General features: G+C 40.0%; 5 protein-coding genes and 1 pseudogene across 5 annotated transcripts in view; 2 read left to right on the top strand and 4 right to left on the bottom strand.

Annotated features, from left to right (window-relative positions):
• Positions 1-186, bottom strand: part of LOC147318512 (chemerin-like receptor 1) — a 1,047-nt gene extending 861 nt beyond the window's left edge. Inside the window, exon 1 of the mRNA XM_086309856.1 lies at positions 1-186. This exon is cut by the window's left edge and continues 861 nt beyond it. Within this exon, the coding sequence (XP_086165982.1) occupies positions 1-186 (186 nt within the window).
• Positions 187-20,977: 20,791 nt separating this feature from the next.
• On the bottom strand, positions 20,978-22,569 carry LOC147318511 (chemerin-like receptor 1; annotated as a pseudogene).
• Positions 22,570-23,189: 620 nt separating this feature from the next.
• On the bottom strand, positions 23,190-27,050 carry LOC147318510 (chemerin-like receptor 1). The gene is made up of 2 exons (XM_086309855.1): positions 27,002-27,050; positions 23,190-24,917 (listed from the first exon to the last, which is right to left on the bottom strand). Exon 2 carries the CDS (start codon positions 24,895-24,897, stop codon positions 23,812-23,814), a length of 1,086 nt encoding a protein of 361 aa, XP_086165981.1. The 5' UTR covers positions 24,898-24,917; positions 27,002-27,050; the 3' UTR covers positions 23,190-23,811.
• Positions 27,051-28,818: 1,768 nt separating this feature from the next.
• fpr1 (formyl peptide receptor 1) lies at positions 28,819-35,178 on the bottom strand. Its single transcript, XM_086310479.1, has 2 exons — positions 35,116-35,178; positions 28,819-34,358 (listed from the first exon to the last, which is right to left on the bottom strand). The coding sequence occupies exon 2, from the start codon at positions 34,345-34,347 to the stop codon at positions 33,211-33,213; it is 1,137 nt and encodes a 378-aa protein (XP_086166605.1). The 5' UTR covers positions 34,348-34,358; positions 35,116-35,178; the 3' UTR covers positions 28,819-33,210.
• A 7,439-nt stretch (positions 35,179-42,617) lies between these two features.
• Positions 42,618-43,914, top strand: LOC147318508 (trypsin-3-like). Its single transcript, XM_086310478.1, has 5 exons — positions 42,618-42,758; positions 42,884-43,037; positions 43,138-43,400; positions 43,497-43,633; positions 43,712-43,914. The coding sequence occupies exons 1-5, from the start codon at positions 42,719-42,721 to the stop codon at positions 43,859-43,861; spliced, it is 744 nt and encodes a 247-aa protein (XP_086166604.1). The 5' UTR covers positions 42,618-42,718; the 3' UTR covers positions 43,862-43,914.
• A 2,927-nt stretch (positions 43,915-46,841) lies between these two features.
• Positions 46,842-50,878, top strand: has1 (hyaluronan synthase 1). Its single transcript, XM_086310476.1, has 5 exons — positions 46,842-46,912; positions 47,604-48,308; positions 48,406-48,631; positions 48,747-48,879; positions 49,012-50,878. The coding sequence occupies exons 2-5, from the start codon at positions 47,613-47,615 to the stop codon at positions 49,685-49,687; spliced, it is 1,731 nt and encodes a 576-aa protein (XP_086166602.1). The 5' UTR covers positions 46,842-46,912; positions 47,604-47,612; the 3' UTR covers positions 49,688-50,878.
• Positions 50,879-65,516: the final 14,638 nt, after the last annotated feature.

Raw genomic sequence — 65,516 nt, 5'->3', positions numbered from 1 at the left:
TACTGTTTTCTTCATCTTTAGCCCAGTCACCCAGATAACCAGTCCATTCCCGAGCACACCAAGGAGAAATATCAGGAAGTGAAAAATGATAGACACAGTGATGAGAGACTTTCGAATCTCAGGAGTAGTTGTACTGATGTGAATGCAAGAGTTGCTGGTTGAGTTACTGTTGGTCACCTCCATCATTTTCTTGAGACCTGCGGTATTAACATAAAGAAAGAACAGTATTAATGTATGTTAAAGTCAGTTTTAGTTTTTATACTCAATCTAATTACTCTTACATCACAACTTTATGTCAAATGCAAATTACAAAGAAAAGGAATCCTGTTGATATGAGCACTTAAAACATATTTTGCTAAAACAACACAAATAATGTTGAGTGTTTAGATTGAGGTACTAAAGTGGATGTAGATTACAATACTGATTAGCCCAAAAGAACCTCAAGAAGAGCAGCGATGATTTCAATTCATGAGTTGATGTAAACAATTAAAATCAGTTAAGTTATCTAATGTACTCTCTCATCTTTTGTCTCTCTCTGCAGCACAGTATCACTTCCTAATACAACACCTAGTGGTGCTATTCTGTAGTTTATCTGTGTAAACCATTCGATGAAAACCTTTTAGATAATGCCTTATTTTATGCTGTCAACTTCATGTGCTTTATTCATTCATGTATTGAAAATGACAGCTTCAGCCTGGCATTTAATCTATTATTAGACCCAATTGGTTTCTCTCAAAATGTAAAAGAACTCACCCACCGCTTTAACATCACTCTGGATCCTTTTCTGACATATGACATAGAAACTTAACATTTAACTGTAACTGTAACTTCTTTAAACCCTCCTTTTGTCAGATCGTTTCCTAGTAACATTTAAATTTACGATAATGGATTACAGTTCATAAGGGAATACATTTCATCAAATAGATGTCTTTCTAAGGGTCAGGTGCAGAGTGTGCTCGACAGTGGCCAGAGGTGTACACCCTGGTGGACTGAACCCCAGCTACCAAGACTAACAATTGGGACATGGAGTGTCAACTCTCTGGTGGGGAAGGAGCCTTAATCCCACTGAGTTGGTGTGCGAAGTTGAGAGGTACCGGCTCTATAGTCAGGCCCACTTCAATGCACGGCTTGGGCTCTGGAACCAGTCTCCTAGAGAGGGGCTGGACTCTGTCTCAGTCTGGAGTTGCCCTTAACGAGAGGCGACAGACTGGGGTGGTTATCCTAGTATCTGCTCGGCTTGCTGCCATACATTGGGGTTTTTCCAAGTGGAAGAGAGGGTTTGTACACTGCACCTTCAGGTCTGGGAATGGATCCTGATTGTTGTCTGCGCTTATAGCCCAAATGACCCGGCCTTCTTGGAGTCCCATGACGGGGTGCGATTGGGAGGAACGGCTTGCAAGAATTTAACTTGTGTGGTGTTCTGTTACTGGACTTCTGTGCAAACCACAGGTTACCCATAACAAACACCATGTTCGAACATAAAGGTGTCCATAAGTGAACATGGCACCAGGACACTCTAGGCCACAGGTCGATGATTGACTTTGTAATCGTGTCATCAGATTTGCAGCCGTATGTTCTGGACACTCAGGTGTGGAGGTGCTGAGCTGTCAACTGATAACCACCTGGTGGTGAGTTAAATCAAGTGGCTGGGGAGGATGCTGGAAAGACCTAGCATCCCTGAAAATAGAGTGAGAATGCATTGGGAATGATGACAGAGACCCCGGTCTGCGAGCTTTCAACTCCCACTTCTGGCAGAGCTGTAAGAGCATTACGGAGGAGACTGGGGACATTGAGTCTGAATGGACAATTTTCAGATACACCTCTTCAAACACAAACAAAAGTAAATCATAACACATATGATGATGAACTTATGACAAGCTGAACTGAATCAGGGGAGGGACAGATGCTCCACAAACATCACTTGTGGACTTGTTTGGTGCTGCAGGCAGGCAGGCACTATCCAGGTACAGAGAGAGAAAGTGTGAAGCTGTTGGTGATGCGTAGCATTGTTGCTGAATTTTTGAACTCACATACACTTAGGTTATGTTTATTTGTTAAAGTGAGGGAAATTCCCCGCATCCTTTAAAATACATTGTTCAAATTGTAGAGCATTTCAAGGGGATTATATAGACTGGGTATCTTTAATATAGACAGCGTACTTGCAATACATTTTTGGCTTAAAATAATACAACTCAAAATATTTCATGCATAACATAGATAATAACATGCATCTATAAAATGTTTCTCAGAGCTATTATTTTTAATCAGTCACATTTGATGTTGATTGTTAATTGAATCTTTCTAAATTTAGATAGAGAATTTTCATGTTCATTACTTTTATATATTCCTCATAATTAAACAATAAGACCAAATACTCAGATGTCTTGTATTTATTATGAAGGTATAGTTTGAAATATAATACTTTTGATTTTGATTTTCCAAACACATTACGTTTTTGTACAAAGTATCAGTATCGGGTCAGTTTCGCCGATAGCAGACTGAATTTTACTTCAGATTAATTTAGATCGTAAAGGAAATCAGTGGTATTGCACATCACTACCACAGACGCTGGAGTTTTTGCGCATCGTTAAATGCAGTTTGTCCGACACTGTCCGACAAATCAACTATGACAGCTTATGGGTGCAGACGTCCCGAGCTTGAGCTCCAAACGGAGCATTTACGTAGGGCCCAGTCTCTGACATTTTATATTCATTTTGAACCCCCCCCCCCCCCCCCCCAAAAAAAAAAAAAAAAAAAAAACAGTGTTGGGAGTGGAAACCCGAAAGAATTGAAAAAGTCAATGAAATTCACTCTGTGTGCGCACACTGCCGAGAGAAAAAATGGAGAGGCGCTTTCATTTTGTTATAATCGCTGCATAGAAATATGACTAAAAGCACGACTCTAAACCATCTGGTCACTCTAAAAAAGAAAATTGGCGGTCTGTGAAGCAACCACAACTTTGTATGCGTCGTGTACACGACGCATACAAAGTTGTGGTTTGCAGCATGTTTAACTTATTTACAAAGACTACATTAGGTACATATTATGAAGTTGATGGTCAACCTGACATTGTACGATACATGGGAGATACACCAATTCAGGGCTGGTCTTACCTAAATTCAGGGTGGATGGGGGACACAAAGCTAATCCATTTATTCCATATTTTGTAGAATTTGTCTTTTCGAATTTTAAAAAAGAATGTCAATTTTTCCATTTTAAATATTTCGAAAACCACATTAAACCAATCCTCAAGTGTTGGCGGAGTTGGATTTAACCACTTTCTGGTTATTGATTTTTTGCTGGCTGCTAATAGCGCTTGTAAGAGTTTTGTGTCCCCTCCCCGGACCGAGCCAGCAACCGAGCCCAAGTACAAATTTACAAAATTGATGTCAAATTTTATCTTAAAAACCTCACACAAAGTTTTATGGATTCCCAGCCAGTAATTTTTTAAGTTAGGGCAGTCCCAAAAGATATGATAATGATGTGCCTCTTCTGATCCACATCTTGTTGTGGATCCACAAAGTTGTGGTATCGGGATTCTTCCTGTCCCTCTGATGCTCCAAATTCAATTATAGTCTGTCCTGTTTCAGAGAAATACCTGTAATATTAAGTTTCATAAATATGTAGGGTCTTATCTAAAATCCATGGTGAGGAAGGTCTACGGATAAGAGCCAAAGATACGACTGTGCGCTCACAGCTTTGAGCCATCCATAAAAACATAAGTGAACACTCATAACAGCAACTATCACAAACGCAAGAGACACAGAATAAGTTTTGCTTTTTCAGAATTAATTCTAACACAATTTGCAGTAAATTGTTTCTGTTAATCATGCAAATCGCGTTTGTGTGATATGCCCTTCTTTCAGTTCGATAGCTTTTTTTTAACTTAAGTGATTGAAATGTATTTACCTCAGCAGCCCAAGATACCCGATGTCTTCATCTTCCGTCTGTTAATTAACTAATCAGTGCTCCGTCTTGATGATCAGAAGCCCGCACTGCTAAGCTTTATAAAGCCATTCACTTCTTACGTTACCACTGACCACTGTAACTTTTGCTGGGAATCTAACTTCCTCCGGGGCAGTGTATGTTGAAGTTAAAAGATGAATAGCTATGAAATCACCGCCCACTAGCTAATCAGTTCTCCAGAAAATAGCGCATCTATGGAAAATTCCTCTGACGTCCGTGCGCTGATGGGGTCTAAAGTTTTTCTGTTTCCCTCGTGAATACTGCTATAGTTTCTTACATGGTTCACTGCTACAGACATTCGCAACTGTTTTGGTGCACGTCTCATCTAAATCTCTCAACTCATCAAGACAAATTGTAATTTTTCAGTCAGTGCCAGAGGTGCACAAAGAATAAGCGTTCTTTACCTAAGTAGAAGTACAGATTTTACATATACTGCATACATTTCTACCAGCTTTTGTGTGCAAAGTAACTGAATCTGTTTACTATATGATAAAAAAAAATTCACATTGTAATCCACACAAACCTGTTTATTTTGCTCAGAATTGCCACAACTGCTGAGTAGTTTCATGCAAACTTTGAAGAGCACGCAGTATACACCTCAATTTGTATTGCAAGGCGTTTCACAATATGAAAAAAAAACATAACACCATATACAGATCTAATATGATTTTAAAATGAGGACTTATGTAAACTTTAAGTTTCCACTTTATCACATGTCACTGAGGAGTTCTTATCTTTCAAAATAACCCCTGTTCTCCTGTCTTTCTTACATCTTTCTCCATCTTTGGGTGAAGTTATCTTGCACTTTTCTCTCCCTGGGAAATGCAGCAGCTGGATCTTTGACTTGCACTATATGACAAATGGCATAACAGTTGTTTGCTTGCTGATATTGTTAAGCAGATACAATGTTGCATTTGAAAGTACAGGACACTTAAAAACATTGCTCATAATGTGAGTTGGGTACAGTCTGACCAGCTTCAGTGGCACAATGATATGATCTTTGCACAAATGCTGTCATCTTTATTAAGTTTTTTCTTAAGCTGTGTGAAGTAATTTCAGCTGGTGGGCAGGTTGTTTACTGCCTTCTCTGCATAAATGTTTATGTCTTCCATTAAACCTTTGTCACTGTTCTTGGCTTACTGGTGTGTGACAGTGTGTCTGCTGTTATCAGGGGAGTGTAAAATAAAGTAACTGTTAGTGGTATGTAATTCCACAATTTTTGGTGTCAATCTGATCTCTCAAGTAAGTAAAAGTGATAGTGGTGTGTTATGATTTATGTGATATATAAGTAATTTGCCAAGCTTGAACATATTTTAATAACCTCTAAATCACTGAGGTTTTTACTTTCCAAAATAAGTAGTGAACCCAATAAAATATATAATATATGATTTCCGAATATCATGATTATTTTTTTGGGCTCTATCAGTGGTATTCACTTATAGTGTTTTGCTCACAGGAGTTGCCCACAGCATTTGTTTGCAGTGAATTGCTTCAGACAGCTCACTGAACTGTCTGCTTGTAAAGTTGCCTGGCTATAGCAGCTGTGTGTGGGTCTTTGCCCAGGATTGTCCTGGGGGCTCAGGCTGCCACAAGAAGTGTGGTCTGTCATTCCCTCTATGGCGGCTTTTTGTTTTTTTGGTGGCAGCCTTATCTCAAACAGGCTTTATTATTTCTGCCCTAATCAGAGACATAAAGGTAATTTGGTTTGATGGTTGTGCATCTTTTTCCTGTTTTCATGCCTCATGCTAAAGAACAATTTAAATCCAGTTTCTGTATGGTGTTCATGCTATCTTCATAAATGAGACCCTTCCTCTGGTTTTTGTGCTCTGCTTTCTTGTTTTCCTTGTGATGTAATTAGACAACCACCTGTTTGAACTGTGGGCAGCACTGTCCTGGTTTCACCTTTCATACTACATAAATAAGCAGTTTCAGTTTGAGTGCATTTGAAATTGAATTGATAAAGACAGTTTCAGCGATATAATCATATACAGCTGCAAAAAAGTATCACTTAACCTACATTGTGGCCATAAAATATAGAAGTTACAATCCCCATCATTTTGAAAAGAAAGTCCATGTGGTCTGTTTGCCCACACCCCCACAAATGTGGCATAAATAGAAAGCCCAGGATGACCCATTGACAGTACAGCATTACTCATATAGATTGCATAAATGCTTCTTGATAGTTTCAGACGTATGTCCCTGAGATAAGACAAAAATTTATTGCTGGGTCTTAGGAGGATAAAGATATTTTTAGTGGCCAACACGGATGGGATTGTTTACAATGCATGTACAAAAACACCAAGTCATGAAGATACTTGCAAAACAGGTATTTTTAATTTTACATAACCCTTTAATAAATACAGCTGAGTAGTCTACGAATATAAGCAAATATATTACAGATAAAAACAAACAGAAATCACTATTTGGCAGCTGAACACTTTTTGGAACAAACCCTGGTACACTGGTACATCTATAATTGTAATTCATTTGACTCATGTAACATCCAGGGGAAACCCCAGGTTAACTTAGCAAATTAATAACTAGCTTAATGTGACCGCTTATCCTGACTGCCAATATTAGAGAAAAGGAAATATATCCCTGGTATGCTAAACTCATATCACAGTTGAGGGTTACAGTAACAGAGCCTAAAGAACTTAACATGTGAATGAATCAGAATCAGAATATTTCATTAATCCCTGAGTGAACTATGTGAGATTTTATACGTGTATAATGTCCGCTTATAGTTTGCGAGCTATTCCAACCAGCTGATGTGCAGAATTTTAAATTCTTAATAGTTTGAAGTAAATGTTTCATGTGCTGATTCATTTTCTAACATTTATCTGGTCCTCAAGATAATAATTCATAAATTGTTTAAACATTTTTCTATGGTGACGTCACCATGACTGGTAATTTGGATTTGATACAAATAAATATAGTATATAAGTAGTCCATTTACATAGCTTTATACTTTAAACACTTAACTATTTTTGTTCAAACTGTACTTATTTACCTTCAAGAGCAGAGTTTCCTTTTGTGGTGTTCCCCTACTGGTCTTTCTCAGTGACACATGAACAAAGATTTTAGTGGGTAGCAAAGTTTGTGTTTTTACTTTTGATTTATATTTCACCAATGTAGTGTTACTGGTCCATTTGTAGAATTTTTTTTCCTGACGAACAATCGTAACATTAGAAATGATTTGTTAGCTTTGTGCATCTCTGTAATGCTTCTTCTGAGATGCTGTGAAGGCTGGTAGGACTGAGGCATAGTTCACAGCAGAGCTGGTCAGAGAAAGAGAAGTGGTACAACCCACACTTTCAGTCTTATTTGCTTAACTTTGGTCTGAGGGACCCAGGGTCCTTGAGCAGTGTGGTGTCATATGCCGTGGGAGTGTCTGGTCGGGTGTGGTCCAGGTTCCTGTTGCCCATTCCCTGGGGTTGAGTTGGCCAGCTAATAACCTGCTTCCAATTTCCGGGCCTCCATCTGGAGGGCTTTTAAGCCAGCGCTGCCTGCCACTCCTCACCAGTTCGTCTTGCTACCACTAGTGGTAAACTTGATCTCCACTGTGTTTGGCATCCGTCTGCCTGGATCTTGGATTAATGTGTTCTCTGTCTCCAGTGTTCTCCAGATACATCACCCGTCGTGCTCATTAGCAGAGCTGGTTCTTTTTTCACCCCGTTCTCCAGTCTGCCTAGAACCCTAGGACTACATACTCACCATCTCCTCAGCCTGCCCTCCTGCCCGTGCTTTAATGGTGGATCTCTCTCCTCTGAACACCCTGGAACCTGGACCAGCTGATCCCTGGGACGCTCCCACGGCAACCCCTCCTCTGCCTAATAGCTGGTGTTTCCAAGTAAGAACAAGACTCTCCACTAGAACCACTCACCTCAGCCCTTTAATTGTTTCCCAGATCAGTAAAACCTCTCTCCTGTGTTTGCAGAAGTTCCCGCCCATGTTCTCCTTGTGTTCCATGTCCGTTTCTCCGACCTCCGGTCTCCCTCAGTTCCTGCGTATAGTTTCTGCTAGACCCAGCCTTGTTTAAGTACTTTTCCCCTTCAATAAAATCAATCAATCAATCAATCAAGGCTTTATTCGCCACGTGTAGGTTGCCCTGCAGTGAAATAGGACACCCCCCCCCCCCCCCCCCCAACCTTACACACACAACACAGATATCACATGGGGATACAGGTCGGAGATCGGTAGCGTTACAGAAGAAAAACCCCACTGAAATATACACTACAATGGGAAAGTACAGGAGGAAAAAAAGAGACCTCTACTCACGCTGGGCTCCTGGGAGGACAGCATGAGAACAGAAAACAAAAAAACTACTCTGCACAAAAAAGCACATAAATGTCCACAGCACAACATTATGGAACACGTGACAAGCCACAGGGTCGGGTGGAAGGTGAGGAGTAATCCAAAGCAAACACAGCAGCCATCCTGCCCAGCGCTACCATTCCAGCGCGGGCTCAGACCCGTCGTGTTCCCAGGAGGGAACAAGCATCGAAGGCGTTTGGAAAGGGAGGGGGGATGAGTGTGTGCATATCAGTGTATATGTATGTGTGTGCGTGTACATAGTTCGAGCAATTGAGTCTGCTCTTGAGCCCACAGCATTCTTGTTTGTGACATGTGGACTCAATTATTATTATGTGTTTTCGCTGCATTGTGCTGCTGTGTGTGTCCACATTTGTATGTATAGGCAGGCATGTGTGTGTGCAGTGGTATTCTGACAGGCACCTTCAGGCCTGGTGGGTGTGGCCCTGCTAGGGGGGCTGGCCACACCTGAAGACCATGCCAAGCTCGTTGGGTGAGCTATTTAAGAGCATGAGGAAGCTCCTAAGGGCAGGGGATTGTTGAGTTAGACTCTATGTTAGTGGTTCTAGTGTTAAGTGTATGCCTGCTGGAGTTTGGTGTCCTGACAGCTGCGTCTGTTGTTTTTCGTCAGGAGGAGAGCGTACCACAGGACTGCAGTATGCACAGGGTGTGCGGAGACACGGGAGCAGAGAGCAAGGAGTACAGACACTTGGGAGAAGGCACAACACAGGAGTTGAGGGAGCGCACTAGAGATTTATTTACTTCACTATAAATAAAAGCACTATTCCAGGATTTCGGTCCCTTCTCCAAATGGCAAACCATGGCAGGTATTTGCTAGAAAGCCAGTCAGAAAGTTAAGCAATGGATTAGGCTGGACAGCCTATCCAGCTGATGAGGCTTAAAGGACATATGCAGCTGATTGTTATCGGCATAGAAATGATAAGAAATGTCACTAAAAGATTGAATAATACTGGCTAAAGGAAGCACATAGAAAGAAAAATAATTATGGACCCAAAACTGAACCCTACAGAACCCCACAGGTTAGGGAGGCAGTGTTAGAGGTGAACTTGTCAGTCCTATACCAGCCAAAACCTCAAGCCTGTTAAGTAGAATTTTGTGGTCAATGGTATCAAAGGCTACACTGAGATCAAGCAAAATGATCACAGAACAATTCCCTGCAGCAGCCATTAAAAGATCATTATAGACCCTTAAGACAACGGTCTCAGTCGAGTGCTGCTTTTGAAAGCCAGGTTGAAAAGAGTAAAAAGCCTTTAATCTGCATAGTAAGATTCTGAACATGATTTTCTACATTTTTTTTCTAGTAATTTGCTTATAAATAGCAATTTTTGAAATAGGCTGATAATTAGAGCTGGGATAGAGAGTCTGTTTTTTCAATAGAGGAGTCACCTCAGCATGTTTAGAAATAGGATGGAAGCAAGCAACTGGGCAATTTTAATACACTGCTCCTGTTGTCAGTTTTGGTGTTTTGGTAATTTCTAATCTTTAGGTTTTGCTTCTTTGCCTCCCTTGTGTTCCTTGCGTTACATCTAGTTATCCTGGTCTCAATGTTTGTGTATTCCATGTTTTACCTCCAAAAGTTCATTCTGTTCATCTGGACATAGCGTTTCGTGGGAGAAACGTTTCGTCACTCATCCAAGTGACTTCTTCAGTCTCACCTGAGATTCAGCCTCAGATGCTGACAAAACAGGATTATTACTAAAAGTCTGCAAATGAGCTCTTCAGTTAAAGGCTTCCGGGCAACAAAAATCCTCCAGAAGGCACAGCATCATTTGCGTCTCAACTGTTCCGATACTCCTGACACGTATGGGATCACCACAGGTTTTCAGTGTTGGGTAAGTTACTTTAAAATAGTAACTTAGTTACATTACTAGTTACTTCTTTCAAAAGTAACTCAGTTACTTCAAGTTACTCGTTACTTTCAAAGTAACTAGTTACTAGGGAAAGTAACTTTGGTTTTACTCAGAATTCTCTTGTTAATGTGTTTCTTCCATAACTTTGCCAGTCTTCTAGCTTGCTTACTTGCCACAAGTGCACTGTGCCACCTACCAATAGAAAGGAAACGATAATGTGCATATTTCCACGAGAGAAATCCCACGCCTGGATCGTCATTGACTGCTGCCATGATTCTAGCCTACGTCACAGAGTCATGTGCGCCTTTTACATCCAACACAAAAACTGCAGTCGTGGTGCTTTCGATTGTACTCAGAACTCAGAAATTCTGCCTTCTGAATAGGAAGATGTGGGTAACACCAGACTGCAGATGAGCTGCTTACAGGGCTGGACTGGGACAGAAAATTGGCCCGGGCAATTTGACTAGAGACTGGCCCACCATTAACAGGGAAAGGAGGGCACAAAGAAATACTTTTCTTTCTTATTCCCATTTAAAATGTCTAGCTTTTAAAAAATAATTATCTGAATCTTACAACAAACGATTGATAGATTGATGCATATATACCATCAACACAGTGAACAGCACTGTCACAACAGTGTTTATTTTCATTCAAAGGCTTTATGATTTTTCCTATAATGGTGGGCCGGTCTCTAATCAAAATGCCCAGGCCAATTTTCTGTCCCAGTCCAGCCCTGTATGCAGCTCATCTGCAGTCTGGTGTTACCCACCCATCTTCCTATTCAGAAGGCAGAATTTCAGAGTTCTGAGTACAATCGAAAGCACCACGACTGCAGTTTTTGTGTTGGATGTAAAAGGCGCACATGACGCTGTGACGTAGGCTAGAATCATGGCAGCAGTCAATGACGGTCCAGGTGTGGGATTTCTCTCGTGGAAATATGCACATTATCGTTTCCTTTCTATTGGTAGGTGGCACAGTGCACTTGTGGCAAGTAAGCAAGCTAGAAGACTGGCAAAGTTATGGAAGAAACACATTAACAAGAGAATTCTGAGTAAAACCAAAGTTACTTTCCCTAGTAACTAGTTACTTTGAAAGTAACGAGTAACTTGAAGTAACTGAGTTACTTTTGAGAGAAGTAACTAGTAATGTAACTAAGTTACTATTTTAAAGTAACTTACCCAACACTGCTCACAACACAGTTCTGAATTGTATTCAGACAGGACTGAGGAGAAAGAAAATGAAAAAACATATAAAAAATGACAAAAGGGTTGGGAAGGGAGTGCGATGGAAAGCACCGGGCATTAGCCCAAGGGTCCTGCCCTTCTGTAGGCACACCACCTGCAGGAGGCGCCGTAGGGTTTGTCTACTGCATACATATGTTATGTCATTTTAAGACAGATTTGACCAAGACAGCAGCAAATATATATATATATAGTAAATATAGCATCACAGCTCTATAACCTCTTAAGACAATTAAGGGGGGGAAAGAAGCGTGTTGCATCAAAATGTCTTCAATATACACACATAATTCCAAGGTCAAAATGGGAGATGCCCCCTAAGGTGGTCCAGAATGACCGAACTTAGATCCTGTGGGACTTCCAGATACAGACGGACAAAAATGTTGATAGCTAACCAACCATTTATAGGCTGTGTCCAAATTCAGGGGAAGGATGCTCCGAAGGATCCTACGATCATTCGACGGCCGGGTAGGACGGAAGTGAGCCGCTGTGAAATTGGACAGCCTTCTAGCCTTCGTTCAAGTCTGTCCTTACTTCTGTTTTTTCTGCTCACTAATGCCACAGCGCGAAAACTTTAAAATTGTTGTCTGCTACAGAGTTACAAGTATTATATTAGTAGTAACAGAGGTGGGACCAAGTCATTGTTTTGCAAGTCTCAAGTAAGTCTCAAGTCTTTATCCTCAAGTCTCAAGTCAAGTCTCAAGTAATGTCAGGCAAGTCAGAGTCGAGTCTCAAGTCACTGGTGTAAAAGTCCGAGTCAAGTCACAAGTCTGAAACTTTGAATTTCAAGTCCTTTCGAGTCTTTAAAAAAAAAAAAAAAACGAAAAAATAATGTTGCAGTTATGCTAAATGTAAATATTAGACCATGTAATTTTAAAATCTGTGTTTTTCTCAACACATGACAAAATAGTGAACTTAGAAAATATACACAAATTGTGAAATTGCACCTCTTTAAAATGCAGCTCAATTAAACCTAGCTCCAAGAATAATTTTCACCGACAGTTCTGAGATAAGCTGCATGTTATTCTTGGATGCGGTTGTAGGACCGGCTTTAAAATCGCATGACAAAAATATCATACACATAAAAAAAAAAACTGTATCACCAACGTAGCCTGGACAACATTTGCTAGTTAGATGAAGTCAGCTATCTCATCTTAGCATATTTATATGCATATTTATAATCATACGGTTCTTGGAGTGAGTGCATACACTCATGAAGTTTAGTAACTTCCGGTCACTGCAACAAGCCCAGGTACAGTTTACCGACGGATGGGTGCAGGACCTTGAAACGCACCGTGTCGAACGAAAGACCATCGTACGTATCATAAGTTTACCAGTCTCACAAATCATCGTCATAAATATACATTCGTTAACCGTTTATTAATAGGACCTTTGAGCTCAACGGTAATTAATTAGTAGTGGAAATAATTTCTGGTACGCGTTACAGAAATGTAGCAGTGACAATAATACTGTATGCTGTAATCGTACTGGGCAATTAGTGATACAAAAAACCTGTTTTATCCTGTGAATAAAAGCATATGTTTTTGTCAATGTACCATAATAACAGAAGCGAAACGCAATATTGTGTCAGGACAATTCACTATTTATGCACAATAAACAAAGGAGCATAGCGCTACAATTTCTGTTCAGCGACAGACTTGCTTGTAACCTATATCACCAATTATGTTATGAAAATGACGCATTAACTACAACAGCAGACTGACCTTTGTGTAAATGCTTGGAGCAGACTAACCTGTGAGCTGGAGTGTTCTGGGACGTTATATTTGATCTTTGAATGGCTGCAATCCAGGCCATCCGTCGCGTCTTTGTTACTTCGGAAACATGGCTCGAACAATTTCTCTTCAACGACGTAATCCGATAACAACCGATCTCTTTACCCGTCGGCTTCCCGTGGCTGTCATGCGACCGGCTATTGCAGTTAATAATACAACGGCTTCTTGACATTTTTGTGTTTCTTTTTATCGCTGTATAACTGATTTTAATTGAAAGCCTGCGTGCGCTAGTACCGCTTGCCACGAGTTCCCAGAATCCTTTGCGGTTCTACCCGTGAATGACGTCACATTTTCAATCTCTATATAATATGCATGTTAAATTTTATATTTGGGGTAAAATATCAAGTCTTTTCAAGTAAACCGGTTCAAGTCCAATTCAAGTCCCAAGTCATTGGTGTAAAAGTCCAAGTCAAGTCACAAGTCTTAGAACATTTTTTCAAGTCAAGTCTAAAGTCATAAAATTAATGACTCGAGTCTGACTCGAGTCCAAGTCATGTGACTCGAGTCCACACCTCTGAGTAGTAATATAGCATCCACCATCTCCTGCTTGCATATTTCTGAAAACATCGTACTGGTGTAGATTGAGCCAGCCCTGCAAACACTGTGGATGGACGATGCAGTGGACAGTGGGAGGAAGCATCCTAAAGCTCTCTTTGCAGACAACCCTGTGTGATTCTCCACTCTATCTTATTCAGTCCCCAAAAATCTATGCAAGGCTGAAGTGTCTTATCCTTCTTTTCAACAAAAAAGAACTCCGCACCCAAGGGCAACGTGGAGGGTCCAGTTATACCAGTTGCCAATGAATCAGTGATGTAATGTTCCATGGATTCTTGCTCAGGCTTAGAAATGTTGTAAAGCCGACTAGTGGGCAAGGGAACACCAGGGATCAGATCAATCCTACAGCCGTACAGCTGGAGTGCGGGAGAAAGGAGGCCTTCTCTTTGCTGTATACCTGGGCCAATATAATGCTAACATTGAGCTAACCATTAAATACCTAGGGCAAATAACCATGGTTTCAGGATATGTTGATGTGTTTACGTGTGATGTACATGATAGTGAATGGCTTAGTGTTTAGTACTGTAAAGGCAAGTCATTTATAGCAGAAATGTAATATTTTGTTTTTCATTTCTGTATTACAGTTTTACAGTGCTTACAGTAACCATCTAAAATGTACCTGCTGACTCCTGGATGTTTATTGTGGACCTGTTATGCTATCTGCCAGTCTAGAAACCAGCTTTACACCCTAGTCAGGGCAGAATAACCCTTAATTCCCTAATTACATCCTTAGGTAAAAAAAATGTACATGAAGAGAGATAAATGGAAAATTCAGTTTAAAAAAATAAAATGAGCAATAGTTTGTAGGCAGAGCATAACTCACATCTCCTGGCTTTACTTTTTCTGCATAAAACAACTGTAAAAGTCTATTCATCTCATTAATAGCCTTACAACTCTTTGCACCCACTTCTGAACATTGGGTTGGAAGGTATAGGAGGACCACGTCTCTTCCTGTATGGAAAATGTTTTGTCTGTTTTTTTGAATTCTCATGGGAAACTGAACAGCTGGTAGTTGTTAAACAGAGCATCAACATTTTCTCTAAGTCTTTAATCGTTGTGTCTTTGGTGGAAATGCATTGGAAACCTGTCACTTTTCTGTATTCTGGATCAGACTCTATTCCTTTGTTCAAAAGGAATTCCTCCTGCTTTTCATTTCACCTCGAGGTAAATGTGTTTCTCATAGAAACAAATGGGGACGAAGTAGCAGGTGGATATTATGCAGACTGCAGGACCTTAATGATTTTGAATAATCAAGATGAAGTATTCCTGCTGCTTTTTACCTAATCTGACAGCAATAATGTGTGTGCGCTTATTTTGCCCACAGGCTAAGAACATTTCATCTTATAAACACTATAAATCTTGTTTCATTTGTTTACTTACTCTTGATAATATTTGGCTTTGGAAATCTGCCAAAAGTACTTATGCTTCAGAAATGACAAATGATTTCACCCTTGCCTGTGTAATTGTAATTGTAAGAGAGGGCAAATGTCAGAGGACACTGACTTTTGCAACTTAGTCATGTGCTGCTGTGTTTTGTATTATTAACACGTGTTCTGTTATTGGCTATTTGATAATAATCTTCTTGTGTTAGATGTATTACATATGGGATCAAGTCATACACATTTGACACTTCATTTATAAATGCAGAATAACAAAAAAGATGGTGGTGTAGAGGCTAAGCCTACGCTTGAAGCCACTGAGATGGTCGTTAACGGGGGTGACGCGATGTCACTGGTATGCATGAATTAAGTTCACAGTCCAATAACTCCAGCAGTATGTATCTTGTCCTTTTTGGTCTTTATTCCGTATCGACTTAGCATAACAGCGCAACGGTCACAAACTGTTTGCCTTCTCAATGACACACCTGACGCCAATTACCTTAAATACCTTTACATAACCAAAACAGAAAAAGGTGACCTCTAGTGACCACATAAGGTATTAACCAAAGAATGGCTCCTACAGGTGGTTTTGTGCATTCATGTAGTGATCATGAAATTTACATTATATGTGCATAGGCAGTAAAGTCATAAAATACTCTGGCCATACTAATTTAATGATGGTAAGCAAAAAAATAAAAAAAAATCACAATTGTCATTGTCAATAGGGAGTCAGTAGGGATATATGCACAAACACACATCTATATCTATCGATCTATCGATCTATCGATCGATCTATCGTCCCGATTGAAAAATAGCAAGAAATTATGTTTTGAATGGTTGGATCTTAACAAGGTTCCAAGTAGAACTTCAACATGCAACAAGAAGAAATGGGAGTGAGACAAAAACATTTTTTGAGCATGCACTTTATTGAAAACAACACTTGAACTGAAACGGGCTTTTCAAATCTTAGGACCACACCCTCAAAAAAAACCCCTGTAAACCCCCAAAGCAGAAATCAAAGTTCCAAACATGAACTTAGTAATGAGTAGCTCCACCGTTATTATTGATCCCTTAAAAACTTTGTTGTGGCATGCTTGATGCAAGCATTTCCATGAAGTAAGTGTGAACATTTCTCCAAGTGGTGAAGATGGCCGCACAAAGGGCATCTACTGTCTGGAACTGTTGTCCATTTTTTTTAAACTCCCCTTGTCATCCATCCCCAAAGGTTCTCTTTTTTTTTTTTTTTTTTGCCTGTCCCGTTTGGCTCTTTTGCCATCAGAATTATTGTCTAAAGGCAAAGAAAGATGCCCAACGGATTTACTTTACCAAATTGACCATCCCAGCCTTGCCGTAATGGTCCATTTGATTCACCTTTTATTGTTCATTTTATTTTCACTTACTGAATATGGGACAGACTTGACTGGGGGAAAGAAGGGGAGAAAGAAAGAGGGAAAGAGAAACAGCTGAGAAGAGGGACGGGGGAGAAGGGCAAAAGACAAAAACCAACAGAATGAGCAGAGAAATTTAAAAAAAAATAAATAATGCATATATCAATCACCTGGGTCACCTGCTGAGAAAGAAAAAAGAAAACAAGCAGAAGAGAACAAGAGTAATAGAATAAACAACATCACAATGATATATGGGAATATGACAGTAAATACTAAATATTAAACATTATTGTGCAGCACATAAGATCAACAGAACACAGTGTGCTTTGAGGTAGGAGCCAAAAAGGGTGTAGTTTGTGGGTGTGATCACCCGTGTGTACACCTGTGAGCATGGATGCGTTTGTTTTTTGTTTTTTAAAAGGTTCCTTCATGTAATGATCTGCTAGAGGGTGTGGGGGGGCTACAGCCCCGTCCTCCAGGGCATGAAGCAGGTATGGAGGAGATCAAAACTCCAGACATCCAGAGGCCCCCAGAACACAAGAGACCAAGGAAGACCAACAGAGGGGCAGCCGCGCCACTGTCCCAGAAAGAGCTGAGGAGAGTCCCAGATGAGGGCTCACTCAGCAGCCGCGGAGCAGAAACCAGGGGGAGTTGCAGTGACGCGCCCGTGAGCTCCGCCGGCAGCCAGCCGTGCCTGAGTGACCGAGCCCCAGGCCGAGAGGCCGGGGGTACCCCACCTCCGAAGTGGCCCGAGCAAGCCCCAGGCTCCAGGCCCCGATAAGCGGCCGCCAAGGAGTGAGCCGGTGTGTACCTGGACGCCCATCCCCGGACACAAAGAACCACCAACGCACCGATGTCTGAGGGAGTCCGCCACTGGCAGGGGAAGTGGTGGTAGGGGGAGATAGGCCTCCAAACCTTGGAGGCCCTAAGATGTCCCCAGAGAGGTGGCGCCTGACACCCAACCTGACATATAGACACAGAAATACAGGCACACACATATACAAACATCCATTCCCACCCTCATGCTCTCATATCCCCAAAGGTTCTCAGTTGGATTTAGATCAGGGGAACACACAGTATAGTCCACATATGACTGTGTGGCCACTACCAGCTCCACCACCATCATCAAGTTTGCTGACGACACCGTCGTGGTGGGCCTGATCTCTGATAACAACGAGACGGCCTACCTGAAGGAGATTAGGAATCTGGCGAACTGGTGCCAGAGGAACAACCTCCTTCTAAACGTCAGTAAGACAAAGGAGCTGATAGTGGACTTCAGCACTAAGCAGGAGAGGAACTACCAGACCCCCGTCATCAACGAGTGCCCAGTGGAGAGAGTGGACAGCTTCAAATACCTCGGAGTTCACATCACGCAGGACCTGTCATGGTCCTGTCACATCAACACCGTGGTGAAAAAGGCCCGACAGCGTCTCTACCACCTCAGACGCTTGAGAGACTTCCAACTGCCCTCCAAGGTGCTCAGGAACTTTTACTCGTGCACCATAGAGAGCATCCTGGCGGGAAACATCTTAACCTGGTTCGGGAACAGCACCATGCAGGACAGACGAGCTCTACAGAGGGTTGTGCGGTCAGCTGAGCGCACCATCCGCTCCGAGCTCCCTGACCTGCACTCAATCTACAGCAGGCGGTGCTGGACCAAGGCCAGGAAGATCGTGAAGGACCTCAGGCATCCCAACAACAGACTGTTCTCTCTGTTGAGGTCAGGAAAGCGATTCCGCTCCCTGAAGACCAACACAGAGAGACTGAGGAGGAGCTTCTTCCCGCAGGCGATACGGTCTCTCAATCACACCACCACACAGTACTGACCCACACATATGGTTCTTACACACACACTGGACTTTCTGGACTTTGGTTTTGCACAACACTGGTCACTATATTCTTCATTTCCGGTTAATACTTGTACAGCTGCTGTTATTGTGTATATATTTATTTATATTTAGATTTCTTCATACATTCTTATATAGTTCTATATTGTGTATTTTGTTGTACAGTTATTTTATTTTCAACTTTAATTTATATATTTATCTTTATCTTATTCTTCCCAGTTAAATTTACCCTTCATTCTAATTTGTGTTGTACAGTTATTTCATTTTTAACCTTAATTTATATTTTATTCCTTCTTAGTTAAATTTACCCTTTTTAATTTTTCATATTTATTTCCTATCTTATTCATAGCCTTTTCCTTTTTTGTTTTCTTTAGGTCACGAGCAGTTGTCCAAGCATTTCACTACATATCGTACTGTGTATGACTGTGTACGTGACAAATAAAATTTGAATTTGAATTTGAAAAGAGTAATCTTATTCTCCTGGAAGAAGTCCCTTCTCCTGCAGGCATTGTGTAATATAGCGATGATCTGTTGAAAAACCCAGTCATTACCACACAGACGAGGGCCCTGAGTCATGAGGCGTTCTCTCTGCAACATCTGGACATAGCCAGCGGCTATGACCTCCTGCACCCCCCCTCGTCAAGCTCCATTGTTCCACTGAAAGAAAAAGCACCCCAGACCATTATGGCATCCCCTCCACTGTGGCACATAGAAAACATCTCAGGTGGGATCTACTTGTCATCCCAGTAATACTGGAAACCATCAGGACCATCAAGGTTACATTTTTTCTCATTGGGAAATAAAACTTTCTTCCACCTCTCAGTGTCCCATGTTTGGTGCTTTCTTGCAAAGACCAAACAGTCAGTTCTGTGGCGTTCAAGCAGACGAGGCCTTTGAAGACGTTTTTTGTTTTTGAAGCCCTTCAGTCTCTGATGGTTGTGGGGCTGCATTCGGCACCACTAATGGTCTTAATTTGTGTTGAAGATCGTTCAGTGTCTTGACGGACAGCCAGTTGGATCCTCAGACTCGGTGCTGGTGAAATTTCTTCAGGTCTTCCACTTGCCTTTTTTGTTCCATAACCTGCAGGATTATTTAAGAAATTCCAAATGACTGTCTCACTCTCACTTGCATCCCACCTTAGCAGCAATGGTGCGCTGCGAGAGACCCTGCTTATTCAGTTCAACAACCCAACCACGTTTAAAAAGGGAATGTTCTTTTGCTTTTGCCATCAGAATGTCATGACAATGTGACTACCTGACAGAAAATGACAATGAATCCATGTTTTTGCACAGATTTGGCTTTTTAAAGGCTGTAAAACAGTTGATCAGCTGTAAAACAACTGGTTTCAGTTTAAGTGTTGTTTTCAGTAAATTGCATGCTCAAACTAATGTTTTGTCTCACTCCCATTTCTTCTTGTTGCATATTGAAGCTCAAACCTTGTTAAGATCCAACTATGCAAAATATGATTTTTTATTTTTATTTTTCAAGTACTCTTAAACTTTTGATCGGGACTCTATATATACTATCTTAGGTACGTCTTAGATGGACGTACAATGGTTCTTCGTTTATCGTGGGAGTTACGTTCTAAAAATAACCCGTGATAAGTGAAATCCATGAAGTAGCCAACTTTATTTTTTTACAATTCTTATAGATGTTTTGAGGCTGTAAAACCCCTCACTAGACACTTTATACAATTTATACTCAGGCACGAACATTTTCACACCTTTCTCTCTTGTTTAAACACTCAACACAATTTAAGTGAGATCAAACCATTGAACAGTTTTAAATATCCAATGATTAGTGGTTCAGAATGTGCCTTGTTTTCCCCAACACTGGGATGCTCTTTGCTATTTTTGTTTTTAGATTTCTAACATGAGGCTTCCAGCAGATTTTGCAGTCTGACGTCACACCCCTTCTATAATATTTTTTCTGATTATAAATCAAACATTCTAGATGTGGTAGAAGTGGAGACTATATAGACTTTATAACCTTAATTCTTTATTTGTAACAGGGACAATGCATTTTAATAAACATTGCTTTAAATGTACCAGATTTAGCTATGAGCCAATTTTTTATCTGTAGTTCCCAGACAGAAAGAAAAGATAACAGAAACACAAGCAAAGGTTGCAGGGCATAGACCCTTATCGTGATGGAGCCGAGGCAGTTTGTTTTCAGTAATCTCTAATGAAAAAAGAAAATATAAACAAACATAAATGATTATGATACTGAATGCCTGATAAACATCTAAAACAGGAAACAAAGTCTTAAATGTTGTTGTGATCATAAAAGTTGGGATCAGATACTGAACAAAACTAAAAATAGATATATATTTAGTAAAACTAAATACTAACATATGCAAGCAAATATGCAAAACATTTTCTCTCTCTTTTTTTAAGATGCCTAAATTAAGACTAAAACTAAATGGCATTTTAGGCAAAAGAGGGAAATGTCACAATTAACAATGGTGGAAAAGACTAAGGTGAGAAGAGTGCAATTGAATTTAAGTTATACAGTATATAATAATATGTAAAAATAAAGAATAAATAATTATACAAAGCTGCAAATGTTAAACACAATAAAACACAACAACCATAACTCGTATGTCATATATTAACAGGGAATATGCCAGACTGCTGTTATGCTAAATAAGTAAGAAAAAATATGAAAATTCACATGATGGTCTTACAAGGAACTCAGTGGTATTCCAGTCATAATAAATATATTGACTGAATGTGTTATCTTTATTATATAGTTAATAGTTTAAATGCCCACCTCTCTTACCTAATATGGCATTTGTGGGACAAGTCACATGTCCAAGTGTTGTGTTACACAAAGTCGACCAGAAACAAATGTAATACTTATTTTGAAATTACTGACTCATTCTATTTTCCAGGAAGTGGCATTTTACAACCACTTTTAGTTCCATAATCGTACAAACATAGCACAAACTGCAACTGTGAGTTAAAGAGACATGAACAACTTTAGCTACTTCCATCTAATTAACATTATATATTTTTATACAATTCAAACAATCAGGTTTAGAATGATTTCCTCTGGAGTAATGTTTCTTTTGTTTCTTTGTTTCTTTAAGTCATTGCAAGCCTTGAACATTAGCATTTAAAACTGAGTTGTATTTGTGTTTACTGACTTATTGTAAGTGTGAGAGTGTTTCTCCTCCTCCTGGACGACAGTTTTGAATACATTCATAATGGATTTGCAGACTTCTTTCTTAATAAAATCTTATTCCATAAACACATGCAGCAGTGGATTCAGGCAGCTGTTGAGAAAGGCCATATTGGTGGCCAAACGGATGCCAATGATACAATTTGAAGTATCCATTTTTTTTAGCTATCACAATTTGATCCATAATATGAATAGGAGCCCAGCACAGAAAAAAAACAACGACTCAACTGGGTGGCCAGTGGTTTCTTATGAGATGATTGTTTTGATTGTGACAACATAAGAGGAGACAATGACAGTGGATGGGACTGCAAAAAGCACAAGGAACCGGGCGATGATAATGGGTGGATGATGAAATTGTCGCTGTATATTGGGAGATTCTGCATTACAGTCATCAGAAACCACGTAGCTGTTTAAGCAGAGAGTTTTGCTTTCATTCTTACACGCTTGCTCTGTGTCCATGATGATGGAATATGGAAAGCCGATCATCAAAGCCACCCCCCAAACACCCAGAGTCACAACCCTTACATACATTTTTTTTAATCACCACCACAATGTAGACACTATCAAACATGTTCAGAATAAGTACCATGGTGTTGTGCTTACATATGAGTTTGCCAAAAGGCCAGTGGAAGTCTAAAGCAAGATTTATTAAATTAAGGGGTATAAATGCTACAAAGTAAATGAAGTTGGCCACAGGAAGGTTGAGGTACCAAAATGTGGGTACTGTTTTCCTTATCTTGAATCCAGTCGTCCAGATAACCAGTACCATTCCTGAGCACACCAAAGACAAATATCAGGAAGTGAAAAATGTTAGACACAGTAATGAAAGACTTTCTAATTTCACTAGTGGTTGTACTGGTGTTAATACAAGAGTTAATGGTTTGTTATTGTTGGTCTCCATCATTTTCTTGCCAAAGTCAGTTATAGTTTGGTTATACTCAATTAATTACCCCCAAATAATTACTTGATGTCAAATACAGTTGAAGTTACAAAGAAAATGAATTTTGTCGACATGAGCCCCCAGTGCTAAAACAACACGAATAGTGATCCAGATTAAGGCACTAAACTATGCCAAATTACAAAAATTACAGTAGTAATGAGTAAAAATAAATAACTAAAAGTGAATAAGAGCAGTAATAATGTCAAGTTATGAGGTTAATTAAACATTTTAAATGTTCAAAGTTATCGAAAATTTATCTAGAGGCAAATTATAATACAAATATAGGGCGTTACTACAAAGTGAATCAATATATTCAAGGTTCATTCCATGTATTTGAGTTTTATTCAATATATTCAAAGTTCATTTTATTCCATTTATATTTATGTTTATTTGACTTGATTTTATCTTAATCTGAATAAATGTCTCTGAGAATATGCATTTGTATTTGCCTTCAGGTGCAACTGTGTGGCTGAACACAAAACTGTGCTGAAAACAAAACTGTTCAAAATGCATGTTTCATGAATCTTATATATTTGTTTGTGTTGTGTGTTTATTTATTTACACAGGATAATTACATGTCATCTTATAAACACTGTATTCTCTTAATTCACCCTTTATTTCACTTGTTTGCCTACTTTTAATAAATAGTTTTGGCATAAGAAGTGCACCAAAAATGATTATGCTTATAAATGGCAGATTTAACCATGCACGTCCTGTCTAGTCAACACATAAGAGAAACAAAGCGCATTTTGTCTGATTTTCTTAATTTAGTTTTTAGAAGTTGCAACTCAATCATGTGTGGGGGTGCCATGACGTTTTAGTATGCAAACGGCTCCCTCTACTGGTTGATGTTATAATAATCAGTGTTTTCTGTTACTTGTTTTTTGATAGTGATAAGCTGCTGTCATTAGATCAGTGGTTCTTAACCTTGTTGGAGGTACCGAACCCCACCAGCTTCATATGCGCATTCACTGAACCCCTCTTTAGTGAAAAATAAAATGTGATTTTTTTACTGGTGCACAAAATGAGCCATGCATGTCATGGCGAAGGCTCTGCCGAACCCCTGAGACCGACTCACCGAACCCCTAGGGTTCGATCGAACCCAGGTTAAGAACCACTGCATTAGATGCTTCTTATTAGATGTTGGATTAATTGATACACATATGAGGATTTATTTATAGATATACAATGCAATACAATATATATATATCTTGAGCCCACATGTGGTGATTATAGGATGTATAAGTGGAGAAACAGTTCACATACCTGAATCATACTTAAGGTAGTAAAAAGCCCATAAGCAATTTGACATATGCTTTACAGCTTAATTATTTCGTTTCTTATACCTCAGTATTCAAATCTGAACTCTCTTGGTTCTGACTGGTGTCCACTGACTTTGTGTAAGTGTAATTGCGTGTCTCCTCTTCCTGGAAGGCACTCTCCAGCACAATCAGGATGGATTTGCGGACTTTATCTTTAAAATCTTGGCCCATGAACACATACAGCAGTGGATTCAAGCAGCTGTTGAGAAAGGCCACGCTGGTGGCTATCGGGAACCCAATTGTGATGATATCATCTAATATCTCACTTGAATATTCTGGCATGTGATATGCCATCTCAATTAGACCCATGATGTGAAAGGGAGCCCAGCAAAGAAAGAAAGTGATGATAATGGCAGCGATGATCTTAAAGGGGCGACTTGACTGATTGGCCAGTGTGCGGTTTCTTCTGAGACGATGGATTATAACAGCATAACAGGAGACAATGACAGTGAAAGGCACAGCAAATCCTAGGAGTACGTGTGTGATAGTCATGGCCTGATGACGAAATTCCCTTAACTTTTTCACTGATGGTGTTTCATAGTCATCAGAAAGAGCATAGTTGTCAAAGCAAATAATTTTGTTAGAGTCTTGTTCAGTGTCCCTGAAGATGAAGTATGGAGCACTGAGAATCAAAGCCACCACCCAAACACACAGACTCACATAGGATGCTCTGCGTACATTTCGGTAGTTCTGAGCCCAGACGGGCCACACCACAGACACACATCTATCCACACTGATCACCACCAGAATGTAGACACTGGCAAACATGTTCAGAAAGCTGATAGTGGTGTTCAGCTTGCACATGAACTTGCCAAAAGGCCAGTGGAAATCCAAAGCTGTGTAAGTCACACTCAGGGGCAAAAACACAGTGAAGAGGAAGTCAGCCACAGCAAGGTTGAGGTACCAAACTGTGTTAACAGTTTTCTTCATCTTGAACCCGGTCACCCAGATAACCACTCCATTCCCGAGCACACCGAGGACAAAAGCCAGGGAATAAATTATGAGAGACATGATGTTAAGCCCACCATTGCTGTCACTATTCTTGGAGCCATTTCCATTAGGTGCAGCAGTTGTATTGATTGGATTGAAAGAGTTAGTGGTCATCTCCCTCACTGACTTTAGACCTGCAAAGAAAAACAATAAGTAAAAAGTTCAGCTCCCAGTCAAAGTTAATAGGAAACTGAAACTGAAGCTATGGTGACATTCAGTCTAAGGCAGTATGTCAACATAGCTCCCAGACAATTAGACAAACATGAAAGGACATTATCTCTACATTTGAAATCCTCAAAAAAGCACACATTTTCTGTAATCAAGTGTTGTAAGTAAAGTTGTAAAGTGTGATTTCATTTTTCTTCTTTTCTCTGCTGCACCCTTTAAGGGTCACCAGAGTGGATCATTTGCCTTCGTGTGACACTATCCCACATAGCAGCAGTGTTGGGCAAGTTACTTTGAAAAAGAAATTAATTATAGTTACTAGTTACTTCTTCAAAAAAGTAACTGGATTAGTAACTGAGTTACAAGATTCTAAAAGAAATTAATTACTTGAAAAGTAACTATTGCGTTACTTTAAAAAAAAAAAAAAAGTGGGGTCCAGGGTATGATTAGCCATTTTTAACTAATTTTCATGTTTCCTCTACATTTCACCTTTAAAAACTATTTACTTTACCTTGTTTGGTATCGTCCTTTTCAGCACAACCTCATGTGTCTGAATTTACAGTTATGTTTTCATTTTGACATACTGTATTAACACAATTGATCTAAATTGAGACAAAAAGCATAAAATCCGAGTAGGAAAAGTTATATTTTTTACTGTAAATAACCATTTCAAACTATTTACATAACAATCAGCTGTTCTGCATTCAATAAGATGCCACACAAATTATTTGTGCCACTCCAAATATTTCTGTCCACTATAGAGAAGAACATCACAGCCTGATACCTGCAGGTCTGACAGCAGGAGGTGTATCACTGCCGGTTTCTATCTGGAGACAGCAGTCGCCTCATTGTTCAGACATACAACACAAAACTATCCACAACACTACACAAGACTACACACTGGCTACACACTCCAAACACGCTAAACGTCACAAATCTCTCACATCTCAAAACTCGCTCTCTCTTTTTCTGCTCTCTCTCTCTCACTCCTAAAACTTCCCCCTCTTCCTAAACAACCAAATGTCATTTTGCCATATCATTTTTGATTGGTGGACGTGGTACATTTTCTCACCAACACAAAGGGCTGTTTTTGTCTTGTTTTTTTTTACATTTTTGGTCATAAGCAGAGAGTGCTTGCTAGCACTGTCCTTAGACAGTAAACGTGACAAAAGTATTCAGGAAAAAACAAGCATATATATTGTTTATCCCCCATCTTACACTTCCTTTGTCCAATATATATCCATTATCCCTCTGCACATGTCAAAACCATCACAGTCTTGCCTCTAATGTTCACCTGAGGTGTTCCTCTGAAGGACTCATTTCTAATTTATGTACTCAAAATGGTATTGTTTTTGCCACCCCATCTGAATCCCATGTCACTCAGAAGCCACACTAACAAAATTTCTCTAGATTTCCCTGCTACTCTGTCAATACCGTCACCTCTTCAGGTTCTCTTCCACCTGCTCAGTCCTCTCACTAAAGAACACAATGTCATCATAGTCCACAAAGACGCCTTGTTGACCTCATCTGTCAACCTAATGTTGCAAACAAGAAGGGGCTCAGAGCCGATCCCTGATGTAATCCCACCCTCACCTTGGATCCATCTGCCACTCCTACTGTCTCGCTGTTCTCATACATGTCCAGCACCACCATCACATACTTCTCTGCTGCTCCTGTATGAATTCTGACCTTCTTTATACTTTGCATCTACATTCTCAAGGCAAACATTACATCTGTAGTGCTCTTTCTTGGCATGAAGCCATAATGCTGCTTATCAAACATCTCCTCCCTTCTTAACCTGACTTCAGCAACTCTTTCACATATCCTCGTGGTATGGCAACAACTTTATCCCTCTGTAGTTTAGATATAGCTTTGCACATCACCCCTGTTCTTGAAAACTAGCACTAGTCCTGTGAAATAACACTAAATTAGCGTTTTTACATCATGTGACAGTGTAAGAAAATGAATTTCCTGTTTTTTTTATGCACATATACATATTTAGAGCAATATTCCTGGGAAATCTTTCATGCTTGGTGAAAAATGAAGTAAATACCTTGTGAAGCTGTCTTGTTGGTTGTTAATGAATCCTCTGCAGAAGAATGTTTGATCCAACTCTGACAGCTTAGCTGAGACTCGTGTGGGGTGTATGTCGCTGCTGATAAACATGCAAATCCACAGGAAGTTTGTAAAAGTTAAAACATGAGAGAGCATTCTATGATGGTTGGGAGCATGAGGGTTTGCAATGCCCTCATGCAAAATTTGGACTGCAACATATTGCATCAAGAATGCAGCATTATTTTTCTAAAAGCAAAAGACATGTAATATTAGAACATATATATTCTTGTGAGAGGGCCACAGTGTAACACGGCTAACAGCTGGCTGTTTTGCTATTTAACACCATTATCTTTCTGTTGCAACCTTGGGTTTGGTGAGTATCAAGTCATGAAATATTCTGAGGACAACCAACCTGTTTCCATAATCAGTAGCATATAATATAATTCAGTAAATAAAAGCAAAATATTAACTTTCTAACTTATTGTCCCTATGCCTTGGGTGTTTATTTTGTTTTTGTTTGTATTTGCAAGAAACATAAAAAATACTTTATGTTCATGATTAGTGATTTTTAAAGTTCTTCAGGTTTATAGAAAAATATCTGATGTATCTGGAGTTCTACAAATATGTTATTTAGTCATTTAGCAAAGCTCTTTTTTTGTGGATGAATTCACTAAAGATTAATGAAACAGTTAATGGATGATATGTCACCCCTTATAAAGAACTAGATCTACAGGAAGTTTGCACAACATTTAAAATGAGAATGTTTCTATTCCTTTTCAGTGATGCAGTATGGGGCTCTTATCAGCATCCGGTTTTGCAATCTTGATAAAATACTTTTTACGCTGAAGGCCAGCTGTCCTTTTCTTGTGTCTGCACAATATTCTCACGAAAAAATTTAAAAAAAAACTCCATGTGGAAATGTAACTAATATGTCAACTTCTCAAGGAATAGCAGCTGAAACAGCATCTGTAACAACAGAGGATAATTTATTTAGGGTCTGACAGCAGTTTAGCATCTGTGTCCAGATGCTCACACCTTTTTTCTGGACTGTACATTCTTAACAGCTTCAGATCATCATCATCATCATCATCATCATCACCACCCTTCTTACATCTGCCATGCATTTGGGATTTAAAGGAAACTTAACTCAGTCTAACAATTACCAAAATTTGACCCTTTGAGCGAGTATGGTTAAATCTGATTTTCTGTTCCTTTTAACTTATGATCAGAATTGAGACAGAGAATTTTTTTTGCGTCAGTTACAACACCTCTACTGATGTTGTATTACAACTCATTTCTGCTTAACCCTGAAATATGTGCATTGAGTCCTTTTCCATTCCATGAAAAACAAAACTATAATGTCTTCATGGCAAGAGGATGTCACTAAATACTCCTTGAAATAAAAATGTAGAAGCTAACCAGCAAACCTAAAAAAAAAGAAAGTGTATCTATATAGAGTGCTATATGAAATTTATCTGTGAGCCAAACACTCAGTGGTCCAGAAGAAGATGGAGCAGCTGCTGCTCGCCCTCCGACATGATAGCAGGACAGCATTACACTACTTGTCTTGAAGACCCAAAAGGAAAGTCTCCTCACTAGCAGGAGATTTAATAATAGTGTCATTAAGGTGTATCAGGTGTAAAATTTACACTGTTGGCTCACACAAGCTCTGCCAAAGCTCCAGACCACATGAGCTCATAGCCCATGAAACAGTCAGGCATGAAACAGTTATAAATCGACAATATAATAATACTTTAAAGTAAAAGTAGAGCATATTTTCTGGAACTGCAGTTTCATTACAACATGACACAGTTATACAAATAATAATAATAATAATAATGATAGTAATAATAATAATAATAATGAAGCGCACTCTCTGGACTATTCTCTTTTAAGTGAATAGTATTGCATTTGGTATATAAAGTAAGTAATAAATAATAGGCACTGAATTTTGCTTCTAATCTATGGAAGAAAAACATTCACTGATTCTAATCAACAAGAAGGATTCCCCTGCCACCTACAGCTCAGTTTGAGGTATATTGTGTTGATATCCCTGGAGCTACAAAGGAGTTGATTCTATGTGAGTTTGCAGTTTAACTTTGAGTGGGACATTTACATGATAATCCGTCCATCCATTTTCTTAACCAGTTCTCAATCAGTGGACAAAGAAAGAAATGAAGAAAGATTATATTTATATTTTCCATAAATCATGAAGGTTGGGGTTAGGATTCAGAGCTACAGTTAAGGTCATCGCTGATGTTGACTTAGGTGTCAGAGGGTTGACCTTTGCCTATCTCCATTTTATTAACTGAATAATAGTCTTTGACACCTGATTTCTATGAGACTCAGACCAAAAGTGCCTTTCTTTATGACGCATAAAGCAACTAAACTCATTTAAAAAAGATGGAAGAGTGAAGAAAAAAGAAGGAAAAAGAGGAAAATATGTAAAAGATACTAGTAGTAACTGAGTTTTATTACATAAAATAGCTTATCAAACTCCATTTATTTACCAGCAGCCTGACTTCTTGACCAGAATACACTTACAGTGACAAAAAGATGGGGGTTTACTGGCTGATTTGTACCCAAGCATGTTGCTGCAATTACATCATTAAAAACTGCAAATCAGCCCGTCTGTGCTCATGTCTTCTTCTCAAGACTGCTGCACTATATCAGTAAAGCAAAAGCGTAAAGAGTCCCTCTGCTGGACAGACATATACAGTGCAATAAAAAAAGCATTCGCACACTTCCTGATTTGGAAAGAAAAGCAACTGGACTTCTTTAAGTTGCTTGAAGACGTTTCACCTCTCATCCGAGAAGCTTCTTCAGTTCTAAAGGGTCAAATGGTGGAGAGTCCCAGATTTAAACCCAGTGGGAGTATCCTCCCAAAGAGGGATAAAGGACCCCCTGATGATCCTCTACCTAATCACACGAGCCAAGGTGTGAAAACGGGTGTTTATTGGGGTGTTTTTTGCATTCATATGTTTTAGTTACTTAAGATTACCAATTGTTCACCTAAATTTCTGTCATGAATTACTGTATTGCAGGAATTACTATACAAAAACAATACAAAAGCAGGAGCCAGGAACTAACAATCCAGGAAGGATCAGAGAAAACACAGCTTTGAGGTAGAACATGACAAAGAACACAGGGAGGCTTAGACAATAAATACACAGCAGGTAATGAGGCTGCTGTGTATTTAAGGGAAAATAGGTGGGAAACATAACACACATGGGCAAATAGACTTAACTGTGACAGTCCTGGGTCAGTTTACCTAGTGTATATATTTTGGCCAGAGGTTTTATTTATTTAATTATTTATTATTTTTAAATATATTTTTGTCATTATTTATTTTATTTTATTTTTTTATTTATCCATTGTGATCCCTGGTTTGTTAAAGGTTTATATTCACTTCATGTGTTCTTTAGTGTTTTTAGGTTTGCTCCTAGTTCTCAGTTGGTTTAGAGTTTAGCTCTTTTCCCAGCGTTTCATCCACCGCAAAGTCCATTCACATGTCTGCGGTTTCCCTATTTAGTTCTGTCACTTCCTGTTTTATTTTGGAGGTTGTGTTCCTTTTTCATTGTCTTAAATTTTGCTTCCTTTCTCTGGTCTGTTATTCTCTATTCTGTTCTATTTGTTATCTTCACTGCTGTAATCACCCTTTTAAGTATATATAGTTATTGCCTTCTCCTTGATCTTTTTCAGAGTGTCAGTTCATTTTCCCCTCTTATTTTCCAGCTCCAGCACTCCCTTGCCTAGTATTAGTTCTCAGTTTAGGTTTCAGTTTCTTTTTTCCCTTTAGTTCTTTTTTTGTACTTTGGTCATCAGCCAGTTTTTTGTTTACTGCATCTACCTGTGAGTCTGAGTCAAAAAGCTCAAATAATCTCAAACAGCTTTATTAAACATGACAGTGAATTAGATGACCTCCACAGTCGCCAGATCGCTCCAACAGAGCACCTTTGGGTTTTACATAATGGATGTGCAACCAACAAATGTGTAGCAACTGTGTGATGCAATCATGTCAATGTCCTCCTGAAAAACAGAATATTCATTTATGTCCTATTTGAACTACCCTGTTAAGGCCTGATCTACTAAATAGAGGACATCCTGGGCTTTCCATTGACAGCTTGTGTGTTTGGGTGGCTTCTTTTAGCTCCAAAGAGGAAGGAAGTCTTAGGAAAAAGTTCAATGAGTAGATTCTTTTTGATATGGATCAAAATTTCCAATGTTTTATCCACTGCCTGAGAACTTCACTGTAACACACTAAAGAGGGGAAACAGATTGGAGCCTACTGACTGATTTAAGGCCTTTAATTGTGCAAAGTGGTTTAAGGCAGTAATCACTCGATTAAAAGCTACAAATCAGTCAGCATGAGCTTATCTTTATCTTTCAACACTGCTGCGATACTTCTCATCAAAGGTATAGCAAAATAATGTTATTTTAATAACTACTGTGTTTCTCAGTATCATCCTTTAACCCTCTCAGGCTCAAATTAAACTTTTTGTTGCTAATGCACAACCAAGTCCTGCAGTGGTACTTCTGAGTTAAAAAAAAACCTCATAAAATATGTATGTGGGGTAATCAGGTTGTTAGTTTTTAACTGTTGCAAATCAGCAACACCTGCCTTGAGAGGGTTAAATATTCAGTAGAGGGAAATAAGTTGTTTTCTGCATTTATGTTTTGATAATGAAATGAGATGTAGGTCGACATTATCAGTGGGAAAGCATTAAAGCCAAAAATGTTTTATTGATGCAAATAATGTTGACAGAAATATTCACAATAGTAATACAATACTTATAGACATTTAAAGACAAGTAGATTTGGCCATTTGGGATTAAAAAAAATTAAAAAATACATTTTTTTCTTATAGTGGAATCAAGATTATATAATGTTGACGACATGCTTACCAAACTCATAACATTTTTACCGATTGGGTGATTATTCATTTGATAGATCGAGGACTGGCAACAAGGCTGACAACTGTTCCTTCTAGTTTAGTTGTTGAGGTAAACCTCCAAAAGGCTGATTTTATCTCTGAAATGTAAAAAAATGTAGATTTGTAGTCTTTTTGGTTACAAACAGAATTAATTAATATTTGAAGAATTATAGCAATACTTATGAAGGCCACAGACATTGACCTCTCACTCCCTATCAGCTTTCCAGTGGTTCTATAGTCACTATGTATCCATTAGATCTGTTGTTCATTATGCTCAAATAAATAAATACTAGAATAGATTTCTGTCAAATGAGAATTTGATTACAGGGTTACACATTTTACTTTCATATGTACCTAAAGGTGCCATTTGTTTTCAATATTGTGAGCCAGTTTTGTCATTTACAATCATAATTGTTATCAGTTAGTTCAGTGGTTCAAAACTTTTATTTCAAACTCCACCATTTATACTGGGCAGAATCAGTTTTGTAGATTCATCTAATTTAAATTCTGTTGTATTTATGTATTGACAAATCATAACAAGGGTCACCTCTAGGTGCTTATTTACAGGGTAAAATTTGATAGGTTAATTAACAGGACAATGTATTGTCTAGCAAGAAGCACAGTCTTTATTACTATGTCAGTGATCAGTAAAACCATAAGTTAAGGCCTATTCTTGAACTGGTAATGCACTTCTAATCTGGTTTCTTTTATGTCTCATGCAGAGACACTGGAGTGTGAACAAAAGATGCTTCCTTCCTACAGATGATACATTGGTATTGCTTGTGTTGCATGAATTCAACCACAAACAAATTACCAATTCTGAAACTAGTTTCTCTTCTCGAAAAATTTGCAGATCTTTTTATACCCTGAGTCTGAGAAAGTGTGACAGCAAAACTAATAAAACATCACACCTACCATAGATCGATACATTTAACTCAGATTGTGAACACCTTAGAAGTAACACGCATCTCATTTCAGGTGTTGCTATAAATACTAAATAGTTGCCACTGAAACAATTTTAACCATCCTCAATGCTTTAACACATAAATGAATTGCAAGCTTATTGTACAGTATCACTAAAACAAAGTCTAAGAGGCTGTAGCTGAGAAACACTCTGCTGTCACAACAAAAAAGTGAAGATAAAGAGGAAATCCTCCTGTACACCTGACAGATTAACTCTTTTGATTAAGAGAACTTTTGATTAAAAGTTGTTTAAAAGTGATTTGTTATACAGTTATTTCTACTCAGAAAGTTTATTCATGTCTTTAACGGCCTTATAACTCAGCATCAGAAAATGACTTATCTTTGCTGCGAGTGGTGACCATTGAGTTTGTATAGGTGTATGAGCGAGAAACCTCTTCCTGGAAGGCACTCTCCAGCACAATCAGGATGGATTTGCGGACTTTATCTTTAAAATCCTGGCCCATGAACACATACAGCAGTGGATTCAGGCAGCTGTTGAGAAAGGCCATACTGGTGGCTATTGGTAACCCAATTATGGTGATATCATCTAATATCTCACTTGAATATTCTGGCATGTAATTTGCCATCTCAATTAGACCCATGATGTGAAAGGGAGCCCAGCAAAGAAAGAAAGTGATGATAATGGCAGCGATGATCTTAAAGGGGCGACTTGACTGATTGGCCAGTGTGCGGTTTCTTCTGAGACGATGGATTATAACAGCATAACAGGAGACAATGACAGTAAAGGGCACAACAAATCCCAGTAGGAAGCGTGTGAAAATCATGGCCTGATGACGAAACAACTGAGTCTCATTATATGTGTCTTCATCATCAGAAAGAGCAAAGTTGTTGAAGCAGTTGATGATATCCTTATTGTGGTACGATGGCCCGATGTCCCTGAAGATGAAGTATGGAGCACTGAGAATCAAAGCCACCACCCAAACACACAGACTCACATAGGATGCCTTGCGTACATTTCGGTGGTTCTGAGCCCAGACAGGCCACACCACAGACACACATCTGTCCACACTGATCACCACCAGAATGTAGACACTGGCAAACATGTTCAGAAAGCTGATAGTGGTGTTCAGCTTGCACATGAACTTGCCAAAAGGCCAGTGGAAATCCAAAGCTGTGTAAGTCACACTCAGGGGCAAAAACGCAGTGAAGAGGAAGTCAGCCACAGCAAGGTTGAGGAACCAAACTGTGTTAACAGTTTTCTTCATCTTGAACCCGGTCACCCAGATAACCACTCCATTCCCGAGCACACCGAGGACAAAAGCCAGGGAGTACACAACGATAGACATGGTGTTCAGAGACTGTCTCAAATCGGCGTGCTCGTTTCTGTAGTCATACTCTGTGGTTTCATCATATATAGAGCCATTACTTCCAAAGTCATCTGTTCCATTAAAGAGATTTGGAGGGGTGCCAGTCATTAACTCCATCATTGTCTTTGAACCTACAACACAAACAAACATGAATATTAACCTTTTTAGATTTTCCTGAGATTACTAATGACCAACAAAGCAAAACTCTTTAAATTGAAACATAGAAAGCAGTTCAGTCAAATAAAAAGAAAGAAAGGTTGCCTTTATTTCATTCCCCCCAAAATCATACCGAAACATGACATAACTCCAACATGCCCTAAACAGGGCAACTCCATTATCCACCCATTTAGTGCACCCTAAAAGTAATTAGAGCAAATATTAAAAGCATTTTAATAAAGTTTACTTCTGCATGCTTTTTAAAGTTTAATTTAAAAAAGCTCAAACCTCCTCAAGTTTTGTGCAGCGTGCATGTGCAAATTTCCCACTGTGTTAAAAATCACATGAACGTAAGTTGGGGTTTTTTTTAAAAAAGGAGAGAAAAATACGGAAGAGGATTTAAGGTTTAACCACAGATAACTACATGCAAGAAACAGTTCCCACGTATGAAAATATGGCTATACGTAATAATACTTACATTTAATACATATAATACGTTGCTAATTGCATAATGTTTATATAGTTCACGGCTCCACAAAACAATTAAAAAGCCCAGTTCCCGACGTTTTTCCAAAAAAAAAAAAAAAAAGCCCAACCATTCTAATGTGAGATGCTTCCCAGAAACAGTGTATATTTCTTACATTTAATTTTCTTTTCCTACTCCCCCCCCCCCCCCCCCCCCCCTTATTTTTCTTCGTCTGAATAACAAAGCAGAAAAAACTACAATCCTACCTCTCTCGGCGACCCACTCAGATCTCTTATGTCGAACACCCTCCCTTTACCTCCGACTGGGCTTTGAAAAAGCTGGAGCTCAGATCGCGGAGTCGTTAAATATGTGACGTCAAATCTGGGACGGGGTGCTGAGGTCCCGCCCTCCAACTACCATAACTCTCACCGACAATGAACTTAAATTAACTTCTCGAACTTTTGATTTCCATGCATCGCAACATATTCTAATGCACAGTGCTAAACCAGCAGTTTGTCAGTGATGACTTATTAAATCTGTCCACGCAGAGTGGAGATTTAAGTGTGAGTTTAAATGTGTTGCCTGCACACATTAAATCCAACACGACAGTCAAAATGATGCTCTAATCCGCAAGAACTGCGCTAGTGCTTCACTAAAACTCCTGCCTCTGCAAGATTTTCTTCAAATGTCTGCCACAATTGTCTTCATTTTTCTTCGGGAAACTCCGAAAGTGAAAACCCTGAGTAACCAAACAACTAAATGTATAAATTGTGGGTTGTTGAAATGACTACCTGAGAAGGAGTGGAGCCTGGACTTCTCATACGCCCACCTGGGCTCCTGCTGCGTAATGTGTTTTTCTCTGCGTAGGTTGAGCTCATGTTTGCTTGTGGTTAAGTGTAATTGCTCTGTGTTGTTGACTGATTTGACATCTTTGCATGTTGGTATATGCATCTCCAGCCTTCCAGCATCTGTCAGTATCTGTTGCGCTTCTGTAGATAACAACCCGCAAAAAACAAACAAAAGAAAAAACCTGATACTGGAAGCATTTTGGATATTTCAGTTATAAACTTGTTAGAATCAAATAAGCAAACTTTTACTTGTTAAGTAGACTTCAGTTTGTTGACTTGTAAATTTTGGATGGACTTTCAAGTTAAACACACTGGGATATGATGCAACACTTTTGGTCACACATCATTGAAATCCATGTATTTCTGAGGCATTTTACATTTAGTGTATATGCCAAAAAAAAAAAGAGAATGGGACCAGCAATCAACTCTAGACCTGATCACATGCCTTAAAAAAAAGAGGAATTCACACAACTACCCTGGAGCAAACCTAAACTGTAATCCAGAGCAATTTCATTCATGACATCTATCTGGCACGTTCCTCTTCTTTGCACTTTATGTGTTTTCTGTTGTACTTTATGTGACTCTTGAGCTTCGAGAACTGAGAACTCATCAACAGTCATTCTTTAAATCAGTTTACCTTATTTTCTATGCTTACATCAACCACATCTGGACCATCAAACTGAATTATGACAATATCCAATTAATCAAGTTTCAGGAAGAAGAGGGCTGAATAGTAGATATATATAATAAGTTCAAGATGGTGGATCTAGGGAACTTTTAGCCACAGACAATGAAAATCAGTCTCACATCCCCCGAGTAAAGCCCTACCTTTCACTTGGGGTGGGGGATGTTCATCTGAGCTTAAATTCATACTCATATTTCCTCCCACATGGGCTCCCGCTACTCTTGGTTTTGTTGTTCTGCTATCCACACATTTCTACATCTGTGTTTTATGTTTAGGAGCTCATCGTGTGAGCATCAATACTTTGTCTCTTCACCTTTCACATGGCCTAACTCTAAAGTTGCAGCTATACCGCTTTCTAAATTGGCTGCTAGCGGATTTTAATCCTCCGAATCAACCTGAAATACCCTCCCAAAAACAAATATTTGTAGCACCAAAAGAAACTCTGATGATACTAATAATTCAGGAAAACATCAAGCTAGACAATGGTGGTTATAATAAGTGAACTTGTTTTCACAGTAAAGCACAACGAGTTTTAACTCCTGCACAGATCAGATTCACACAGTTCAAACTTCTGCTAGAACCTGCCCAACCCAGAAACTGGGTCCCCCTCTAATGTACACACATCACACAGGAACTGGATCCTGCCAGAAGTCCAGATGTGAGGGGGAGGAAGAAATGAAAGAAAGTTGTGGGAGGGACAGAGGGAGGAAGAAACACTACATGTGTGCGTGTATGTGAAGATGTATGTGCTCTCAGTCGCTGCGTGTGTTCAGAACAACACCCTGATTTGAGTGTGTGGGAGGACCCATGAGTCTATTTTCTTTTCTTTTTGTCTTTTTCTAGCAGAGTGTATAAATATTTAGCAAGTAAAAAAAAAATCCCCAGTGAGCGATACCTGATGCTCGGACCAAACTCATTCCATTAGCTACAGGAAACTGCTCGCATCTTTTCATCTCCCTTAAACACAACATTAAGCTGTTCAGCTCCAAAACTAAAGTACATGCCTGTTTTAGCTGAAGTCTAGACAGCGTTTAATTTTATCACGGTTCTCTTGAGCAATGCATCCACTATTTTTCTGCAAAAATGTTTGTGTGTGTGTGTGTGTGTGTTTTCCCCATTTTTCTGCTGTGCTGTTTTGTTACAGAACTTTAAGGCAAAGCATTTTGCTAGAGTCTGTAGAGGATATTAATAGCTATCTCAGGGCTATAGTTTGAGGGAAGCTTTCAGAGCCCAAGGCTTGATTTACCAACCAAACCTGCAATTATGTGTATGCCACACAAATACCAATTTGGGTGTGTAGAACAACCAGTGGAGGTTTAAGGAGAATATAGATTTAGCAGAGTGTGATGCCCACTGTTGAAGTTTGGGGAGGGGGGTTATTATTTAATACAGCAGCTGTGAGCAACTGTTCTGGAAGGCACACCAAACATATATGTACATTTATACATGTATCTTTCCCTGTCTGTGCATGTGTGCGCCTTTGTGTGTGGGATAGTGAAGTACTAATGACATACTGCAGCTTCCAGCGTCACTGTAATACACCCAGTATTTTGCTTTTGAGTGCAAAACAGTGTGACCTTGCAACTTTTCTAAACTCTAAAGAGGAATGTGTAAATTCCCGAGTTGTTTCACGGGGGAACATAAGTGTTGAAACTTCTACACCTCCATTACACTGCCATAAAGTCACAAACAGTGGGAATCTGCTGTGTCTTGCAACCTCAAAGGTTTGTTGATCTTATTGCGGTGCTGACTGGAAATCAAACCCTCATCTCACTTGTGCGGAGAGGTCAGGAATTTTGTTTTTTGAGTCAAAACCCGTGCCAACTGTTTTTGCTCATAAGGGTAGGAAATGTTATTTTTTTTTCCACAAATAAACCACACACAGGGAAAAAAGCTGCACCTCAGTAACCAAAACCACTTCCTTACATTCGTCCCCACTTTAAACCGCAGTCCCCCTCAGCAGACCTAGTGAATATGAATACTCAACCTCAGCTCTGTCTGACAGAAAACAAGCATGGCACTGCATAAGTCATACAGATCTGACACAGTGCTCTCTGTCTTGTCCGTCTGAGAGTGTTTTGAGGTAAAGTGGAACGGGATTAGGGGAACCGGAAGTGGTTATGCAGGCAGTGCCAGATGGTGAAATAAATGGAAGTTTTTATGCTTTCCATATAATCTAAGCAAGCGTTAGGGTAGCAAATGTGGAAAAACAGATGCTGCGGTGTTGGAAATAACTGGAGGTCAATGACAGTCTTAGGCTGCAGAGAAAGCAGCAGTGAACTTTTTTTTCCTTTCTTAATTACTTAATTCATCCAGCTGATCACATCCTGAATGATGTCTTGCAGATGTGCAACTAAACAGGCATCTGGCTATCATATGTGAGGCTGTCACAGATTTGAAACTTTCCAACAGTTAAATCAGCGACTTTGGGACTTAGTCTAATAAATACCACTGTGGGTTGCTGTGATGTCTTGCAGTGTTGTAACTTCTTTTGATATTGCGATGAAATTTGTCAGTAGGTCTTGTAAAATCTAGACCGAGAAGAGGTAAAGTGCTGCTCATATCGGGGAACAGATAAGCAGCCTGATGTGTTTTTGACTTTGGTGAGTAAGTCCAGTAAGTCTACCAGCAGAACCAAGCAGCTGTTTCCAGTCAGAAAAAGAAGAAACGAAGATACAGGTTGGACGAGGAGTGAAGCAGACTATGCGAGTGTCTCATAGCAATGACAGGGTGAAGAACCTGCCTGTGCTGGATGGGAATGCGTTATATTTTAACCTTAAGTGTATAATCACAGGGTTTGGGTAAATGGGCCCTAACATTTCAATGTTTTCCTGTCTGGTGCTGATAAACACCTACGCTCACACATGAGTAACAGAGCTTTGTGCTTTTCAGTATATCTCTATTGTGAAATTATGACTCAGCAGTGTTGGCTTAATATTTTTGTTTAATATTTTAAACTGGACAGATTAAAATGATTCACTGATTTCCCAAGGAACCAGACAGACTGTGTATCAAGAGCTTAATACTCCAACTTGTAATTGTGTCTCTTGATGGAAGTACGTGAAGTTGTGCCAGAAAATTCTACTCTGTACAGTTTCAAGACAGGATTACTTTACATTTTCTAGATTTACTTCTTTAATTTGCTGTGTTAGTAGATATTACTAAAAAGAAGAGATGAAAGGAATACTTTAAAGGTCAAAAGGTGACATTTCAGTCCTTCTTCTACTTGTTCTTCTTCCTTTTTTCCTTTAGAAGCCAACTGCCCACATTACACCCGATCGCTAGAATCTTTCTCTGTCCACCAACCTTCTGCACGTCCTCCTTCACTACCAACATTGGGGTATTGAAGTAGTGAAGTGGGGTTTTATCATCATTCAATAAAAGTTGTGTATTACACATTCCTTATAGGCCTACTTCTCTTAAAAGTAATGGAGTTTGTTGCTTAATTGCTCCCCAGAGAAAGTTACTTGGTACACTACCTATTAGATTACTTTTACCTTCTGTATTCTGTAACATGACCTGAAATGCATTCTAACATAATAACCAGTCCCACAAACAAAACACAATCCGTTTTCTAATGAGGACACACCTTTGATCTTTATTGGGGGTCTATGTGTGACCACAAAACTTACAAAAAAACCCAACCAAAGTTGAAAAGCAGCTCAAAGGGACTTCAAAGCGATTGTCACTGTGATGCTAGTGTGGAAACGTCTGCGTACACTCAGTTTCTTCAGTTGTGACACCAGCACCACACATAGGGTTGCCAACTCCCTGAAAAATAAATAAGGGACACCTCGTGGCCAGGGCCGGGCGACCCAATTGTCTTCACCCTTCCCAGTGTGGTGAATTTTCTAGCTCTTTTTTTGTGTGTGAAATTATTTTTTTAACCATTTGACTTGAATTTGATTTAAGTAGATGTGTATTCTTTGTGATATGAACACATGTGAAACAAATGATCATTTAGCCATTTATTTTTAGCTCAAAATGACAACATTAACACAGTAAAACAGGTCTCTTTCTTAAACAGAAGCCTGTCATGCTTAACTTTTGAGAATATAAGTAAATCTTTCTTTAAAAGAACTCTGTCCTGCTTAACTTAAAATAATAGAAAACAATAGAAAGAAAAACATTCTTGTAACAGTGCACATTTAGTGCATTTAGTACAATTGGCTTCAGTTGAGATATTATTTCAGCTTTTCTAATGCTAATCAGCTGCTCCCGTTTGTAAACCCACTTGCTCCCATGATTACGCATCTTAACTCATCATCATTATTCATCTATGTATTACTTTTATGTATTAGTCATCTATTTGTTGTAATCATCTATCCTTGCAGTTGTTTATTACACAAAATAAATTCTATTATCACACTTCTGGCCACATAGCGCTGATATTCACTGCACATGCCCATATTAACTTTTTCCAGCCAGGTGTTTTCCTTTTCCCATTCTTCCCTTTCTCTGAGGGGAACAAACATTGCTGCTCTAATGCTGGGCTCACACTGTGCAGTTTTAGGCCCATTTTGAGCCGATTTTTTGAGTGATCGGACCGATTTTGGCCTTCATCGTGCATCGTGTAGTATACGTGGGGTAACGAGAAGTGATTAACACCTCACGACCAGCTCCCGATCATCAATCGCTCGTGAGGGTCTCATCACAGCCGCTCACACTGCTCGCGCGCAAACACGTAAACGTTGGTGTAAAAGACGTTGCAGCACGGCTGTGCAGCGTGTGATCTGGACACAAGCGATGGAGGCACAACTTGTAGAACTTTGGAAAGCTCATCCGAGCCTTTTCGATGTGGCATCACAAAATTATCACGACCACAACAACCGTGAAAACAGTTGGATTTACATTGCTGCTCAATCACAGCTGCCCGATCAATGTTTTTCATTAGCAATTTAGCAAAGTTGATGGTGGTGGTGTGTCTGTGTGAGTGTAAGACGGAGAGAGAGAGAGCGCGACAGATTTTCTGTTATAACCTTCATTTTATGGAGGCACAGTGTGAGCACTCAGGTCGCATCAGAGCATCGGGCGGTATAGTGTGAGACCTGCATCGTGACCTACCAACTGCGAGTCAATCGTGCAGTTTGAGCAGGAGCTGAATAACGTGACTGAAAAAAATCGCACAGTGTTTGCCCAGCTTTAGGTGTACTGTCGTCCGAGACTTGCACCGCCGTGTCGGCGTTTGTTTCCCTGTTGGCCATGCTTCTTGTTGTGGTCATTTGTTGTCTTCCGGTATTTTCTCCGTAAGCGACCTTTCCTCGACCAATGAGATGAGTGGTAATCTGAATTGTCATACGCGTAAGTGTGCTGTCAGCTCATTGGTCACAAAGCAGGAGAGGGGCTGGGAATTATGTTTTCAAACAAAGCGTTAATTCCATTAAAAGTTATAGACTACTTTTGATTCTCACTGTATTACGGGACAAAGTGCGTCCCTTATTAGCTCAATACGGGACGTGTACTTTTGTTTCGAAATACGGGACGATTCCGTATTTTAAGGGACGGTTGGCAACCCTAACCACACACCATGGTTCCTTTGCTAACTTTGTGTTAGCGTGCTGTCTGTCCAGATGTTTGCAAAGATCTGAAACTCTGCTAGCAGGATAATGCAGTTCTTTCTGTCCTATATGCAGCTATTATCCTTAGATGCAATAATAATATCACTACCATCTTGTAAACCTTCCCTTTCTCTCTTGCTGCTGTCATTCAGTCACAAATCCCCCCTGACACTCATCTCCAGGCAACAAATTTCTTATTCTACCTTAAATGAAAAAGGCTAACATTTATAGGTTAAATATTGCCACCTTAGTTCTCTTTACATGCATTTTTTGCTGTCTTTGTGCTGAAAAATGGTACGTGAGCATCTGTAACCACATGAGCTTCTCCCACATGCACAGTCATAACTTCCATTGACGTCACTCTGTGGGTCACTTGAAGGCAGTGCATGTCATGTAAAGTATTCAATTTATGATAAACCTGCAATAAAAAGTATAATGTCACATGACTGTTCTGTGAAGAAAATGTATTTAGGCAAAAGTGAGCTTTAAACATGCTCACGTAATGCAGCACAAAGGAAATAAACAAGAATGCACACTGTAAAGTGTAGCACTCACATTGTTTCCTAATCCAAGCTATGTTCTAACTTGTATTGAACTGCTGTTTTGTTTCTCCTATATAGTGTACTTCAAGCACAGTATCACTGGGGAAATGTAACACCTGTTTAGTGTCTGAGGCGTGCCTCTGGTGGCCCTGAGAAAAGACAGATAAGAGGGACTGAAATACCTGAAACCAGGAGAATTAGGGTACATTGATCTGCCAGTGAGAAAAACAGAAGGCATGAAGCTTTTCCTTCTCCTGATTCTCTCTGGAGGGGCAGGTATAAAATCTAATTTATAGATTCAAATGACGAACACTCAAGTGTTAAGGATAGGATGCCGAATCACTGATAAAATAATTTTCTGATTTTGCCACTTATTTAATTGTATTTTTTTTACTCTACAGTTGCGCTGGAAGGAGATAACAAGATTGTTGGAGGATATGAGTGCCCCAAGAACTCTGTGCCCTACCAAGTGTCACTCTTCACTGGGTACAACTTCTGTGGGGGGGTTCTTATCTCTGATGAGTGGGTGCTCTCTGCTGCACACTGCAAACCAAAGTAAGGCACACAATCCCCATCAAGCCTGAATCCAAGCAGCTTTAAACTTTAAAATGAAGTCGGGTGTAAGAAACTCTCAAAGTGGGCTTTGTTCTTTCAGCTCAAATCTAGAAATTCGTCTGGGGGAGCACAACATCTGGGAACCTGATGGGACTGAACAGCACATCATGTCTGCTGAGTTTATTCGCCACCCTGACTACGATTCCCGTACACAGGACAGCGACATCATGCTGATCAAACTGAGTCGACCTGCCGCTCTGAGCAGCTACGTGCGTCCTGCTGTGCTTCCTTCAAGGTGTGCCAGTGAGGGGACAGTGTGCCAGGTCTCAGGATGGGGGAATCTTCGTCCCAGCGATGAGGGCTGTAAGTTAAACTGTGCTATACGGCCTATCTGTGTTGCTTGAACAGGCAGTCAACTCAGGTATTTTTAAAGATATTGATCTGTTTGTGTCTTTGCAGCAAGATACCCAGATAAGCTGCAGTGCCTGGAGGTCCCTCTCCTGAGTGATGACACCTGCTTTAACGCATATCCTTTCCAAATTACTGAAAACATGATCTGTGCTGGATATCTGGAGGGAGGGAAGGACTCCTGCCAGGTAAGATCAAAACAGGAAATGTTTATGCGCTGTGATAAAAAGGTTGAACCACTGAAAAATCATTTATTTTAACTCCAGGGTGACTCAGGGGGCCCATTGATGTGCGACGGAGAGCTCCAGGGAGTTGTGTCATGGGGGCACGGCTGTGCACAGAGGAACAAGCCTGGGGTGTACACAAAAGTTTGCAATTATGTTTCCTGGATTAAGAACACAATGGCATCTGAATGAACAGAAAAGATTCATGCCAGCTGGTTAATTTCAGTAAAGTCATCTACATGATGTGTGGTGTGTACATATATGTCTGTTTGTGCGTCATTTGAAGTTTCTAAAAAGAGAACACGTGTCTGCCTTGTGCTTAATATTTTCCCAGACATACGAGTTCTCTTTTAGACCTTACCTAGCAGTAAAGTGACAGGCAATGTGCTAAAACAAGTGTGTCCAAAGTATTTGGCTTTGAAAAGCCCACTTGTGTGTAATTCAAACTTTAGTATGTAAGACCGTAAATCAAGATGTCACGCAGGAATTTTATGCAGTGTGTGACACATCTAGCAGCCTCACATGCCGTCACAGCATTTGCAGTTACAAGCCCTGATTCAAAATGGCTTTACAATGAATAGGCATCCAAGTTTCATGCTCAGGGATGTCTTAGTAGTTAAGAAGCAAACCGAGCACTTAAAGTCAGGCAACAATAAATCACAAAGAGCAAAATACGCCGCCACACTCCTCTCTGTGGGTTGAAACTGTAAAGCATGTTGCACACAGGGCGACTCTCCATAATCACTGATTATAGTAGAGTGCTGCTGCAAATGTGGTACAGTCAGTTTCATGATGTATCGGTTTAGCGTTAATGTTAAGCTATCAGCTAAAGAAGTAAGCATCTGTCACAGCAGCACAGCATCAGGTGCACACATGGGAATGCTCGATTAGAAAATCCTGAAATGATTTAAGTGGATTTCGGTTTCCTGGGTGTGGCGCAGAGCAGCTGAGTGAGTCACCAGGCACTTGCTTGACCACCACATAAAGACCGGGACCTAACAAGGTTTCTGAGGACTTTTATCCTCCTCGTAGCCTCCCTACAACGCGCCCCCCCCCCCCCCCCCCCCCCATAAAACAAATGCTACATGGCATGTGGGGGCTGACATGTTTTTTAGAAAGCATGATCCTGGTCGATATGTTTATTCTGGCAACACAGCTGTCTGTGTTTTGAATCCATCTGGAACCCCAGAAACCATGTTTATGAGCTACTTAGAGGTTATGGCAGGTTGGTAAAGGCATCTTCATCCTTCTGCAGTGCGCTTTAGAGGACACATTCTTGATGTGGCCACAAACTAATGCAGTTTAACCATCAGTAACTGTAAGGATTAGTCAGGCATATGATAGAAGAAACCACCAGTTTAGCCATGATCTTTTCAAATAAGCTCGGTTATGAAAAGGGATGGGAAGCAAAGGAAAAAAACTGAGGAGCTGAGTGGAATAAAAGTAACATGTGAAAAGCTTTCATGAACTCTAAATGTGTCCATCTTAATATATAATAACAAAAACATTTAATAGAGATGATAAATTGAACTGACAAAATCATAAAAACACAGCTTAATGCATACACTGATATCATAAATCAGTATCATATGAGACATTGGCACACAAGTATTGCCATATACAGCTGGACTTTAGGAGAAGTTTAAATCAGGAGCATTGTTTGAAGAAGTTTCTGTTTGAACCAATAAATCTGCAGCACATTGTTGGAAAGATTCAAAAACATAACCATTAAGTGAAGCTTGTTCACCAGCCCTAAGCACGCATGGGCTCCCTGTGTGACATCAACGTCCCTGTGGCTGCTATTTGGGCATGTTGATGGCTACGGCCAGCTCAGAGGGTGTGGACCATCATGAGTGGTCAACAGAGTTCCCTTAAAGACACTCTCCAGGGATGTGATCATGTTTAAATCAAGAGTTGTAGGCAGCTGTGGAATAAATCATCTGGGAGAGTTTTCTTCTTCAGAGAGGGCAGACTGTTTTCAGTTGTGACACAGAGGAGTGAGTGTCACATAGTGTGTGTGTATAGTGTGTGTGTGTGCATGTGTGTGCAAGTGTACACACACACACACACACACGCACACACACACACACACACACACACACACACACACACACACACACACACACACACACACACACACACACACAGAGGAGTGAGAGCTGGCAGCATTTACCAAAATTAGACATCCTCACCTTGGAGCCTCATTTTAAAGGCAGGTCAATATGACATGTTGCAAATATTCATCATTAGCAGTCTTGTTAAAGCAAACAGCAACTGTATTTTTATGATCCCATATGCTGTTTTCTTTACTTTGTTTGTTTTGTTTTTTTAGTATTTTAGGTTCTTTTAATATGAAAACATAGCGCAATGTAACTGGTATCATATACATTGTTAATTTAAATCACAGCCTCAACCCTTTTTTTTTAACTTGACGTGTGGAGTTTCAGAAAAGAACCACAAGAGGGCAACATCTAACTGTGAACAAACCCTTAAATGAGCGAAAATGCTGCACACACGGTAACAACAGCTTCTGTAAAACATAAAAACATAAAAAGGATTTTCAGCTTACAGCTTCGAACAGCCTGATATGGTTTTTACACTGTTAGTGGATGGAAAGCTTCTATCTGCAAGCTGCAGATCATTGTAAGATGAATTGTCATTGTAACTGAAGTTAAGATCGGTCTCATTGATAGGCTTTGACTGATTACATTTATCAGTTGATTGTCACCAACAATAAAACGGCTAGAGATTTTTCATACATTAGATTTATGACATTTTGGATTACACTTATAACACATTAACAATTAAAAAAAGAGTTAAATATATATTTTTAAAAAACAACAACAATAAGTAAACAGATAAATAATGTTCGCACCAAACGTCGGTTCTTTGCTCCGCAGAGCATCTGTGAAATGCTCCTATAATGGGAAGCTTGGGAATTCCCTTCTTTACAGCAAACGGCAGCATGGTCGGAGGTCACTCTCTACACATCTCCATGGTAAAGAAAGAAAACATAACAGCTGTATGCAATCTGCACAGTGATGCCCTCACGTTAAATGGACCACCGCCTTGCTCCTGACGCACGACTGACTCAGCGAGGTTGCGTGAGCGTGAAAAAAAAAGGAGGCCCCCTCCTCTCCTACACTACACTTTAAAACTCATGCATTTCAAACCAAGTTCTGAGACAAAGAGAACTCCGGGTGGATATCACATAATTCTACATGAAGCCAGTGTTAACATCAGGTAGGGTTAAAAAATATGTGGTTTCATTATTTTATTCATGCTCTTATTATTATTATTATTATTATTATTATTATTATTATTATTATTATTATTATTATTATTTGTTTTTGCTTGGAAACTAACATTCGACTTAAGTGGTATAATAATAGTATATAGTATTATCCTATATTGAAAGTTTTATATATAAAATAGAATTAGATACATTAAAATTAAACAAAAATTCTGATCAGTTACTTCAGCAAATTGTTATTTCTATATACATATATATGTTGTATCACTTTTTTCCGTATGCTTTCGCACAATAGGGCACAGTTCTTTTGATAACACCTTCTAGGATTATCAGCCGTGATAACTTGATCACTGGTTAATACAGTGCAATTATAGATAAATTCTGTGGTGTATTTCACCCCTGACTGTAGATTGGTAATGAGTCCCACAAACGTTTTGCATAAAACAGTTGTTTTCACTGAATTCTTTTTCTCCCAGTCTGAGTGTCTGTGTATATTCCAATGGATAAATTTAAAGGTATGACAAAGAGATCTGCTCAGAAAAGTTTCAGTCTTTAACCGATTTTTGTCATGTGCTGCTAAACAGAAAACATCTTTCACTGCAATGTGTTGACATTTTGACTGACAAGCTTTCTTGACTGTATTTAAAACTTTACTGATATGTGTTGTCTGTGTCTCCTTAGGTGAAATAAATGGAGCTAAAACCTTTATTGAAGAAGCTGGGTTCAATAATCCGCGCCATCCTCACTTTTGTCTTTGCTTTGGCCGTCCTGGGTGTGATGGTGTGGGCCTACGTTCAGGGCTATCAGCTGGTGTCGTCCATGTATGGCATCATCTCCTTTGGCATTTATGGACTCCTACTCTCACTCCATGTGTTGGTCCAGAGCTTTTTTGCCTTTGTTGAGCACCAGCGAATGAAATCTCGAACAAAACCATGCTCCTATACCAAAACAATCGGTTTTACTATATCGGCTTACCAAGAGGACCCTGTTTATCTCAGAGAGTGCTTGAACTCAATCAGGGCCCTCAAGTATCCCCCTGAGCTGCTGCGCATCATCATGGTGATAGATGGGAATTCAGATGATGACCAGTATATGATGGACATGTTCAAAGAGGTGTTTGCAGACCAGGATCCGGGCTACTATGTATGGAATAACAACTATCATACCTGGGATCCCACCCAGGTCCAACATGATGAAGAAAATGGCTCAGCAATGGGCATTAAAGGGGGTTCTGATTATGTGGTAGGAGAGGATCCACAGAGAAAAGAAGTAGAGCGCCTGATCCAGACCAAGAGATGTGTGTGCATCATGCAGAAGTGGGGAGGCAAGCGGGAGGTGATGTACACAGCATTTAAAGCCCTGGGGTCATCGGTTGATTACATGCAGGTATCTACTTTTACTTAAGTGTTTTCTTTCTTATTTTTTTATGAAAATAAAAATGAAATGTTTCCAATTTTCAATGACGTTATGTCTCATTTCTCAGGTGTGTGATTCAGATACGAAGCTGGACCCTTTGGCCACGGTGGAATTGTGCAAGGTATTGGAGAGTAATCCCAAGTATGGGGCTGTAGGAGGGGATGTGATGATCCTCAACCTTAAAGACTCTTACATCAGCTTCATGAGCAGTCTCAGGTACTGGATGGCTTTCAACATCGAAAGGTCCTGCCAGTCCTTCTTCAACTGTGTGTCCTGCATTAGTGGCCCTTTAGGTAAGGGAACTCTTTTCTAGCTAAATAGTATTATATTAAAGGCTTAAAAGCATTGATGTAACTCATTGTAACCAACATCTTTTGAATTTGTCATTTCTTGTACTTGTTCATGCAGGTCTGTATAGAAATGATATCCTTCAGCAGTTTCTGGAATCGTGGTACAATCAAATGTTTCTGGGAACTCATTGTACATTTGGTGATGACAGGCATCTCACCAACCGTATGCTGAGCATGGGCTATGCCACTAAGTATGTTTTCTAGATATTATTAGGCACAGAAATTACATAATAGGACCCAACAAAGCTCAGTAGCTACAATAATGATCCTACAACATCAAACAAGCAGGTTCTAAAGGTCTATTTTTTACCCCCTTTCTTCAGATACACTGCTCGCTCAAAATGCTACACAGAAACACCCGCTCAGTTCCTTCGCTGGCTCAACCAACAGACTCGCTGGACAAAATCTTACTTCCGGGAGTGGCTCTACAATGCAATGTGGTGGCACAAGCACCATCTCTGGATGACCTATGAGTCCATCGTATCAGGTATTTTCCCCTTCTTTGTCACGGCCACCATAATCCAGCTGTTTTGGACAGGCACTCTGTGGGACATCCTCTGGGTTCTGTGCTGCATCCAGCTTATCGGGCTGGTGAAAGCAGCCTACGCCTGCATCCTGCGGAGAAACATGGTGATGGTGTTTATGTCACTTTACTCAGCTCTCTACATGACCAGTTTGCTGCCTGCTAAGTACTTTGCCATTCTCACGATGAACAAAAGCAGCTGGGGAACATCGGGCAGGCGTAAGATGGTTGGTAACTACATTCCACTCCTTCCCCTGTCGGTGTGGGCTGCCATTTTATTAAGTGGACTTGGTTACACCATCTACAAAGAAAGCAAAGAGGACTGGTCAACTGAGGCTAAAAAAATGGAAACTAGATTTCTTATTTATGGCTGTGTAGCCTACGTATGCTACTGGGTTCTTATGATGTTCCTCTATTTTGTGTGGTTCCACAGAGCATGTAGAAAGCGTTCTGGAAGTTACAAAGTGAACGTATAAAGCTGGGCATACACTGTGTGTTATTCAGCTCCTGCTCAAACTGAATCGCAGGGGTTAGAAGTTTGTAGGTCACGATGCAGGGTCTCACACTATAAGGCCCGATGCTGTGATGCGACCTGAGTGCTCACACTGGTCGTGTTAGTCGTGTTAATCGCTTTTCGTTTAATACATGATGCACGGCACACGATTAAGAAGAAAATTGGGCTGATCCCCAAAATGGTCGCACGACTGAAAAGTCGTCTCAAAATGGGGCCAAAAATCACACAGTGAATGTTCAGCTTAAGTCTGAAGAGCAAAAGTAATTTATTCAAATTTAAACCTGACTATGTGTATTTATTTTGTGTCACATTACTGAAGGACAGGGATGTTCTACAATACTGCTAAAGAAATAAACTGAAAACTCTTTTGAGAGTCAAAAAAAAAAGAAGAAGAACAGTATTGTTTCTAAGATTGGGGAAACCTGCAGTCAGCTGAGACTGAAGAAGTCTCTTGGATGAGTGACGAAATGTTTCTCCCACTGAAGACGCTACGTCCAGATGAACCGAATCAACTTTTGCAGAAAAAGAATGAAAATAATAAAATATTAAAAATCTGTATATAGAGACAAACAATTTTTTATATGGAGATGGTGTTACGTATTCTTTTTTAAATTACACTGAGATGTTTTGTTGTCTGAGGTTCTCTTTGAGGTTAATGGAGGTGATGCGTTTGCATAATATTTATTTATCAGAATTGTGGGTTTTTTTTAATGTTTGTGTATGTCTATGCTGATAATTTAATTTAATTTTAATTTTACCAACACAACAAGTTCAAAGGTGTGTAAGGTTTCTACAGCATTGTTGGTGTCATTGCACTGGATCCTGGATGCAACTTTCTGCAGCACTGCAAGCTTACTTGAAAATAAATGTTATAATATACTGCAGTATGAAATTAAAACAAGCAGAAAACTGTTAAATTACTGCGACCTGAATCAAGAAGGACTTAAATAATGTATCACATTGTTTGCTGTATCAAGAAAAGTGAAGTAGGGATGTATTTTGTACAGTGCACTTTATTCAATGCTTTGTTGGAGAGAAAATTTGAGAAAACATATGTATTTTTTATGAATCACCTTAGCAATTGTTTGTAATGGTGGAATTTTTTAGGAAAATGTGAAAAAGAAATGACGAAATAAATTTGTTTTATCATGGACACTTTTGTCTCTGGTACAATTCATGTTACCAATGGAAAACTATGGAAATGCTGACTTGGTAAATGAAAGAAAAGTGGACACAAAGTTACATAACACAAGAACATTTCTAACATTCCCACATAATTCACAAAGCACAAAACCAAAGTCTTCAAATGTCTGTGCTGGAAATGCATGAATTCAGGGTGCGACTATAGGGGACGAAAATCAGTCATTCACACAGTGATAGATTATGGTGCAAAGCACATTTAGGAATATAGCCTCCTCTGCATCCTGGTGACATACCCCTACTCCAAGGCCCTGCATGTGTGGGTGGTTGTGGTGGAGCGGGAAGAGGGAGGCAGCTGGCGATGGGGAGGGAAGGAAGGGAGGGGCAGGTGACCCCTCCCTGGGGCCAGCTCCCCCGGTGACCCCAGTAGGCACCCCCATACTCCGCGACCCGCCAGGGAAAGGGGGCCCAGGCCCATCCAGACTGGGGCCCAGCACAGCAGCGCCCCCCGGCCCCACAGAGCCCGGGATAGTCCTCCCAACCCCACCACAGAGAAAACTGCACCCACCCCACCATCCACTCATCTTCCAGACTACATGAGACAATAGACGCCCAGGCTGAGATCTTCCTCCACCTCTCCTGTATCTCCCCCTCCTGCAGAGAGTTCCTGAGGAGAGGAAAGCTCCTGCAAGGTGTGACAATCTCCCCCACCAGTTGAAGAGCCCCCCAGGCGGCTCAACGCACCGGCGGCACCCTGCGCCAGGGATGGGCCCCCAAGCATCCACCCGCCCACAACCCCGGCAACACACAAACCAGGACCCAAGGCCCCGAGGCCCGGCCAGGGCCCAGCCCAGAGACGGAGCGCCCCCAGAACCTCACGCCCATCCCGGACCCACCCAGGGGCAGACAGGCTACCAGGTCAGTAACCCACGTCCGTCAGCACAGACCCTCCCCTAGCCCCGCTGCACGCAGCCACGAGGAAACAGTCACCCGAGAGCCAAAAGAGCCCCCAACCGGACATGACCGCTACCCCGGGTTGAGCCCCCCAAGGAAGCTGCCTCCGGGGAACCCCCCGACGCCCTACGCCTGTCCCTACCCCCACACCAATCACAACAGTGAAGGCGGGACCAAACTATGACCCAACTAAACTTGGGTTTGATCTAGTCCTATTCATGACCATTTTTGTTTGTTGGTGGTCTGTAGGATCACTCTGGAATCCATGAAAAGGAAGCGACTGACAAAGATAAAAACATGGAAGTTAAATAAGGAAGAATAAGGAAAAATGTTGCACAGGGTTCAGGAAGAAGTTGGGACAGGGTCTGTGTGGTAGGGAAAGTTACTATAAATAGCTGGAAAAGTACAGCTGTAGTGTTGTTGCACGAAGGTGTTTGGTGTAAACTCTGAACAGAGGAAAAAGGACAGGAAGTACAGGAAAGTATTCAAAGAAAAAGTGGGAGAGGCAAAGTACTGGAAGGCTAAGTGTATGGCAAAGAGAGAGGTAACAAAAAAAAAAAAAGAAAGGTTTATAGTGAGTTGTTTGTGAGACTGGAAACTGAGGAAGGAGAACAGGGCTTGTATCAGATGGCTAGGCAGAGAAATTGAGCTGGAGAGTGAAACAGGTGTGTCAGTAAGATGCAAGGATTAGATGTAGTGAACGTAGATGAGAAAATACTGTAAAAACAACTCAAAGTGCAGTTTAATTAATCTCTGCACCTATTTTTCAAATATTAAGAAATGAAGGGTGGCTCAAGACCTTTGCACAGCACCATAAACACTGACGTAAACACCAAATCAGAGGTGAAACTCATTAAAACGGATTAAACAAAAGGTGTGTAGCTGTGATAAAGTATGAATGACATCCATCCATCCATCCATCGTCATCCGCTTTGTCCGGGGTCGGGTCGCGGGGGCAGCAGCCTAAGCAAAGAGGCCCAGACCTCCCTCTCCCCAGCCACCTCCTCCAGCTTGTCCGGGGGAATACCAAGGCGTTCCCAGGCCAGCCGAGAGATATAATCTCTCCAGCGTGTCCTGGGTCTTCCCCGGGGCCTCCTCCCGGTGGGACATGCCTGGAACACCTCACCCAGGAGGCGCCCAGGGGGCATCCTTGTCAGATGCCCGAACCACCTCAGCTGGCTCCTTTCGATGTGGAGCAGCAGCTGCTCTACTCTGAGCCCCTCCCGGATGGCCGACCTTCTCACCCTATCTCTAAGGGAGAGGCCAGCCACCCTTCGGAGGAAGCTCATTTCTGCCGCTTGTATCCGCGATCTCGTTCTTTCGGTCACTACCCACAGCTCGTGGCCATAGGTGAGGGTAGGGACGTAGATCGACCGGTAAATTGAGAGCTTCGCTTTTACACTCAGCTCCCTCTTCACCACGACGGACCGGTGCAACGTCCGCATTACTGCAGCTGCAGCCCCAATCTGTCTGTCGATCTCCGGCTCCCTTCTCCCATCACTCGCGAACAAGACCCCGAGATACTTGAACTTGAATGACATTACAGGCTTTATTACTGGAAAACATCCTCAAAGGAAGGGAAGCTATATTTGCATGACATTGTAAATTTTAGTGGTAAAGTTAGATAGAAATGCTTTATTGCTAAACATATATCCCATATGAAAATAACAAAATGTTTATTCATGGGGCTTAAAATGTTAAAATAAGTCAATATTCTTTTCAAATAGTATTACAAAACCATTTTTTGTTTTTGTTTTTTAAGACATTGTGCTTAGTAGCAGTTTGTAAGAGCGTGACCTGCTCCTCACCCATTAGCTTGCACAGGCTCCAGCCCTGCTAATTTTTGAAGGACAGATAGATGGATACCTTTATGGCTTTATATCTGTTTATTTACAATGCAGAAACATTGCTCAATAGTATCCAGTCTACTCTTGATTCCAGCATTTCAAGAATTATATAGCTTGAGAAATTCATTCTCAAGTTATATAATTCAGTCAAACTGACATATTGACAGATGACTTGTTTTACATAACATTCAGGGTGGGATACAGTATCTGTTTATTCTTTTTAAAGAACATGAGGATTGTGACCTGTCACTCAGTTCTGAAGTGGGGAATTATCCTATTGATGATCAACACTTGGGATGAACTAAACAGGTGATTCTTTGTGTTTAGTAGAAGAGAAACATCATAAAGGTAGGTGTTTCTCCTTGTACAAATATGAAAACACTATTGACAAATGAACACACAAATAGCATTATCAGTAATATCAGGTGCACCTTTATCACTCTGTGCATTCTGACGGTGGGTGTGGATAAGTGGGATTCTCTTTACACAACCGCTCATGTACACAGTGACATATGCAAAACCTGTGTTTATTCTGGATATTTAATGCAAGAGGTTGTATTTGACCAAGAACCAGTTGATTTTTTATATTATTACTAACTACATGAACAAATTTATCATAGAGCAACATAATAAGAAAGATTTGTAACAGAGAACTTGGGGCAACACCACATTACGTAGTTTCACTTTGAAGTGATTAAAAGAAGGTGTTCACTGGTAATGGTAATGGCCTGCATTTGTATAGCGCTTTTCTAGTCCATAGGACCCCAAAGCGCTTTACACTACATTCAGTCATTCACCCATTCACACACACATTCACACACTGGCGATGGCAAGCTACATTGTAGCCACAGCTGCCCTGGGGCACACTGACAGAGGCGAGGCTGCCGGACACTGGCGCCACCGGGCCCTCTGACCACCACCAGTAGGCAAACATGGGGTTAGTATCTTGCCCAAGGATATTTGGCATGCAGCCAGGAGGCAGCCTGGGATCGAACCACCGACCTTCTGATTAGTGGCTGACCTGCTCTGCCAGCTGAGCTACAGCCACCCCTGTCAGTCTCACTGACAAATCTCTGTCACCATCTGAAAGGCAGGAGGAAAAAATAAATCAAAAGTGACCCCCTCATTGTCTGTGTGAGTGATTAGACTGGAAAGCCCCTGATAAGAAATGCACAGGGTAATGTGGGAGGAAGCATGTAGTTTTAAGCTTAACAGATACTCAATATTATTTTCTCTGGCAATATTATCTCCACAAACAACATTTTTGGACATTGAATCTTTGTAAAAAGATGATGTCCTATGTTGCAAACTCTAGGACCACACAGATATTGTCCTTTAAAAAGTTTTTATTTCAGGGTAATTTTATCATTTTATCATGAGACCTTCTGGAAATATCCTGACCCATGTCTGGTTAACTACAACACCACTAATGGGATCACAATAATAATGAGTGGACTCATATGATTTAGTCCTAAATAGTATCATTAATTCTCAGAGAAGAGCTGCTTTTGTGAAAGAAACAATTTGTAAGATTTTTTAGCAGAAAACATTCAAAAGTGAACTCAGTGGGAAGATATAGTAATAGTGACAGTCTCTGTGCTGCTTTGTATATTTATTAAACAAAACAGATAAACAAAAAAATTAAAGTTAGTATGTTAACTGTCCATATGTTATTTACCACTTAGTCCCTATAGCATTCACTCTGCTCTTGATTCCAGCATTAATGAAGAAGACAAATTACAGTGTAGCTCTGCCTAGAGATCATACTTTTATTTTATACATCTTGGATTCTAACCTCTCGTAAGTCATGCTGAAGGGCAGGCAGGCAGTGAATTGAACAATAACATCTGAAACATGCGCTAAGTAACCAGGGAGAACTGGTAAGCTAGGATTCATTTTTATCTAATAGCCCTTTTCCACTAGTGCCTACTCGGGTCAGCTTGGCACAGCTCAACTCGATTCTTAGGGTTTTCTATTAGATACCTATTAGATACCTGGTATCAGGTACTTTTTTTTTTAGTATGTACACAGCTGGGGTTCAAAGTGATTGAAGACAATCTTAAAATGTGATGTCAATGGACTGCTTGCCACCGACTGGCTATTCAGTGATGTCACTCGATAAATCATGAGATAAAAATCAGCTCTGTGTCGTTACGAATAGGGCTTAATTTTGACATCATGGTGCACAGAGCACATAAGGAGGGCAAGGACATCAGTAATGAATAGCAATGAAAGTCTGGTCAACTTAAAAAATAAAAAACCACATGTAGAATAGAATAGAATAATCCTTTAATTGTCCCACAAAGGGAAAATTGGTTGTAACAGCAGCAGAAGAAAAGCACATATACAAACAGAACACGACACAGGACAGAAACACACACAATTTTTGTCATTAAAAAAACATTTACATCATGGACAATAGTATGTAGTAGTAGTAATGTAGACTAAACGCCCCACTTCTGTTTCATTTGGAGCTATCTCACAGAGAGAATAAAACTGCGTCACAGATTTGACGTCAAAGAAACACACCTGGTGTATTGCCAGGATGTTTCAGCAGATGCTATCCAGGGCCAGTGGTCGCAGACTAAAGCATTTTCTCATGCTCGGTAGATGTGACTAGAGATCCCACTGCGTTAGTCATTAGAGTTTGTAAAGATATGGTGGTCTCCAGCCAATGTGGGAATTAGAGCTGTGAGGTGATTTACTGGAGGAAATCACTTTTAGTTTAGCTGGAGTTTTAATGAGTCAGAGAAAGGAGAAGGAGAGAAAGAAATGTAGAAGCATGACGAAGCCAAACATCACTTCCCTTCACGTCTGTTTTTAATTAACTTGTCCGCCCCCACCCTGTCTCAGCTTCCCTCCCGTCTGCCTGAAATGAGCAGCTCACGTTGCTTAAGAGGAAGCTGTCCCCCCAACCTTTCTCACCACTGCTGTAGCTCTGAAAACCAGCATGGTGATCATGATTAGTGTAACCTCCAACGTGGCTGATAATCCATACAAGGTTTGTACAGAAAATCAAGAAAGGGACTGATGTGAATTAAATCAGTAATATATATAGCAGGTACACTGATATAATGTTGATTAACGTTATGTTACATTGTTACAACATGATTACTTTCCTTACTACAATAAGATGATAAAGTAAAACCCAAAATTTGGTTTTTATGTTTTTGTTTGGTGTGGCTTGTACTTGCAATTACCATTGTAATATTTTCCACATTAACTCGATTGCCTCCAGTTCTTTACCATACTAGTCTTTCCTGTTTAAAAAAAAAAGGAAAAATGAAAGAAAACAAAAAGTAGATGGGCTGGGAGAAAAGAACAATTTTTTCGAACAAGAATGGACAACTCTGTTAGCTCATTTAGTTATTTCTGGCTCACAGTATATGAACAAATTAAACCGAGGGTGTTTCCCCCTTCTGCAGAGACAGCTTTAATCTGTCAACATGCAGTGGGCATACTCATGCTGGTGAAGCAGCCGTCACGTAATGGAAACTACGCGAAAACACATAGTTTGAAGCAGCATACCATGAAACACCAATGAGTGCCCACAATTGTTCCTAAAACTTTTTCAAGTTACTGGAGCAGTGAATTTTTAAAAAAAGCCTCTCTTTCATGATGACACAAACAGTGTAATGACTAGTCTGAGGTCTTTAGAGTCATTTGTCACGCTGGATCATCAAAAAACAAGCAAACGAAAGACTAACAAAATTCTGATGAAGTAGGACAGCACAGTGATTGCTTCACAGCAAATCCACCATCTGGCTGTGGACTTTCTGTGGAGCACGTTCTCTCACGGTGTGTTTCAGCTTCCTCCTGTGGCAGCTGGGATAGGCTCCAGCTCAACCTGATTTGAATAACCAGAAGAATATGGATGGATGATGAAATAACCTTTGGGAAGGTACAGTTGTATATCAGTTTGCCAGAAAGTTAGTCCCAGCTCCACTGTGAAGGTTTGGATTCATGGCGCAACTGGTTAGAGCCAGAAATTTCCTTCTGTCAAACAACAGTTAAATTAACCTTTTAGTATATAAAATTATTGCTACCCCTTTTTAAAAAAAAAAACAGCAAAACAGAGAGATATCAACAGGAAGTTTTAAAAGAAAGAAGAAACAAAAATATAGTTTTAGAAGAGAAAGCAGACACAAATTTTACTGTAAGTAATTTTTGTATGTAAAGACTACTGTGTGTATTTTTAACTAGATTAAAAAGATTCTAACTTTTATTGTAATTGCTTAATTCATTAAGGCGCAGACTGGAGGATGCCTTGGTAATTTAGTTCTATAGAGAGAGATAGAAAGGGTGCAGTGCATTTGGCTTATATGGAAAATATTCCTGGTTCAAGACTGGGATGAGACATAAAATCAGCCTCAGCCTCAAGCCTGGATAAATCGGACGGTTGCTTTAAGCTACCTGTAAAGAAATTATTTTCTTTACAGGTAGCTTATTTAGAGCTTTATTTAGGAGGGACAACGCTGATGACATAAGCTTCAAACCAAAATAGGTTTGCAAAGACTAAGGAAACAAAATGAACAGAAGTATTCACCAGCTACACCAGCAACATCACCTTTTCATTGCTGAGGATAAAAATGGATGCCAAACAACAAGGACACACACACACACACACACACACACACACACACACACACACACACACACACACACACACACACACACCAAATACCTTGTATAACTACTGCTAAAATCAAAGTGAAAAACAAGGACAGGCAACTTTGTGTTAAATTACCTTCAAATTATGACACTGTTTCAATTCAGTTTTGTTTTAAGGTATGACATATACACCTTCAACCTTTCTCACTGAGAGGGCTTGTCAGAGCTCTTCCCTTTGGAACCTACCTCTTCTTCTGTAAACTCAGCTAAAGTTTATCACAGCTGGAGCGGGAGGGCTAGGTGGAGTTGGCCGTCCGACTGCGGTCTGGAGTGTGGGGCCTCCCTGCTGCTGCGGAGTCGGGGTGGTCTGCCTCTCCCCACCGCAGGGAAAAGGGTAACACCACCTGGGTCTGGGTGCAGTTCCCCCCTCCAGGGGCAAGGGTACCTAGACCCGGTTTGTAGAGTACGCTTGGGGAGTGTGATCGTGTGTACAGCGTCTCTTTATGTCTGTCTCCACGTTGGTTGAGTGTGGAGTGAGTGCATATGAGAGCATGAGGGGGGAAATGGATGTTTGTGTCTGTGTGTGCCTGTATGTCTGTGTCTATATGTCAGGTTGGGTATCAGACGCCACCTCTCTGGGGACACCTCAGGCCCTCCAAGGTTTGGAGGCCTATCTCCACCCACCACCACTTCCCCTGCCAGTGGCGGACTCCCTCAGGTGTCGGTGCGTTGGTGGTTCTTTGTGTCTGGGGGTGGGCGTCCAGGTACACACCGGCTCACTCCTTGGCGGCCGCTTATCGGGGCCTGGAGCCTGGGGCTCGCTCGGGCCCCTTCGGGGGTGGGGTGCCCCCGGCCTCTCGGCCTGGGGCTCGGTCACTCAGGCACAGCTGGCGGCCGGCGGAGCTCACGGGCGCGTCACTGCAACTCCCCCTGGCTTCTGCTCCGCGGCTGCTGAGTGAACCCTCATCTGGGACTCTCCTCAGCTCTTACTGGAACAGTGGCGCGGCTGCCCCTCTGTTGGTCTTCCATGGTCTCTTGTGTTCTGGGGGCCTCTGGATGTCTGGAGTTTTGATCTCCTCCATACCTGTTTCACACCCTGGAGGACGGGGCTGTGGCCCCCCCACACTCCCTAGCAGATCGTTACATGGAGAAACCTTTGGAATACAAGCGCGCTGATCCACACAGGTATGCACACGGGTGTTCACTGCTCGTAGACCCAAATTACACCTTTCTTGGCTGCTACTTCGAAGCACATCTGTCCTGCGTGCTGCACAACAACATTGAATAATTAGTATTTACTGCTGTTTACACTTAGCTAGATTAATGCGAGGGTGTTGTGTTTAGTATGTTGCTTTGTTTTGTTTTTTTTGTCTTTTTTTTGCTTGTTTTTTATTCTTCTCTGAACAGGTGATCCAGGAGATTTTTATTTTTTTTTCTCCCCCCCTTTCTCACTGTCCCTCTCCCCTTCTGTTTTTCCTTTCTTTCCTCTTTCTTTCTCCCTTTCCTATCTCTCACTCATGTCTGTCCCGTCTGTAACATCTGAAAATAAAATATAATAAATAATAAAAACAAAGATCGACCAAATGGACCAATACGACAATGCCACGATGATCCATTTGGCAAAGTAAATCCATTGGGTATCCTTGTTGGTCTTCAGACAATAATTCTGATGGCTAAAGAACCAAATGGGACAGGCGAGAGAAAAAAAAAAAAAAAAAAGTTTATCACAGCTTGTATTTCAAAAATAATGTGTAATTACAACGTAAGAAGGGAATATTAGGCTACTCTACAATAAAGCTTGGACCTTAAATAAATTAATATTGCAATGCAAACAGGAGAGATTATAAAAATCTTTAATACAGTCCCCAGTATTGTGTAATTAAAATGTAAAAAGCAGAATGTCTTTTTCCTTAATTCCAGGGTGCTTATTAAATTAAAATGCTTACACTATCATTTGTTTCTTCTTTTTCTCTAAAATGTTTTATGTGCTTCTTCTGTTGTATCTGTCTGTAACCAAAGTTATTGTCATCATCAAAATTAATCCATATCTACCTGTGATACGGTGCATACAAATATGCCAAAGGCAGCAAATTGCAACAAGCTAATGGTTAAGTAATTATATTTGACAAAGATCAGCTGCAGTAAAAAAAACACTTCTATGTGATAGCTTATTTACTTATTTACAAAGTGATGATAAATTTCAAATAAGATAGCCTTTTTGTTTCTGAGTATTATTATGAGTGCAATGTAAACATAAATCCTCAAATATTCAAAGTGACAAGTTAACAAAAGGAGTTATACTTAACACTTTATTCACAGAAAATCCATCCATTTTCTTCCACTTATCCATTTCAGGGTCACAAGGAGGCTGGAGCCTATTGTATGCCCTGAACTGGTCACTAGTCTGTCGCAGGGTCACCAAGTTATAAAAATATTATACAAGAAAATAAAGTTTTATGGTTCTGTCAACAGTGAGATCTGCCTAAGGGGCTTTTACGATAGCTGAAGGAAATTTCAGTCTTAATAATGCATTTAACTTCATTGCCACTCCTGTATGTGATCTTTAGTGGCCACATACAGGACTGGATGATAGGAGATGATAGGAGAAGTGAGTTGGAGTCTAAATGGCTCAAACAAGCACACGACTCTGACAAAAGATATGATTCACTTTGGGGTCAAAAGGAAAAAGATAATCCAGAAATGGCTAAGCCCATTCCACGGCAAATGCATTTTCTCTCATGACCTGGCATAAGTATCAAAATACAGTACTGTGCAAAAGTCTTGAGTCAAATGAGAAATAGATGCAGTGATTTAATGAAAAATATGTAAATGTGCATATACAGTATGTAAGGCAAAAACAGAGTTGGTACAATTTTAACAAGCTCGAAAGTCAATATTTGGTGTGACCATCTTTATTCTTCTACACAACTTGAACTCTTATTGGTAGCTTTCTTGTCACTTCTTTAAGTCGTCTTCAGGAATAGTTCTCCAGGCTTCTGAGAGGATCTCACATTGCTTCATTTATACTGATTCTGAGGAGGAAAATCCATGAGTGAGTGTGTTCCACTGTATGTTTTTCTATCCAGGTATGTTTTGGCTGCACTGCCATTGTGTTTAGAATCACTGGAACACTGAAAAATGAAGCTGATGCCAATCAGATATTTTCCAGATGGCATTGCATAGTTGATCTAAAACCGGACAAGATCACCAAAACCACAGACCGAAGTGCAACCCCAAACGGATCAATTGAGGTTCTTTGCAGGATAATTTTTCCCTCTTAAGGACATGACTTTCAGATACTGTTTATGTTGTGTAGATAGATTCCACTACTACTTGTTTTTTATTTTATTTCCTCAGACTTTTATATTTGTGTTTTAAGGAACACATTGCACACCTTGTGTGTGTGTACCATGTGTTTGTGTTATTTTTGTGTCATTTTTTTTCATAGATTAAACCAGAGGAATGGAAACAAATTGCGCTGTTTTGCAATGCACTGGTATTAGTAGAGTGCCTGAACATACAATTTAAAATTGGTTCTTTGCTAAGTTGTCTGTTATGTATAGAGACAAAAAGGTTCTTTAAGTTGGGGGCTTTTTTCTTTTCTTTTTTTTTCTTAGATAGATATGTGTTAAGTGTTGTAACAAACAAACAAAAAATCCTCTGAAAATGGTGACGTACAAGGACTGGACTAAAACTGAGTAAAGAAATTTAAAAAAATGTAAGAGTATAAGATCATCTGGACAACTATTGCTAAAGCCCAAATAGCAAAGAAATCTTGTTCCTTGGAACTAAAATATTAAGATTTCAGAGGTGACTAAGGCCTTTTTTTTGCACAGCACTGTAAAAACTTATGTTCTCATTTTGATTGCATCAAATGTTGGCCTTGCAACATGGCAAGCAAGTGGAAAAATACAAGTGATCTGACGGTTAGATGACATGATGAATGTTGAGTCATGTGTGACTAAATTTAGGATCACCACAAGAGCTTTATAAGGGTTAGAGATTGTAGGCTGTCTTCATATTGTCTTTCTCCACCAACAGGACACTATTCATGTCAGGAAAATACAGACACTCAACAGATTTATTTCTCTTTTGGACCAAATGTTATAATCTTACAAGTAGATTTAATAACATTCCTCTAGCTTTCTCTCAAAGCAATTAACCAAAAAAAAAAAAAAATTAACAGAATAAAAGTAAAAAGTGTGTTATAGAACATTTTAAACAACAACAGGTCTTTTAAACGTCATGTTAAAGTCCTGTTGCTAAAATAAAGTATTTTATCTGAATTTTTAGAGAATAATGATAATGAGTTTCAAATTCATCCTTTTATCCAACAGGATAACAAAACAGGAAGTAATTTTTGAAGATCCGTGTTGATCCTGACCTTTGGTCCTTGGTTTTGAAAGTTTAGCTTTACTTACAAAGGTAAGTCTGTAGGGAAGTGGGAGGCTTGACTTGAGACATGGCAGTAAAATAATCCTGAATTAAAATTTGTGGCTGAATTCTGTAAAGATGGAGCAAAAAGTGTGGCTGTGACTTGTGCAGTTAGAGAATAATGTCCTAAAATTGAGTAGCATGATCTTTAGTGCAGTGGTTCTAAATTGCTGAAGCTGTACAAGCATTAAACAATTTTCATATCAGTGTGATCTAGCCATTAGGTTAACTCCAACTAAATTACAGTCATTAAAGATAAGTTGTTACTAGGTTACAGCACTGTTTGGCTAAATGATCACTGAACAAAAAAAGATTTGGCGTTGCTGGAAAGACATTCAGAAGTTGATTCTCAGTGAATCTGTTTAAGGAGCACATGTAAACACAAAAAAGACAAAAATCTCTTCAATGTAAGATCTGATCTTTTTATATTATAATGAGCCTTTAAAATGTCAGAAAATATTTGCCTTCACATTAAAAAATTATCTTCCTCATTATTTTCCTCTCTCTGAACAAACTCTGTGTAAACACTCTTGGTATCAAAATAAAGCGAACACTTGTGAGATTTCATCAGAGGTGTAAATATTACAGCAGGTGTTACTGTGTCAAAGTTACTGAGGCTGGAACACAGAAAAAGTAAGTAGATTTATTCCTCCCTTAATTAATGAATTAAAAAAATTTTGAGCATGTAACCCCTTTAAAAATATGCTTTAGTTCACATTTTAAATCAAAAGATCATTAAACAACATATATACACATCACCTGTGCAAAGATTTATGCTTCTGAAGTGAAACAGTGAAAAGTGTCTGCACTTTCAATAAATAAATATTCAGGTGTGCAATGTGTCCAAATCTGGCACACACTGCACACCATATATGAGTTGAATTTTTCGGGTATGAACAGCAGAAATTATTTAATTTAATTTACGTGCCTAGAAATGCTTGTTTCTTTTGTTTTTTTTATATATATTTTTGAAGAATTACCCATACACTCATGTCCAGTGGGCCCATTCTCCCTTGTGTCATATATAGTATAAATGGACTCTGGCGCTTTAATCTACAAATCTGTGATTTTTTTGTGTTACATTGAGTACTCACAAATGCGTGCTTTGACTAATAAGTAACATTCACTAATAAGTAAAAAGCCATTTGAGGACATGTACATCTAATATCATATAAAAATATTTTGTATATCTTTGAACTTGAATATTTATCATTTGCACAGAAACGTAAATTTTTTTGGTTCCACAAATCTGATCCTTTTTATGTTCAAAGAGCTTTGTGCACGTAAAAATATCATAAAAAAGATGGTTAAATGCGCATGCACGGATCACCTGCTGTGGACAAATGTCATGTTTTGCATGCAGGTTTTGAGACTCATCGACAGCAATAAAAGATATGTGCAGCCACAGTTTATGAATTCTGACACATGAAGATGTGCAATTTCTCCATCTCGATCCGGATGAGTTGAAACTGATGTTACGAGTGAAGGGTGGATCTCCCTCTTAAATTGTGTGTGGAAGTTTGCTTAGGAGGAGTAAAACATAAAGTTCAATTCAGTTTTATTTATATAGCAACAAATCACAACAACAAGGCACTTCGTTGTTTTTCTTTTTTAGACTCCTTTTTTAAAAATTAACTAAAGTGAGTGACTGGGCCCATAAACCCGTTAGCAAAATGTAACGAGGTCAAGTCCGGTGGTCATTTTTAAGACTTCTATAGAACAAGAAGCCTTCATATTCACCATACATTCATCTTTTATACCAGAGCTTCCCAAAGTGTGGAGCCCGCAGAGCCATGGCAGGGGGGGACAAAACGCTTGGACACTGCTAGCACGGGCGCCCACAGAAACGCAAAGCAGGAGATGAAGCATCGCTGAATATGTTTCCAAACAAACTTCATTCTAAGCCAAAGGCTAGAAAATATGGTGAAGCATATCTTCCCGTTGGCTTCACCTGCACAAGTGCCGAGGCAGGTCTCCCCTGCAGAATTGGTTTTCCCTTCGTCGGGAGCAGCGCTGGGCTCTTCAAATCACGGACAAACAGTATCCCACATTCTTGATTTTTAGTTCACAAACACTTGTTGTAATGACTAACTACTCCTGACATTTTGGAGATGTTAGCTCTTTATACAGTAAAGTTACAGCGGGATACAAATAATATCAGGCTGATCCTGCCACGATTTGTCCCCGATTCAAATCACGGATAACCAGTATCCCACAGTTGTTTATGTTTTTAAACCCATTTTGCACAGAGAGGCATTTTTTGATATTATAGCAATGTTGAATATTATTACACAGGAAAAAACAACTACATGGAGGGAGAGTAACTGCGTGTATATATGTAAGCTGTAAAACCCAAAGATAGTCAGATTAACAGTATTTTGTCTCTATCTTCCATTCTGCAATTCATCTCATGTAAACAATAACGTGGCGCACAGCGTGACGTGAAAAAGGCACATATCTTTGACATTGCATGACCAACTCTGTATTCCTCGTCCACACGTAAACGCAAAAAAGGAGTTTTAAAAAAATCTCCGTTTTCGGTGATTCGAAACGCCGTTTACATGTGGACGAAACAGCTGCGTTTTCAAAAATACCCGTGTAGTTGCGGACGTAGCGTAAAAGAGTTAGTAGTTTATTTTCTTACTACCTGTAATTTATTGCAGATTACTTGTATTTACTTAATTGTTTAATAAATGTTTGAGGTGTGAAATAAACCGTAATGGAGCAAAATATGGGTGTGTGTGGTTGGAGGATGTGTGCGTGCATGTGCGTGCGCGCGTGGACGTGGGGGCGCGAACATTTTTC

Source organism: Aulonocara sp. 'chitande type north' Nkhata Bay, linkage group LG11 (assembly GCF_057382095.1).
Source record: "Aulonocara sp. 'chitande type north' Nkhata Bay isolate Kocher_YH1m ecotype deep benthic linkage group LG11, A_spYH_male_GT1.1, whole genome shotgun sequence".
Classification (NCBI taxonomy): Eukaryota; Metazoa; Chordata; class Actinopteri; order Cichliformes; family Cichlidae; genus Aulonocara; species Aulonocara sp. 'chitande type north' Nkhata Bay.
Note: the sequence above shows the minus strand (reverse complement) of the source record. Positions and strands in the feature narration are given on the sequence as shown.

What these genes read in the sequence shown, in the direction of transcription:
- LOC147318510 (XM_086309855.1), bottom strand. Translation starts at nt 24,897, where the DNA reads ATGACCACTAACTCTTTCAATCCAATCAATACAACTGCTGCACCTAAT.
- fpr1 (XM_086310479.1), bottom strand. Translation starts at nt 34,347, where the DNA reads ATGATGGAGTTAATGACTGGCACCCCTCCAAATCTCTTTAATGGAACA.
- LOC147318508 (XM_086310478.1), top strand. Translation starts at nt 42,719, where the DNA reads ATGAAGCTTTTCCTTCTCCTGATTCTCTCTGGAGGGGCAG. An exon ending in GCTGCACACTGCAAACCAAA is followed by an intron (nt 43,038 to 43,137) that starts GTAAGGCACACA and finishes TTGTTCTTTCAG; the next exon opens with CTCAAATCTAGAAATTCGTC. An exon ending in TCGTCCCAGCGATGAGGGCT is followed by an intron (nt 43,401 to 43,496) that starts GTAAGTTAAACT and finishes GTGTCTTTGCAG; the next exon opens with CAAGATACCCAGATAAGCTG.
- has1 (XM_086310476.1), top strand. Translation starts at nt 47,613, where the DNA reads ATGGAGCTAAAACCTTTATTGAAGAAGCTGGGTTCAATAATCCGCGCC. An exon ending in CATCGGTTGATTACATGCAG is followed by an intron (nt 48,309 to 48,405) that starts GTATCTACTTTT and finishes CTCATTTCTCAG; the next exon opens with GTGTGTGATTCAGATACGAA. An exon ending in CTGCATTAGTGGCCCTTTAG is followed by an intron (nt 48,632 to 48,746) that starts GTAAGGGAACTC and finishes TTGTTCATGCAG; the next exon opens with GTCTGTATAGAAATGATATC.